Genomic DNA, 72,089 nt, shown 5'->3' with positions numbered 1-72,089 from the left:
TGCTTAGCTGTCGAATACTATAAAAAGCCGCTTTCCTTTGTCTCGTGGCGCATTCGTACGAATCGTGCCTAGGGGCTCGGACGTTGTTTATACGACGTTCGACCCAACTACCTTCACTTTGCTAATAGTCGTTGACTTGCTGCATTTTGTTATCAACTACCTACATCAATTAGGTAGCTGTGTAGAATCGCAGTACATTCTTATTACATTCAAATTAATATTTAACCCGGCCTCGCGTGTTATTCCTTAGAGTTGAATATTAAACGTAATAGTTGTTTATATAAAGATTATAGTAAACTAATCGATAGATTATTGCAGTTACTGTATTTATATCCCACGGGATCAGTTGAATATTATAAGATGCTTTTGGATGTTACTAACCCTGAGAATGAATGATTTGGGATTGTTTAATGAAGTCGTAAATGAGGATGTATATATTTATGTTTATTATAGCGATTTTATTATATACTAGCGGTCCGCCCCGGCTTCGCCCGTGGTACATGTTTACGTTTTCTCTACATAAGATCCATCCTCGTACTTCAAGAAATATAATAAAAAAAGAATTATCGAAATCGGTTCAGCCGTTCTCGAGTTATGCGCTTACCAACACATTTTGCGATTCATTTTTATATATAAGATATTACTATAACGATTTTTGTTTTTTATTTAAGATTAGTATTAATTATATGTTAAATTATATCGTTAATTTAATAACAAATATGACTTATAGAACCTATAATGTTGCGTTTTTGTTTTTGAATGTATTTATTTATTTAATGAAATATATTAATTTGATTAGATTGAAAGAATTCTCTGTTAAAAAGAATAGAGATGAATTTAGAAAATTAGGACAAGTTAAATTAGGCAACAGGTAAATAAGAAAAATCTTGAAGAACTGAGAATTGGACCACTTCAGATTCAAGAAAAAGTATCAAAATCAATATAATAAGTAATAAGTAAAAGTATAAAAAAACAGAGTCAAATCTTTTTCATGTCACAAAACTTGTTCCAATACCCATCACACAGGAAGAAAAAGCAAGAGGTGAAGAATTGGAAGAGCCGGACGTAAATTTACTCCTGTAAATTTTCTTCCCCAAGGGGGGAGATGTAAAGAATTAATTTGAATTTACCGCGCATAGCGCTTCTAGGTTGACATGCACATAGTCTGTGGATATTACTTGCTCTGTGGTCTGTGGATAGTTTGACAGTTGTTAATTAATGATGACGATGATAAAATATGTGTTTCGAGGTTAAGGAGTAAGATAGAAAAGTAGTGATAAACGTGAAAATAGATAGAAGGAACTGTGAAGGGAATTGAGATAGTGTAAACTGTAAATTTGATTTCAGTGTTTAACAATAAAATCTTTGATTTCAGAGCAACGCAAGTTTGTTTCATTTAACCTACTTCATAGTTCAGGAACACAACATTATATATGTATTATGTATGTAATGTCATGTAGCTGTGCTTGTTTAATTTTTCTGTACATTAAATCCTTCCTGAAGCTCAAACTCAAACTCAAATTAACCCCCCTAAGTCCTAATGGATGAACCCATAATAAATTTGTGTCAGAAAACCTTGTCTATGGAAATGTATTTTGTATGATTTTAGTATTTGTAACACGTGTGTTATTTTCAACAGAAACATGTACTATGAAGAATTTCTCCAGATTTTAGTAAGAAATAGATATACTATAATAGTTATTCTACCTGATAAATACATGCCGTTTGAGTTAATAATAATGTTAGTGACGATGACAGTTTAAAAATTATATTTAATTTAAGTTTATTTGGTTACTTTCAGGTGATCATTATGATCATAACTACAGTAAAAAGGAAGACATTGAGGAAATTGTGTAAAATCCAGTTGTTGTCCGAGGTTACTCATTTTTCAATCTAACTTAAGTTTTTTTAAGTGTTAAATATTTGTACACGGTACGATGGGATTGTCATCGTCCTTTAGGACAAAAATCCCTAAATAAAAAAAGATAAAAAAAAATTCTAATATTCCATTACTCATTTTAGAACATCCAGTTGAACATTTATATTCAAGACCAGCCGATATATTTTCATAATATATTCTCGAGGATGCACTGTCCGGGGAAAACTGCGTGGACCTATAAAGCCGAAAACACATCAAATTTTCAGTTTTTGGACAGAAACAAAACAAATATCGAAAAATATAAAATTTATCGATGCAAATAGCAAGAAAGCTCACAAAAATAATAAAATCTATAAGGTTCGAGTTTCTTCTCTTAATAAATGGGTAACAACTGTAGAGAGTTTTGAAAGGTTGTCTAAACTGTTGTTCGAAAAATATGAGATAGAATATTTTTATCCTAGAAGTGTAAATCCGGATCCTCTAGAGAACTTTTTTGGTAGGATCAGAGCCATCAATTATAGGAATGTCAATCCTGATGCAAATACATTTATGAATTCGTTTAAATCCTTACTGATGTCCAATGTTTTGGGTCCACATTCGATAAACGCAAACTGTGAGGATGATGTAGGAGACACAGTAGTCGATTTTTTAAAACTCATATCCTCATCCATTGTTGATGAACTCTTTCACCATTCGAAAGCTACATTATCCACGAGTAACATAGGCTAGGTTTTATCCCGGAAATCCCACGGGAAAGGGAACTATGCGGGTTTTTCTTTGAAAACGCGGGCGAAGCCGCAGGTGGAAAGCTAGTATTAAATAAAATTTTAAAAGGAGGTGTACAAGAAAAACTTGTAAAACAGATGTGTGTACCTCAACAAATTGCCTTTGAAAAATATAAAGCCCATAGGCTGAGAGGAAAACTAAAAACTAAAATCCATAAATAATAACAGATCGAATACTTGTAAAACTAGTGCACTTGTAAATTAGTGCACTAGTTGCACCAGTTCACTAGTTTTACAAGTATTCGATCTGTTATTATTTATGGACAATATGAAATCGAATCGGTTAATGGCAGCTTTAATAAAACAAACATGCGAAGCCATTATTGGGGCCAGTAACACCAAATTCAACACACCACAAAACCTGGACAGGAGCCAAAAAGAATTTTCACGTCATTGAAATTTATGAATAATAAAGGTAAAGAGGAAAAAGTTCCTATTACTGCAAACTGAGTCTGGACAATAAATAGCATAGAAATATTATAAAAAAAATATTGAAAAGTGTCATGGAATAACATCAGTTTGGATGCGGCACCTCAACCAAGATCCTTTAGAAAACTTCTTTGGGGCTATTAGAAGCCAGGGGTGCCGCCACAGTAACCCCACATGTGCATGGGCGTAGCTAGCCATGGGCTCAAGGTGGGGCAACAATAAAAAATAATATGTAACTAGCAACTTTATGTACCAAGTATGTACCCAAAGTTATATCCAGGTCTTCAAATGCCGGCGGCCGTACCGCCGGCATTTGCGAAGGCATTCACGAAGGCATTCGCGAAGGCACTCGCGAAGGCATTTGCGAAGGTATTTGTGAAGGCATTCGCGAAGGCATTTGTGAAGGCATTCGCGATGGAATTCGCGAAGGCATTCGCGAAGGCACTCGCGAAGTCATTTGCGAAGACATTTGCGAAGGCATTCGCGAAGGCATTTTTTCTAGTGTAGGCACTAGAAAAAAAAGTGTAAAGTAAAAAAGCATCAGTGAGTTGTAGAACGTGTAACACAACAAAAGTGAAATTGGATAAGTTAGTGGGGCAACTAATTGGGGTACTATACTCATTTTTTTACAGTTCATGTAACATAGAAGCCTCAGCTATTTTCTTTTTTCGTGTGTGATTCGTTATTCGAATTAGGTATTCTTATTCAAAACACCTTATTGTTCACCTACCACACCACGAAATAGATCCAAAAATCTTCAGCCGTTTGGTCGCTGGGCGTATGACACTTGATAGTGTACTTCAATTTTTAGATTTGGTTAGGTATCTACCTACCTTCCAGGTCAAAGCTAGAGTGGGGCAAGCGCCCCACCCTGCCCCACCGTGGTGTGATCCACGACCACCTGTGATCAATTTGAATCATCATTTACGATACTATTAATGAATAATGTAAATACTGTCCAGATTCGGAGCAACAACTGTGAATCTGATTACTGTGATGCCTTGCATGCTCACGTCATTGAGGATAGCTGCATTAGCAGCCAACAAGAAACGGCTACCTGGATGGACATTCAAAAATCATTTGAAATTATTTTAGTTCCAATAAGAGAAAAAGAAAATGACCCCCGTGTAATAAGCACTCTTACAATAAACTACCGTAGGTACTTTTGTTCGGCGTCGTCGTCGGCTTGATATAGAATTACATTCTTGATTTCATTGACACGCGCTATGATTTGCGCGCGGAATTTCTTGTGTTGTGAATTTGTATGTTTTCAAAAAAATTAAAAATAAATTGAAAAATTGCTCTACTTGCAAAAATTGCCTTAGCACAGATAGTGTAATTGATTATCTCAATTACAGAGTGCAGGTGGTCGCTGGCTCTGCTATCCAAGTCCACCATTAAAAGAGGCAGTTTCAAATATTTACGATATTTTAAAGGCAAAACATACAGAAAAAATGTCTTACAGATTTAATGAAAACATCTATTATGATTTTGGCTGATTTTAATTTGATGAAATGTCAAATTCACAAACAAAAAAAAATATTAATAATTTTATTAATATAATGATCATCACTACATAGTATAAAACAAAGTCGCTTTCTCTGTCCCTATATCCCTTTGTATGCTTAAATCTTTAAAACTACGCAACGGATTTTGATGCGGTTTTTTTTAATAGGTAGAGTGATTCAAGAGGAAGGTTTAAGTATATAATTTATTAGGTTTTAGACAAAGCGGGTGGTAAGCTAGTTAAATTATATACACATAATTATTGTAAAAATATAAATAAGATCTTAGCAGGCAAAAGAAAAGTAGATGACAACGAGGACATTGCTACAAATAAAGGCTAAAAAGTTTTATAGTACTTGCTTTTAAAGGAATAAATAATTATTTCTTCCATACAAGGATTTTTATTTTCCCCGCCCTGACAAGTTCTACCACCTTGTCTTGCAAGATTTACGAGCATGATTTGACTGTTATGTTGATGCCATCCTTTGCTGTTTTGATATACTTAAGTAAGAAATAACACGCGATGCCGGGTTAAATATTGTGTGGGAAATGTCTGGAAAATGCCTGGAAAATGTCCAAAAATATATACGCACCTAAGGACCATCTATATTGATGAAAGCCTTTTAGACGTCGCATCATGAACTACACGTTGGCAAAAATAATGAACCAGTGAATATACCACACCCACAAGAGTGGTAATGTCTCTTTGTGAGCTCATACTGGGCTGTGGTCACACACTTGCAACAGACAATTGGTATACAAGCTTGGAGCTGGCCAATGAACTACTTGATAAGGACACCCATTCGGTGGGTACTCTGATGCAGGAAAGGACGAGACCACAGAACCGGAAAGAATAGATAGACCAAAAAAATTGAAACATCAATTATTGAAAAAGGAGGGTAACGAAAGAAACACTAGACGATTTTGTTCACAATGTTACAAAAACTGTGTAGCAATGTACGGTTCAAAATCAGCCAAAAATAAAACAAAGAAAGTAGCAACGTTTTGTAAAGAATGTCCAAATGAACCATATGTTTCTTTAACTTGTTTCAATAAGTTCAATCGCTTCGTTTCATTTGTATTTTAGAATGCCTAGATACTTGTTTTTTACTTATATTATTTTCAAGGATAGGATTTTGTCTTCAAAATCTTCGAAAATGTTGAAAAAGCCGCTGCGATCACAAGCAACAGGTGTTTACAATATGTAAAGAAAAATATTAGATGAAGAAGGGTCAAACACATCACAATCTTCAATTTTGAAGCGCGTTGAAGATTTGACTGGTAAATTGGACTTACCCGTTATGATAGTTTAAATTAAAAAAATTTTAATTCCTTAACTACATAACTTAATCCAATAGAAATGATTTGAGAAGAATGTTAATAGACCTGCTACGGATATCAAAAAATTAGTGGAAGAAGCTTTTTATAAAATTGGGCCAGAGCAATGGCTAAAATGCTGTGAACACGTCCAAAAATCGAAAACGATTATATGACACAAGTAATGGAAATAATAGAAGAGCGTTTTATTATAAACACTTCTTTATCGTCATATTCATCCGTTAAAGATCTAGAAATGGAAGTGGAATACTTAGAATATTTTTCCAGTCCTGGATGATATGTCTATTTTATTTCTGGACGGAGTATTTGTAAGCTGCTGTGATAATTACATCCACATTTTCACATGGGATAATGATAATGATATATATACATATTATATAGTTGTGTTAATAAATAATATGTATTACCTATCTAAAAGTAATATGTATTGTTAGAAACAAATCCCCAACTGCCAACCCAAACCGTGGGGGTGGTTATAAAAATGAGTTGAACAGCGGATTTGACACACTTTCCGTTGGGCTCTCGGACGTAACGATCGTTATGGTTGTGCTTAGTTGTGTTAATAATTATTTTTTATTGTTGACAGTAGACATATAAAGTCATTTTGTAAGGAATAAAACCTTTCTAGGTTGAATTTAAAAACTTTAAGAGTATATTATATAGGCTTCGAGAAACTGGCTCCGTATCGAGGCGACGGACAGATTTAGGAAGGCCACGTATTATTGACGACTTAGGTCCGGTTGCTCGAAGCACGGTTACGTCAACTTTAGGGTTAAGTTTTGGTTAAAGTAAAATTAACCGGGAGACAAATTTAAAAAGCGTTGTTGAAGCAGCGGTTACTTTAACGAGCGGTCAAATTACCGATTTAACGGCGGTCAAAATTACCGACCGGGTGGGTGTGGTTTAAATTTTGACGTTAGTAGAATTTGAAGTTAACAGTGACAGTTTTTAGGTTATTTACAAAATATTTCTTTACGAATACCGTATAAAATGGGATCGGAGCGTTTTCTTCTGGATTTAATTAATGAAGACAGTTCTTCTGATGACGAGTTCATATTTGGACAAGTAGTCCGACAAAGACAGAGAAATTTTCGGCCACGAACTGATTTTTTTTTATGGGAGGAAACAGATATTAGAGCACGCTATAGAGTGTCGAGGAATTTGGCTAAAGTGCTTGTAAATTTATTAGATTCGCGTCTCAAACGTTTGACCAGGAGGTGAGTCAATTTTTATCCATATAAATTATCTTTTATTTTCATAGTAAAACCTCTAAAAAACCTAACAAGTAATGATGTAGGTATTGTTCATTCTCTTTTTTCAGAAACAATGCAATTACATCTGCAGATCAAGTCTTGTTAACTCTACAGTTTTACGCATCTGGATCATTTCTGAGATGCGTTGGCGATTTAGTAGTTCTAAATTTAAAACTTATATAAAAAATGTACTAGTTCAGAGAGCGTACTACAGTATTCAGGAATATATGGACGATAAAATCCCATGGAGGGTTGTCGCGTAAAAACCACAGGACAGGTCTTTGGCATATTATAATATATTATGTAGTTAGATATAAGTTTCATATATTGTAATATTGACATGATGTTAAAAGAGCAACTATGGAGTTTCTTGCCGATTTTTCTCCATAGATACTGCTTTCCGAATCGGTGGTAAATGTTAAAAATACTATGTAATGACGATTCGAAAGTGCTACTAAATAGTAGTCTAATTGAATAAATGAATGTTTGAGTTTGAGTTTGATTCAAAAGGAGTGCACAAATCAACAGTATGTAGAGCTATTCACACTGTTAGCAAGGAGTTAGCGAAACTTAGATCCCATTTTATTTATATGCCAAGAAATGAAGATGAGAGGAAAGCCACTGTAAACAACTTTTACAATATTAGCCGCTTTCCAAAAGTTACAATTGCTATAGATTGCACACATGTTTACATACAATCACCTGGTGGCAATAATGCAGACTATTACCGCAATAGAAAGGACTCATTTTCACTGAATGTTCAAGTTGTTGCTGATGCCAATTGTTACATAGAAATTTTGTAGCAAGATGGCCCGGAGGAAGTCACGATAGTCACATATTTGACTCAAGCAACATCAAAGGTAGAATGGAAGATGGTGAATTTGGTGATATGTGGCTATTAGGTGATAGAGGATATGCCTTGAGGTCATTTCTTTTAACGCCTCTAGCTAATCCTACAACAGCAGGAGAGCATCTGTATAATGAAAGCCAAATAAGGACGAGAAATGTGGTTGAGAGGACATTCGGATGTTGGAAACGAAGATTTCCTGCAATTGGATCCAAGTTGAGGGTCAATTTGAAATATATGCAAGCAATTATAGTTGCAACAGCTGTTTTACAGAACATCTGTCGTAAGATGAATGAGGAACAACCCCCAGATTTAGTAGATCTTTACGAGGAGATGGACATAGTCCATGAAACTGCTCCAAACTATCAAGATAGTACTACAGCACAATTAATTTCAACATATTTTGACAGATTAGCAGCTACTTATACATGACAAATGTTTTATTTAAGATGTAAACAAAATTATTAAAATAAAAAATATTCATTTATCAGACTCGTTTATTTTATACTACAATTATTGAGCTTGAAAAGTCCAACATTTTTTAATTACAATGTACTAAACTAAACTAAAAAATGAAAACATTACAATTATGTTAATGATTATAGTTATGATGAGAGTTTCCAAAGACTACATCTATCACCAGGAGGGTTCTGATCCGCCAATATTCCAGCCGTCCAACATACATAGGAAAATAATTGTTTTTTTGTTGCTTTCTTTTGATATTAATACAGATTGATAAGCTAAAAATAATCACACATTTAGTACAGATAGAGGTGCATACCACAGGTAGGGAGTCATCATCATATGCTGATTCCAGACCATCAGCAGATAAAACCATTAAAGATCTCATCCAGTCTTTGTCGGGGTGATCACTGTTTGATGTCCCTGGTACTTGACCTCCTCCAGTCCTTCGCCTTTCTTGACGTTCCTTACTTGCTTCCTACAAATAATGCAATATTTAATTCTTTGGCGTTCGACCTGCTTAGACGGAGGTTACTGATAAAACTCGTCTATGTAAATCAACTAGACATGTAGAACTGGTAATTTTAACAACAGCACATAAAAATACTATTTACTTACTTTCCGTGCACACCTTTTCATATTATCAAATTTATATTTTAATTGTTTTAATGTTCTGTGTCTCTAGCTACTTGCGTTAAATTCCACGTGAAGGCTAAGCCATGTTTTTTCTTTCTGAGCCTGAGAAACGGCATCTGTTTTCTTACACAGTAATATGTGTTTGTTTTGATCAATTAAACGCTTAAACAGTTCAAGTTCATTGCTTGAAAAGTTAGATCCTCTTTCCCTGGAACAAAACATGTGTTATAACATTTTAGACACCAAAAGCCATGTTATAAAATAACCACGGTTGCTTAAAAAATAACATGCACTTGCACTTACTTCGATTTAACGTCCATTCTGAATACACTTGTAGTTAGTAGGTGTAAAATGGTATTTTGCTTCCGTATTTTGGTTCCCAGAATATTGAATGAGACATTCAATTTTCATGTGGTTTTATCATTTTTTAACCGACTTCAAAAAAAAGGAGGAGGTTATCAATTCGGCCGGTATGTTTTTTTTTATGTATGTACACCGATTACTCCGAGGTTTCTGAACCGATTTACGTGATTCTTTTTTTGTTCGATGCGGGATGGTGTCGAATTGGTCCCATAAAAATTTTATTCGGATAGGCCCAGTAGTTTTTATTTTATGAGCATTTTTGTCTGTATTTGTAAAAGTTTGAAGTCGGTTGTTTTTAACGCAGTTATTGACTTGTTTTGATAGAAGCTGATTGCAATATTTTTGTTTTTGATTAGGTACAACGATTGATCTCAATTTGACCAATGTAAATTTAAGTTGTTTTGATAATAAGTGTTATTGAAGACATTGCTAATGATAATTATGTTGTTTGGTTATTAGAATTTTTGGAAAGTCATATGAACCAACATAAAAAATTGATTGTTGATTAGGTAGTCTATGATTATTTTGTTTTTATATTGATAAAAATTTATAAATATGTTTTTTTTGTTTCTTAATTTGTGTCATTTAATTAAAATTATGTGAACAAATTAATCTATTTGTTTAATTTATACAACTAACCTACTTATGTCATAACGACCGGAAGTCCTATTTATAGAACGAAAGATACCTAAACACAAATATGCTCAATATCTTTATTAAAAAATACTAAAAAACATTTGTTTTAGTGAAAACCCTGGAAACCCTTAGTTTATGTTTTATTTAACTTGAAAGGTCTCGGCCTTTGCAGCAATAATGATTTGATGCTTTATTTAGTACATTCGGCCGTAGTCGCAAGTGATTTTAAAAGTTTGACTTAGACTGTTTGGGCAGTATGGAGAATTTTGAAACGCGAAGGACTGCATCCCTATCACTTTCGTCGTGTTCAAGAAGTCACAGAACCAGACCATGCAGTGCGCGCTACATTTTGCTCGTGGATCCTTAGAAGTGTGCGACAATACCCACAATTTTTAAGAAAAATAATGTGGACTGACGAAGCAAAGTTTACAAGAGCGGGCATCGTCAACCATCGGAACGAACATTTATGGATGGAGAAAAACCCACGAGCAGTACGACCAAGCACATTTCAACATGAATTTTCGGTGAATGTTTGGGCAGGTATCATCGATGACCAACTAATTGGACCCATTGACGCAAACATTAGATGGACGGGGATTTTTAGAATTTTTAAGAAGAAATTTTTTGGATTCATTGGTCGATTTGCCGCTTAGCTACCGAAGAGGAATGTGGTTGCAGTTGGACGGTGCGCCAGCGAATTTTGCTCGTCCCGTTAGAGAGTATTTAAATGCTCACTATTCGCCATGGATAGGTCGTTGTGGAACCGTGGCTTGGCCACCGCACTCACCAGACATCACGCCGCTTGATTTTTTTTATGGGGATGGATGAAGCAACGTGTTTATTTTAATGTACCGAGCTCCAGGGACGAACTGGTCCAAAAAATAATGTCTGTGGGTGATGAAATCAGAGCTGATCAGAACATGATTCGTCGAGCTACAAGCCATGTAGCAGTGCGAGCGACGGCTTGCCTATTAAATTCAGGTGGACATTTTGAACAATTTCTGTGCTGAATGTGTCCATTTTAATAGTATTATTAAAATTTAAATTAAAGTCTTATTCCTTTTATTGGTTTGTTTTTATTTATTGTGTTACTAACACTAATCTAACGTATCGCTTACCATAGTGTCAAACTCAAACTCTAATAGCGTTTATGTTTTTAGACCTAGAGTTATGATTGTGGTACCACTTTGTAGGTAATTGAGAGGGCTTTCAAAAACACAAATAAAATTAATACGTTAAGGGGCCAGTTTTTGCAAAAAAATGAAAAATGTAAAAAAATTACGTAAATTTTTCAACAAATTTCACATTTAAGTTTCTTTTTTAATTTCCTGACTAAATTGTATGCTTTGTTTTATTATTAGAGGAAAGATAATACTATTCCCCAATGATTACAATTTTTTTTATACCTGTATGCCCTCTGAATACAAAAACACAATGTTTTCTTTCAAACATGGCATTTTTTAAAATCAAAAAACAAAAATGGCGGCCGTTCCAAGGGGGGAGGGGTAGACCCCTCTTAAGGACTTAAATCGTGGTTGAAATGGTCTATTCTAAACGTCTTTCAAATATCTCTAGTACGTAACCAAACACACTGTATAATATTAGTATGGATATACATACTATAATAAATCTGTAGAAGGGTCAATTCTGTATCTACATTGAAAATATTGACAAAATAAATAGCAGGGGGTGTTAGTCTAGACATGGGGCGGGTAGTGGTTTTGGTACCCGGCAGCGCTTATAGGTCGTTTGACGTGCGTCTCGCTTGCCCGCTCGGGCGCAACTAACTTGAACTTTGCGTAGGTGACGACGACGGACGGCTAACGGGACGGGAGCAGGGGGACTGTTTTTGTTTATTTTAGCCTTGACCGAGCGTGAAAACGTACGAAATTTGATAACTTTCTTTTGCTTTTATCAATTTATAGTAGACATAGGGGCGGGTAGTGGATTTTTTGCCGGGTACCCGGCAGCGCTTATAGGTCGTCGCAGATGACGCAGGGCCTTATTTTGGTCTTGTTTCGAAGAAGCTGCTGATAACAAAGCGGCAACTAGCAGAGCTCAACCAAAAAATTCTGCAGCTTCTGAATTGGATCATTACTTAAGCACGGCTAGGGCTGCAAAGAAATACCGATCCGTACAAATGGTGCGGATTTAACAGAGGGCATTACCCCATATTAAGTAAGGTGTCGGCAAAGTATCTCTCCACACCAGCAAGCTCCATATACAGTGAGCGGCTATTTTCAGAAGCAGGGCTAGTTTATGAAAAAAAAGAAGCCGCTTAAATGCTGCTCGCGCAGAAAAGTTAACTTTTCTGCATCATAATCTGCCAATACTAAAATATGAATATTAAAATTTGTGTCCCAATAAATGATTATAAAACTTACAATTTTTTTTCTGCTCCTGTAAAATTACCCGGCGCTGCCGGGTACCCGGCCACATTACCCGGTATCCGGCCGGATCCTCAAAAAAGTGCCGGATCCATGCCGGGTAAAGGGTAAAGTAATCCGCAAACCAAGAATGGTTTTAGCCTACAACAAAACAACGCAGTTGATATGAGCGATCAAATGGGCGCACATTCCTCGCCACTACGTAAAACGGTAGGGGAGAGTGGGGTAAACGCGAACTTATGCGATGCTGTTTAAAAAACTGCCAAAGTCTGGCCGAAAACCTATTATTTACAGACGAGCAGGAAATACAACTTGTAGATTACATCATAAAGTGTAGTAAACTCTATTATGGCTTAACCATAAAAAAAATTCGCCAAATCGCGTACCAATATGCAGAGAAAAACAAACTTCCGCACAATTTCGACCGAGTAAAACATCAAGCTGGAAAAGACAGGTATTACAGTTTTATGAAAAGACATCCCAGCGTATCCTAGTAAACTGACCGAGTTTTCGAAACAAATCTGTATACAGTTTTGACCATCAAAACCCATATAGGGTTTGTAGATTGTGGCAATAATATAAGTAGTGGTCAATTAGCTAAGGAAGTCCTTGCCTTTATGCTAACTGCTATAAATGGTAGTTGGAAAATACCTTTAGGGTACTTTTTAATAGATGGTATTTCGGCATATCAAAAAACCAATTTAGTTCAGACCTGTATCAAAACCGTTCATGTTGAATGTGGAGTAGAAATTTTACCACTTACATTCGATGGCTGTCCAACAAACTTGGCAATGGCTAAATTATTAGGGTGTTGTTTACAAGATACTCAAATAGATCCTACTTTCCAAGTAGGTGACAAAAAAATTATTATATACCCAGATCCATCACATATATTAAAATTAGTACGGAATACTTTGGCTCAGAAAGGACCCATCATTGATAGGCAGGGACGCACTATTTCCTGTGAATACATCAAACATTTAATTGACTTGCAGGAAAATGAAGGGCTTCACCTAGCTAATAAACTGAAAAGATCTCATATGAATTTTAGGCAACAGATCATGAAAGTAAAGTTGGCTGTTCAGACTTTCAGTAACTCTGTTGCTGATGCCATAGAATTTTGTAACGAAGAACTTAAAATTAGAATTTATTAAAAATATAAATGACTTATTTTACATATTAAATTTAAGAAATATGAATGCATATACAAATAAAAACCACTATTCGAGGGAAACTTTTTAAATACTAAATTGATTCTTGAACAAATATATCAATATTTAATGAAGTTATGTTTAGGTGGCATGCCCATCCTTAATACAAACCGAAAGACTGGATTTTTGGGCTTTATGATTTGTTTACGAGGGATAATTTTTCTATACGAAAATTATGCCAGAAGTGAATCCTTACAATTTCTGTTTACGTATAAGCTTAGCCAAGATCACTTGGAGTATTTCTTTAGCGCGATTAGGGCTAAAGGTGGATATAACAATAACCCTACAGCCAAACAATTTAAATCCCTTTCAAACGGATGCTAGTCCATGGTGAACTTAAACATATCACTACGGGTAATTGCATTCCTTTACAGGCAATAAATATACTAACATATACCAAACCGGAAATTGCATAATAAAACAACTGAAATAATTAAACTAATAGATGAAACTGATGATTCTGAGATACGTGATATTGATTTTATACACACTATGGATGACCACGACTATTTAAGTGATCCTAGTAAACTGACCGAGTTTTCTAAACAAATTATTATTTACATTGCAGGGTTTGTTGTAAGTCAATTGAAAAAAGAACTTAAGTGTCCTGATTGTACGTCAGTTTTGACTGCTGATAAATTTTGCATTTACTGCGCGCCAGCCCGGAGCAATTTTCTGCTCTAATAGAATTCATGGAAAGGTACTATAAAAAAAATACAGTTTTGATTCCAAACTTACTTCAATATTCCTATAAAAAACAATGAAATCATAAATACCAAGTGCTTCGTTGGTGTGTTATAGGTATGGTGACCTCTCTCGACCTCAGCGGGGACTTCAGGGTGTAGTAAAAGCCGACCAAATGTGGGAAAGGCTGACAGTCTTATTAAATTCAGTTGGTGGTGGGGTAAATAAATCACAAGATATTGTGGAAGAAAGTAAGTTTGAACTTGCACCTTGTTAACGTAGGTATTTTAATTTTTCACCCCTCATTTATTTTACTATTGCTATTTTCGTGCACTGCATTAACTCACAGCATGTAAACCTAAAGGTCTGGGCAGATTGGAAAACAAAAACTAAAAAAAAAGAAGATGATAATTTCCAACCACATAAATGGTACTGGTGGTGGCCCAAGCAGCAAGCTGTCTCTAACAGTTTTGGAAGACCGAGTCTGTTCCATACTGGTAGAGACTGCTGTTCTTGGTCAAGCTTGCATTCAAGAACATGGCTTTGATGATAGTACTATTATATAATAGCAACTTTACCTTTTACGCCTATTCCTCTGTAACTTGCATGGCCTATAATAGTATTTATATTTGTTTTGAAAGAGATTACATATGAGCCAATTTCAACTTGTGTAAAATGAATTTATTAAATAAACAAAACAAATAAACAGCTTGAAAATCTATACTAATACTAATATTATAAAGCCGAAGAGTTTGTTTGAACAAGGAATCGCAGCTTAACGCCATTTGACCGGGCAGCGACAGAATTTGTGACGGTTGAACAAAGACGCCTTGCACTGGAGGAGACGCGAGAGAAGCTCCTCCATGAGCGGGAAAGGGAACGGGAAAAACTCTTACATGAACGAGAAAGGGAGCGTGAGCAGCTCCTCCATGAAAGAGAAATGGAGCGACTGCGACTGGAGTCGCAAAAGTGTGAGGCAAATCGCGAGCAATCCCGCGTGGTGCAGCAAATAGCTGTTATCGGGCAAAGGTTGCTCGAGAGATTGCTTCAAGGGCCATTATCTTAAATGTATAATAGCGGCAGTACACATGGGGCCAAGGTGTTGGGCCAACGTATTGGGAAAAAATGAAGGATATCAAGATTCCTGTTCACACATTGGCTTACTGATTATTCTGCATTGGCGCTTCAAAGATGGACGTAGGCCGTAGAAGTTCTTGCAGCCGCGGCAATTTATTTATACAGTACGTTTAATTATTACGTCCATGTGCACCAATAACAATGAGTGTACTCAGCCGTCTGCGATGATACCATTTTCCAATCTCTATTTCTCTTTTTTTATTTCTGTATAAAACATTATTAAAATAATTTTTTGATTTTTTGAAAAGGGCAGCGGCGAGCCCGCGACCGGCGTTTCCAATATGACGGCTCTGCTGCAGGCTGCGAAGAGAGCTGTCGTAATTGTAGACGACCGTCCCGCCAAACGGCCATCCATGTCCGGAGCTGCCGACGACGACGCCCAAAGGGAAAGGAGTGGGCAAGAAGACGAAAAAATAAATGTATTATTTTAAAAAGTTTTTTTTATTGTGTTTTTGATTTGTCACAAATCAATGTCAATAATTGGCTACGTATAGCCACGACTCGGAAAGCGAGTTGTGGTGTTACGAGTAACATATTACGACTACTCGTGTAATGTAACAAACGAATATCGCTTGGTCAAAGAAAAGTCAGTGTATAGACACCCTCGACCCATATTTTAGATGCCTTCGAAACAATACGAGATGAACAATGAACGCAGAGGTGCGGCCCGCCACACTCGAAGTAAGTTTTGTAAGTTGAATGGACGCGCATACGCGCCCGCAAGCACAATATGTTAAAAGACCGAAATACGCGCATGTGCATTGGCCGCTCTAAATGGGTTAAAATGTGTGCATTTTACATTTAATTTAATTGTAACTAGGTAGGTCCCTATAAAACGAAACTTTAAAGAGTACGGACGGATGTATTGATTGGTGATATTTGATATTATTTATGTAATAAAGCACAATTTGATCAAATTGAGCATGCATTGTATATTGTTATTTAATTTTTTTAGAACAAGTAACTGTTTTATACTATTTTACTCATTTTATAAATACATATATTCATTTTTTATCGCAAATGTATGAAAGTGAGTTATGAATAACATCTAAAATAATATAATAAATAGAAAATAAAACATCTAATTTATTAAGTCATATGGTTTTTATTTTTGTGTAGTTCACGACGTGGATACTAAATTATTCCTTCATGTCGGCGCTTTTGCTTCTGATGGTGCAAATGTAATGATGGGACTCCATCATTCAGTAATGACGCTACTAAAAGCCGACGTAGAAAATTTATTTGTGATAAAATGTATATGTCACTCATACCATTTATGTGCGCCTTACGCTTGCAGCAAAATACCTCAGTTTGTTGATGAAGTTGTAAGGGAAATATACAATAATTATTTCTCTTCTAGTCCCAAAAGATCAGCTGAAGGCTTTCAGTTATTCTGCAATTTAAAAATACACAAATTATTACATCCATGTCAGACGAGGTGGCTGTCAGTGCACGCAGCTATATCTAGAATTTTGGAGCAGTATCAGGCTCTGAAATTATTTTTCATTCATGCGTCACTAAATGAACAGCAAATAGCAGAACAGCAATGAACAGCAACAAATATATTAAACAAAATAAATGACCCAACAACATTAATCTTTCTGCAGTTTCTAGATTTTGTATTACCGAAAGTCATCAAAAGGTGTATCCATAATTCTCATTTAACACAGAAAGAGTTGCCGACAATTGCTCAACTTTAAAAAAAATAAATAAAAGAAGATATAAATTTAGAAGGATCCGCAACGAGTTTAAGGAGAATTATAAATGAAATTGGGAAAAAAACTGAAGACAATCGCAAATTATTAATTGAACATACAAATATTCGCTGTTAGCGAATTGAATATTTGCGTGAAATAACGAAATATCGTGCAGAAGGAAGACCGATAGTTTACACCGACGAATCGTATGTCAATTCATCGCATACCACTTCGAAAGCATGGAGTGATGGTAGCACTGAAGGTTTAAAAAGACATAAAAAGGGTCAACCTGTCGTCATTGTACATGCTGGATCCAAATCAGGATTTGTACCCAACCGCCGGCCTTTTGATGTTTAAAGGAGGTACGAAAACCGGAGATTACCATGATAACATGAACTATAATTATTATGAAAAATGGATACGCACACAACTTTTGCCGAATCTCCCACCGAGATCGGTGATATATAATGCACCTTATCATAACAAATTAGAGGATGCAGCGCCGACGTTAAATAGCAAAAAGGCAGAATTGGTGCGACAAAAAATACCCCTTGCAGTTCTGACATGTTGAAACCAGAACTGTATAAATTAATTTCTATACATAAAGAAAATGTCAAAACAAATAATATTGATAAAATTTTAGAAGAACACAATCAAATTACGGCTTCCACCTTACCATCCCGACTTAAATCCCATAGAAATGGCTTGGGCCTCCATAAAAGGTTACGTGGCGAAAAATATCACAAATAATATAAGTAAACAATATTATGAAACTAGTGGAGGAAAAAGTAAATAGCATGAGTGAACAGGAGTGGACTGCACTATGCGACAAAGTTATTAATATTGAGGAAGAATATAAGAAAAGTGATGTCATCATAGATAAAATATGAATATCAATTGGGAAAAGATATGTACAATTTGTAGTGACGGAGCAAAAGCCATGACTGGTGCGAACAGTGGATTTATTACAAGACTGAAAGAACAGATGCCAAACGCTTAATGGACGCATTGCTTTCTTTATCGCCAAGCTCTTGCCGTCAAAACCTTGCCACAGGAATACAGTCAGGTTCTAAATATTATTTATTTATTTATGCTTTATTGCTCAAGATTAATTACAAATTGAGACTTAACCTAGGATACATTGTAACAAACGGCGGTCTTATCGCTAAAGAGAGATTTCTTCCATTATTATAAAAATTGTATATAAAAGTTGCAGACACGAACGACTGTTTCGAAAAATTTGTGAAGATATGGTAGCACTCCAACAAAATTTATTATATCATACTGAGGTTAGATGGTTGTCAAGAGGCAAAGTACTTGCCAGAGTTTTGGGACTTCGCGCTGAACTTTTAATGTATTTGCAGCAGGCCAAGTCAGAATACTCCAAATTTATTTGTGACCCGGAATTCCTTTTGAAATTGGCTTTTCTTTCTGATTTATTTGAGCATTTAAATATATTAGAGTAGAAGGGCGGCATTTGGAAAATGTAATTTTCAGGAGATAAAATCCGCTCTCGTTTTCTTTTGACTTTAATAAAAAAATTTGTTTAGAAATAATACTTCTTTTTTTTACAAGCCACCAAACATTGAAATCTGCCACTGGACACCCTGTATTACCTTTGTCTTTTCTAATCCTTTTAGTTTCAGTTCTCGGTGTTAAATTGTCAATGGAAAAGGTCGAAAATGGCTTGCAGTGTTGAATAGCTGGAAAAATCGGACTGATGAGAAAGTGGTTCATGATTTAAGTTACCAACAAAGTACGGACAAAAATCATTTATGCAATCCATATCTAAATGAACATTCAGAAGATGATGGATGAGGTGAAATAATAAATACAACGTTACAATCAAACATACCTTTTTAGAGAAAGGACACACTGAACAAGAAGGAGATAGTGTTCAGGCGTTGATTGAACGATGCTCGAATAATAAGTTCATTTATACTCCTTTTGAATGGTTTGCTTTAGTGCGTTGGGCTAAGAAAGACGGAAGACCTTATAATGTAATTAAGATGGATCATACAAATTTTTTTCGATTATAAGTCAACACTAGACAGTAGATATTGGACAAAAGATATACAAGGCGTGTGCAATGGAAAAAGATTAATGAATTAAAAGTACTTGCTGGAGAACCAAATAGACTTCTCTACAAATATATTTAAGCTGAACAGAACTACAAGACCATTGTGACTAACACAAGACGGCGTCGACAACAAAATAACTCTACTGTAGAACTGCTTTCTCATAATGCGTTGCCAATACCTCAAGCTATAAAAACGATTTATTGAAGTCTTTGTAACAGTGATGTAATTCCACCATTTTAACAAAACCTCCCCGTAGCCCTACATCTATATATCACTTTACCTGATTCTGATAGAGATTCAGAATACAATTCAAAATACATTTCAAATTTTCAACTGTCTATTTTACGATTATTTACTATGCTAGCTTTAAACTTTATTAAATTCATGAAAACTATGAGGTATGTGAGGTGTCCCGGGGCTAAAGCAACTACGGGGTTATTGTAACTAAATCACATATCTCCCTTATACGATTTTTGAATATAACGCTATCTATGAAGTACGTAATGTATCATATTGTAACATGTAAATTATAGATGGAAGCACTGCCGCTAGAAATGTCGGTAAAACAGGTAGTCTATCTGTCAAACCGTCATTTTGAAACAGATTTTTACAAACGCACGCGGAATTTACGAAAAATATGTTTCGAAATCTTTTATTGCTGGTGTAAGGCTGGCTGGAGAATTTTTAAAAAAAATTTTATGGACCGACGAATCCAAATTTGACAAGGACGGCATAGCAAATTATCACAATTTGCATTACTGGGCGTCAAGAAAAAAACCCGACAAAACTGAAAGAAACTGCATCACAACGAACATTTTCACTAAACGTGTGGATGGGCATTATTAATGATAAATTGATTGGCCCATATTTCTTGACCCAGAACTTAAATGGTCAACATTATGAAGATTTTTTGAGAAACGAGCTACCCGCACTATTGACCAGCGTACCTGAGGATATTAGAAATAATTTAATGTTTCAACATGATGGATGCCCAGCTCATTATCGCCGTTAGTAACGTTGCAGTGTTAGGCAGTGGCTAGATGCAAATTACCCTAACAGGTGGATAGGCAGAGGTGGACCAGTGCCATGGCCTGCAAGAAGTCCCGACCTAACGCCGTTAGATTTTTATGTCTGGGGTCATATGAAGGACTTGGTTTATGTGACACCAATCAGATCTGTAGAAGAATTGAGAGAGAAAATTATTCACGCAGCAGACCAAATGGGCCAATCTTTTTTTTCTAGAACAACAAAAACCGAGGTGCAAAAACGTGTCCGCACATGTATCAGGAATAGAGGGTCACACATTGAACATGATGTGTAAATAAAAAAAAATGTTCGTGAATTCATTTGTTTTATTTTTGCTTTTCAAAGTAATTCTACTCCGTTTTAAGATTCAGCTTACCTTTGTCAAATAAAAATTGTAATTTAAAATTCTTTTTAGGCACTTAAATATTGACTATTATACCTTTTTGCATAGCTTATTAGATGACGAAGTTTTATCAGTAATTTGTACGTTTAGCTTCATAGTGATTTTTTAAGCTGCACTTTAACTTGAGTGACGTTAGTTTATGCAAATAAATAAAAAATATGTTTATTTTTAACCATTAATTATTAAGCATTTATTGATATGTTTAGGGGTTATGATGTTATGTTGCTAAGTCCTCTACTAGTAAAAAATATGTTTAATAACATTTTACCACCCATTTTTTTAAATAAGTTCAAAAAGGGGTAAAAGTTGTAATTTTTTCAAAAATCACAAAGTTAAATATCAATCGAAAACCGTTAACTTTCGGATATACATATAGGGGATTAAATTTGTTGCATTTGAGTTCCCCGATCTATTCTTTACGGGAATACGTCCAGTTACAAGTAACCCTGTAGAGCTAGAGTCACGGGATCGCGAATCTAGCGCTGAACGTTCGCAGCGTCTTGCTGAAAATAGAGCTAGGGTTTCACAGTCACGGGCTCGCGAATCTAGCACTGAATGCTCACAACGGCTTATGGAACAGAGACACAGGCAACGGTCCGTAAGTACAGAGTTTTGACACACAGTAACAGATCGGCGGCATTTACTTATGATCACTAAATCGATTATGCTAACCAGAACTTTGTTCAAATAGGAGCAATGAATAAGATATGCCCTAAATGTTTTGCAAAAATGGTCTGATGAAGCAAATGGTATGTGTTGCGCGTCTGGAAAAGTTATTCTTCCTAATATTGAAGAACCACCAGAACCAATGAAAAGCCTTTTAACAAATAATCATACATTGTCGGCGCATTTTTTGAATAGCGTACGTAGGTACAATAGCCTCTTTCAAATGACTTCGTTTGGGGCAAAAGAAATTCGAGACGGTAATTTTATGCCCACCTTTAAGGTTGAAGAACAAGTTTATCATCTGATAGATAGTCCTTTTAAAAGAATACATTTTCCGGTAAAAATCTCAGGGCCAAACATTCAATTTAGTAGGGATTGACTTGCTTAAAGAATGTTTTACTCATGGACAATTGTAAATTGGCCTATCCCGAGTCGGAACTCCAGAACATCGAGTAATTTTACTGACACAAAACAAAACTACGACAAATGTCTATAGGGAAGTACTGAGACACTGAAGTTCTACAAATAAAACTTTTTCAAATGTTAGGTACAAGAATTTTTATCAAAAATATTGAATCTCTGTTTTTTTAACAATTTATACGGATCCGGTTCAACTCTTACATTTTGTTGATAACGCTGAATTTCAGCCTAATATGCAAGCTATGACAAAACGTTGTCGTTGCCGCTGCCGTATAGGATCGTAGCTTCATTGAAAAAAGAGTCAAGGAGACGAATGAATATGCTTGGCAAACCATAGTCAATATTAGTAAAGTAGATGGCTTCTGTTTACGATTGCGGCTCAATCAATGGGAAGAAATAATTTAGAATTTTACAAGTTTTTTGGTATAATACTGTACATAAATCTATATTATAAGAATCGTATAGAAGAATATTGGACAACTGGAGTTTTAGCGATGCCGGAATAAATACGAAAAATAATGGGAATAAAACGGTTTTTTTTATTATAGTAATCCGATTTTTACATTTTGTGAACAATTTTGAACTAGGCATTAAATTGTATTTTTTTTTAGCTAGCAAACGAGCAGAGTGTTGAGCGATACACGCCGCCCATAAGCATCCACTCCACTGGGAAGTGATGTGTTGCTGTCCTCAGGAAAGGAAAGAGAGGGATATATGTATCCATGGAAACGATCACAGAACAGCTAAAATAGCCCGTAAATGTCGTGCAACATTATGATGAGAAATTAAATTTAGTTTTGTTGTTATAAGATCCACTTGTAAGTAAAGTACTTATGTAAAACATTTCATAATCCTTATAAATAACTCTTATAAAAAAAATGTCTGAAATATAGTCGACAGAGACACGGTCGAGAGTGGATGTGCGTCTGCGCATATTATCATGTGTTGTCGAGCCAGTGCAGCTATAGTGATAAGTGTGATACCACATGCATTACACTAGAGAAGGCTAAATTACTTTGGAGGTAGAGATACGCTAAAATAAAGTCTGACCCAGAAAAATACACTCTAGAGTCTAGAGAAAGGACTGTTCACCGCCCGTATGGAATCGTAGCTTTAGGAAAAAGTTAATAGTCAAGGAGACGAATGACTATGCTTACCATAGGCAAACCATAGTCAATATTAGTGAAGCTGATGGCTTCTCAGGGTCGTTTTACTCAGTACATTTTAACTCCAGTACAAAATCGTGAACACGGAATAGTTCGAACATTCGCTATAAGATGGCACCTGTGTATTTTGAACAAAATGATAAATACAATGAATTTCCCTCTTGTATGATCTTTGTTTAATACTTCACTACATAGTATAAAACAAAGTCGCTTTCTCTGTCCCTATGTCCCGTTGTATGCTTAAATCTTTAAAACTACGCAACGGATTTTGATGCGGTTTTTTTTAAATAGATAGAGTGATTCAAGAGGAAGGTTATTAGGTTTTAGACAAAGCGGGCGAAGCCGCGGGCGGTAAGCTAGTAACATTATAAACGTAAAGATATAACTTATTTTATATCAATTTTAGTCTTAAAAGTCTTCGGCATGTGTAAATAATATAAAATAAATTTTGTGCATACTTGTTGGAACGGAACGTCAACATCTCTGATCAAACAAATTACGAACACACGGAAAACTTCCTCAGACCATTAAAATAATTCTACAAACTCACTCAAGACATTCATCCTATCTCATTCACTCGCAGAAATTTATTCAACTAGCATATTGTATGTATTTTCGTAGTTAAGAATTTACCTCTGTATAAACTGTGTAAATAGACGTAAGCTGGAAGAGACTGTTCTCCACAACACAGGGAATCCTAGTGTGGAGATTAATGCATTGTATTATCTACCAAATGTTTATGTAATAATAAAGATTTTTGTATTTTTGTATTTTTTTTTGTATGTGTCAATGTCATGTTCAAAAAGTTTATATTTTTCTTTTTATGGTAGTTTTCGCGTTATTTTGGATTTTCTCACGACGCTCTGTTACATTTCTTTGACCTGTGCTCTGTTTTGGACGCCGACAACTCTGTTTTTTATCCGAACCCGGCTACATTTCATGGACCCCGATTTGCTGCAATGGCGGCAGAAAAAAAGTGTTGTGTGCCAAAGTGCGTGAAGAAGTGAAAATTACGTGCAGGTTTCTTACATTCAGTTGGTGTAAGGCCACAAATAAATTATTAAGCGGTATAAATAAACACTTCGATTCTGAAGACTCCATTCAAGTAGAAGCTTTTAATTATTGCAATAAAAGAAGAGGAAATAAATGATATTTATCTCATTTGAGTGTTTTAATTTTATTAAACCCCCGAAATCGAATAAAATTATAAAACTAGAAATTGAAAAGAAAAGCCTGGGGGGAACGCTCTAGGTAATGAGTTGTAGTTCGAACATTGCGTAATAGTTGTCGCTAGTAGGAGACCCTGACTGAAGACTCTATACCCAGTCATAATAATGTACTCTGTGTGGCTTCTGTTCACGATTGCGGCTCAATGAATGGGAAAATATAACTGTCGCTGAATGTACAAGTTATTTGGCATAATACTGTACATAGTTCTAGAGGTATGTTACAAGAATCGTCTAGAAGAATATTGGACAACTAAGAGTTTTAGCGATGCCGGAATTACGAAAAATCATGGGTATAAACCGTTATTTTTTATTATAATCCGATTCTTACATTTTGTGAACAACTTTGAACAAGTCATTAAAATTGTATCCATGGAAACGATCACAGAACAGATAAAATAGCCCCTGTCGTGCAGCATTGTAATAAGAAATTTGAACAGTTTTATATTCCACGAAGACACCTCATCTTGCACGAATCTCTATTACTATGGAAAGGAAGGCTAAATTGGGTTCAATGCATAAGAACAAAAGCTGCGCGTGTATAGATAATCACAGATAATACAGGGTGTCCCACTGTTGGTATACTAAGCTCAAAGGAGGTTACAGTTTTGCATACGCTGAGTACGTAAAAAATACTTATAAAATTCCAGACGCAGTTTTTTTTTCAAATAGATGAATTCTTATAACTCTATATAAGAGAACAAGGATTTTCAGGAAACATTTAGCAAAAAATTTTTGATGTCTTTTTGTTGTTTAAGTATTATTTTCGTGATCAGTGTATGCAAAACTACATAATTAAAATTAATAAATAATAAATAAATAAATAAATATTTTATTTATTTCTCCTCACAATTCCCAGTCACAAAATTAATCTACATGCATACAAAAAATTATAAACAATAAGCTGGAGTTGGAGGAGCTGGTGTCTGAAATGGGTTTTAACCGGTATCACAGATCACCAGGTCCCTGCCCTCGGAACCAAAAAACACTTACAAAAATAAGTTTCACATACATAATTCAAGAGTTTGTGCTTAGGTAATAGAATTGTTCTTGCTGGTAGGTATAAAACAATATTTGGAAACTTTATAAAAAGTATATTCATGAAGCAGAGTTCATGAATATTGGCATACAGGCACAATAGGCATGTCGGAATTTAGAAAACTAATAAACAGGTTCCACCTACTCTTGCGACTCTTACATTTTGTTGACAACGCTGAACTTCAGCCTACTATGCAAGCTATGACAAAACGATGTAGTTGCCACTGCCGTATGGGATCGTAGCTTCATGGATAAAATAATCAAGGAGACGAATGACTGTTCACGATTGCGGCTCAATGAATGGGAAAATATAACTGTCGATGAATGTACACGTTTTTTGGCATAATACTGTACATAGGTCTATGTTACAAGAATCGTCTAGAAGAATATTGAACAACTAGAGTTCTAGGGATGCCGGAATCACGAGAAATCATGGGATTAAACCGTTTTTTATCCGATTCTTACATTATGTAAACAACTTTGAACTATATAAATTTATAAAGGATAGAAAAAATTCGATCACGAGGCGGGACTTGAACCCGCATCCTTCGCGCCATTCCGGGGCGGATGCCTAACCAACTCAGCCACTCGTGACCCGCCTGAGCAATCGAATTTATTCTATCCTTTCAGTTTTAAATGGCGCGAAGGATGCGGGTTCAAGTCCCGCCTCGTGATCGAATTTTTTCATCATCATCAGCCCGTATATGTTCCCACTGCTGGGACACGGGCCTCCTGTGAGGGTACAGGCCATAATCCACCACGCTGGCCAAGTGCGTGTTGGCGGATGACACATGTCGTCGAACTTTTTAATTCTTCGACATGTCGGTTTCCTCACGATGTTTTCCTTCACCGTTCGAGCAGTGGTGATGCGCAGATAAATTGAAAAATCAATTTATTTCCTGCGCGCTCGCCTGGTCTCGAACCACGGACTTATCGATTCGAAGTCTAAGGTCTCACCACTGAGCCACCACTGCGCTATTTTTTCTATCCTTTATGAATTTTTTCTATCCTTTATAAATTTATATTTATAAAGCATTTGAATGCCATAAAAACAAAAAAATATAAACTTTGAACTAGTCATTAAAATTGTATCCATGGAAACGATCACAGAACAGATAAAATAGCCCCTGTCGTGCAGCACTGTAATGAGAAATGTGAACAGTTTTATATTCCACGAAGGCATCTCATCTTGCACGAATCTCTATTACTATGAAAAGGAAGGCTAAATTGGGTTCAATGTATTAGAACAAAAGCTGCGCACTTTTTTAAATAAAACCATTTATGTTGGTTGGCGGAGATGGTTATATTATTGAAGCGTCAGGCCCATACGCAGCAACATCTTCAGTCGCATCAATAATGAAAAATATTCTACGCAACCACAATGGTCCGAGGAAAGAAGCTGTAATTACTGATTTAGAAATAATTTTTTTGGAAGCGCATGACGTATTTATTAACCGACTTCAAAAAAAAGGAGGAGGTTATCAATTCGGCCGGTATATATATATTTTTTTTTTTTTTTTTTTTATGTATGTACACCGATTACTCCGAGGTTTCTGAACCGATTTACGTGATTCTTTTTTTGTTCGATGCGGGATGGTGTCGAATTGGTCCCATAAAAATTTTATTCGGATAGGCCCAGTAGTTTTTATTTTATGAGCATTTTTGTCTGTAGGTATTTGTAAATTTTGCAAGTGCAAGTTTGAAGTCGGTTGTTTTTAACGCAGTTATCACTTGTTGTAGATAGAGGATTCCGTGGTGATGTTTCTATGCTTGAAAGTTGAAAGACACGGTTATGTCGTCTATATTCCACCTACTAAAAGCCGCGACAAAAACCAACTAACTTGCGAAGAGGCCAACAAATCGAGATTAATAATATGTTGTTGAAACTATAAATGGGAGGTTCAAACGTGACTTTAAAATGTTCAAATACAGTGTTCAACCGCTCGTTACATACCACCATGTCAGACTTCAGAATAGCCGCTGCACTAGTTAACTGCTTCCAGGAGCCGTACGAAGACAGTACACAGATCAATTTATTGAAGCGATAAATACAAGAATGAATCGACCGAATCCTTTGGCGGACCATTTGATTCAAAATAATCTAAACAGACAAAGGGCGAGGTTTGTGCGAATGGAAGCCAACGATCCACAAGTGGTGAACTTTCAAACATTCACACAGGAAGAGTTGATTTTGTTTGCTGTGAGCACGTACCACGTGAAAAGCAGCTTTGTACTGTAGCGAGCACATCAAGCGAAGCGGTGTGTATGAAAAAGAAGTTTTTGGAAACCCTGTGCCGTTGAATTTAAATGGAGTTCATTACTGTCAACTCATCAGATGTCGCATCAATTCCCGACATGTGAGCAATAGAACGTATTATAGTACATTTTATATAGAATTGCTTGCGGCTTAGTATTTCCCAATGTAAAGTGTGGTACGTAATGCACAGTTGTGGGCAATACCCTTATCATTACACGCCAGTTCAAGTAATTGAAGAAGGGGATCCATTGAGGCGACTAGAGTTTTGCAGATTTATGCTCATTGCCGACATTGAAGATCCAACTTTTTTTTGAAAATCTTGTGGACCGACGAGTCAAAATTTGATCAAGACGGCATTATCAATTATCACAACGCCCATTATTGGGCTTCTAAAGCGCAAGGTAACCCGAACAAAAAAAGGCCAAGAGGGTCACAAGAGGATTTAGTTTAAATGTGTGGATGGGGATCGTATCCGACAACTTAGTAGGGCCATACTTTTTGCCGGATAATTTAAATGGCGAAACATATGAAAACTTCTTGAGGGAGGAGTTACCCTTATTAATGCTAGACTTGCCACTTGCATTGAGACGAGGTATGTTCTTTCAACACGATGGTTGCCCAGCGCACTACAGAAGGAGCGTTCGAACTTGGTTGGACGAGAATTATCGAAACAAATGGATTGGAAGAGGTGGCACCATAGCATGGCCGGCGCGGATCCCCGACTTCACATGACCCCACATATGGATTTTTATGTGTGGGGTCATATGAGGTCTCTTGTTTACGACGAAATGACGCCGATCGCAAATATTGAAGTTTTAAAACAAAAAATTATGGATGCGGCTGAGGAAATGAGACGGAACCTGCGAAATTCTGTAGTAAAAAGTAATTTAAGAAAAAGATTGAAAATTTGTGTTAGAAATAATGGCGAACATGTGGAACACGAATTTTAAAATTATTACCGTATTTTTTTTGTTTTACTTTAGCAATTTTTACCTCAAACTAAAATATACCCTCTGCTAACTTAACTGTTATTTTGTCAATGTTTGGCCTATTTAATAGCAAGTGTTATACCTTTTTGAATAGCTAAAAAAACGTAGAAGTTTATAAAATTACTTGGAGGATAAGTGCCACACATTTTTTTTTTAGAAAAGGACCTCAAAGTTAGTTTAAATGTGTGTTTTAACTTTGAGTTCCTTTTCTAACAATTAGTGGAAGTCTGAATTGAAATTATATTTTCTTTTACCAAATCGAAATTCGGTAAAAGAAAATATAATTTCAGTTCTTCTATTTTACAGACGCAATCAACCACTGGCAACGTTTTTTTTATTTTTTATTTATTAAAAAGGTTCATCACCAGTTGTTACATATGTATCATTCTCGTTAAATAGTAACAATAGGATTTACACATTATTATGCACAACTATTACAGATGAACACTACATTCACAAAAATTAATAATAAATTAGGCGATATCTACATATAATACAAATTAAACAAAAATGAAATGTGTGTGCTCTTAACATTAAAGAATTCTGATTAACTACGGCAGGCAATATTAAAAAAAAGTTATTACATTTAACCTATAAATTACGGACATACTGACAATAATTATAATATGTGAATTTGAAAAAGAATTAAGTCATAATGTTAAGCATTGCTTTCCGAAACTTATAGAGGGAGTCTGAGAAAATATCCACTGAGTTGCTATATTTATTGTGTAAGGTGCATAGTCTAGGAATGGGGGAGTTGCGACCCAGAACAGTTCTGTTTTGACGTGCAAATAGCAAGTTCGTAATTTGTTTCCTTGGATAATGCTTAGGGATATTGAATTTAAATTGATTAAGTAGCTTCTCACAGTCAATAGCATTTTGAAAGACTTTGTACAGAAAAACCATATCCAACAGATCTCTGCGTTGTTCCAACGATATCATATTAAACTTTTTCAGTCGGCTTTCATACGATTTCAGCTTTTTTGATTCGCCTGCGCAGAACACTAAATGGTTTGTAAACCTGCGTTGAATACGCTCTAATCTGAGGATATGTGTTGCGTAGTGTGGGCGCCAGACAACAGAACCGTATTCTACTATACTTCTTACTATAGAGTTGTATAAGATAATTTTTGTTTGGGTATTTTTAAACATTTTTGTATTACGAGTAACAAAGCCTAAAGTTTTTGAAGCTCTTTTTACTACGTCATCTATCTGCGGTAAAAAAGTTAACTTTTTGTCCACCAATATACCCAAATCTCTAATAGTGTCGACTTCATTAATAGCGGTGTTGTTAATAACATAATCGTGCGAGATAAGACCACTGACCCTACGACAAAAATTCATATGAAAACATTTTTTAGTGTTCAGTATCATGTTGTGACTTTTGCACCAGGTCACGATTCTATCCACGTCGTTTTGTAGGGTAACACAATCTGATGGTGATTCAATGACCTTCAGTAACTTCAGATCATCTGCATACATGAAGGGGGTCGAGCTATATATGCATTGGGTAATATCGTTAACAAATATGTTAAAGAGTATAGGGCCTAAATTTGAACCTTGGGGAACTCCAGAGGTAATAGTATATTTCATTGATTCAAATCCATTAAGAACTACGTAGAATGATCTTCCCTGTATGTATGATTTGAGCCATTGCAAAAGTGAACCTGCTAAACCATATTCCTCACATTTTGAAGCAAGTACGTGATGCGGTACCTTGTCAAAGGCTTTGCTAAGGTCTGTGTAAATAACATGTACTTGTTTTCCCATATCTAATGCCTGTGCAATGCTATCAAGATAGGTGACAAGATTTGTAGTGGTTGATCTCATTTTAATGAATCCGTGCTGGTGGCTGGAGATATAGGGTTTAAAATAATCCTGTAATTTACGACTAACGAATGATTCTAGTATTTTACCAAATGCACAAAGTACCGAAATAGGCCTGTAATTTTCTATATTGGAGTTATCGTCACTTTTATAAATAGGCACAACCTTAGCCACTTTCCAAGTCGCAGGGAATGTGCCTGTGCTTAATGAACGGTTATAGATGGTAAGTAAGGGCTCAACTAATGTCTTTGCACATTTCCTGATGAAAATATTCGGTACGCCATCATAGCCAGATCCCTTGTCAATCCGTAGGTTAATTAGGTCGTGGAGTAATTCTTTCCGCGATATTTTAATACATGCAAATGAGTCAGATGTGCGAGTAAGGTTTTTGGTGGATGAGGTACTTGGGTTTGTCGTTACACTACTATGAACAGATGAGAAATATGCCCCAAACATGTTACAAATTCTTATACCGTTACTGGAACTCTCATTATTGTAGGTCATCGATGATGGAAAGTTCTGGTTATTGTTTTTGCGTGAGTGAATGTAAGCCCAAAATTGTTTGGGGTTCTGTCTCAATTGAGCCTCTGTTTTGATCATATACGCGTTATAGCATTGCATAAGTAATTTATCACAGCGTTTCTTTAGTAATTTGTATTCTAAGTTATCTAGTGGATTTTTATACTTTTTATAACGCTTTCTTAACTTCTCCTTTTCTCTCAGTCTTTTTATAAGATTATGTGAAAACCAAGGTGGATATTTTTTACTCCTAACAGGAAAGTAGGGGACGGTTATTCTAATAATATCATCAATATATGCATAAAATGCTTCGACCATCTCATTCACATCTTTACAATTATTCAAAACACTCTTCCAATCTGTATCATATAGAGTTTTATTAATTTCGACGTAATTTGCTTTAAAAAAATTATATTTCAACTTAGTGGGATTCGAGGCAAGGCAGTTTGTAATTTTGAATGACGTATCAATTTTAATCAATATTGGAGGATGTTGCAAATCTATTTTACTAAGAGCCGAGGATGTACTTTCTACCTTACAATTACCTATATCTGTAAGCACTAAATCTAAAACTTTGTTACCAATGTTTACATTAAAATTTAATTGTTTAAGATTGTTTAAGTAATGGAAATCTACTAAAGTTTGTGCTATACCTGGTAAAGTGTAGTTGGGATCGTCAACCAATTTCCAATCTATACATCCAATGTTAAAATCGCCTATTATAAGCTTCGGAAATGTGCAATGCTCAATAACTGTACTACAATTATCCAAGAAATTTTCAAGTGATACCCTGGTCACAGGAGGAGGTAGATAAACCACACATAAGGCACATTTGTAAGAACGGGTACCGCGTTTAACTTCAACTATGACCCATAAATCTTCAGTTAGAGGACTTTGCCATGTTTTTATTTGTTTAGAACTAAAACAGTTATTTACTGCTATTAGAACTCCTCCACCGTCTTTCTTTTGAGACGCTAGGCTATCATGTCTATCCCTCCTGTAAACAGAATATCTACCATCGAACAATTCCGAGTTGAATATTCCATCGTTCAACCAAGTTTCAGTCAAAATTATAATATCAAAATTGTTCTCACAAACATTTTTATAAAAATCTAATGTTTTAGTTCGAAGTCCGCGTACATTTTGATAGTACATATTTAAATAACTGAATTTTAACACGTCTATACAACATTGCATGCTCAAAGTACACAAAAAAAAAATACTGATTACTTTATTTTATCTAAAGAATTCATGTCCTTAATGTAGAGAAAGTCAGTATTTTCTGCTTTTCGAACAAAAATCTTACCGCCTCTAACCCAGACAAATTTATAATTATGCTGTTTCGCTTTTTGTCGTGCGGCTGCGTGTAAAGCTTTATTGGTGGGCGATAAATGTTCCATCACAAAAATAGGCTTTTTCTACGTTTGTCCAGATAGCGATCGAGACACACCAACACTGGCCTATTCCGACAGCGAATCAGACACACCGACCCCGGCACACCGTTCTGACAGCGAACGAGCTACATCAATCGCGGGTCATGTTCGGCCAAGACCGAAAAAAATACATTAACTGAAGATGTACTTAAGTCCGTAAATAAAAGGCCTAAACAACCCGATGATAGTTTTGAGGTTTTTGGCAAAAATGTTGGAATGAAACTACAAGAGTTACCAAAATAACAGAGAATTATAGCAGAAAAAATAATTGATGAAACTCTGTTCTTGGCTGAAATGGGTAGCTTAACTATGTCACACACTGTAGGAAAATATGATGACAATTTTTATATTTTTAAATGTATTTTATACAATAAAGCTATTGTATATTTTTATATTATTGATAATAATAGTTACTGAAGCCTAGTCCTTATACCCGGGTGTCAGTGGGGCACCCAATTTTTATATTTTAAAATGTAATTATTATTAAATTTTATATTGCTGACTTGCTGTTACTATCGCTTATTCCTGTCCATAAGGCATAGACACTTTCAGGGAAAACTAACTGGGAATGTATTAGTCAGGTGGTAGGGATTCTTTTTAAAAATGCTTATTTCGATACTATACTTATTTTTTTTCGATTTAAGGTACTCATCAAATGTATACCACAGTGATATCCTTGCAGACATGCAGCAAGGCAATGCGCTAATATATGCATTCAAGATTTGAAGCAATTCAATGAACAGTTTTATGCACAAGCTGATAAAAAATACCAAGATGACTTTATCATCAAATATTGTAACGTCTCGGAAAAGTTCACAAAATCATAGAGGAAATCCTAAAACAATGAGTATTGTTTACAAAATTAGAAAATTAAAGTTCCACCCCCACCATCAGGATGCATGGGGGTCTACCACAGTGCGCTTTTCTCGATATTTCTACTGAGAACGACAACCTTGTGGAACAATTTACCATCCTCAGTGTTCCCAAATGGATTCGACGCAGAGTCCTACAAGAAAAGGGTATATTTATACCTCAAAGGCCGGCAACACATCAGGTGGCCCTAACATCGTGGATGCTTATGGGCAGCGGGCATTACTTTCCATCAGGTGACCCACCAGCTCGTGTGCCAGCTTAAGCGATTAAAAAAAAAATGTTGTGACGATGTTATACCTGTGTGTAGAAATTTCTTTTTGAGATCTTTGTCAATCAATAAAGGGGTGTACTAATGAGGCACAAAGTAACTGGTTTCATGGCATTTGAAAGACGTGGAGCTGATAGACGTGGGAAATCCACTAAAAATGTTGGATTAAGAAATGCTAATAAAAGATTTAAATGTGTTGAATCACATTATTGTAGATCTAAGAGTCGACGCATGTATTTACCATCTGAACTATCCGTAGCGTCAATATTCAAAATGTTTCTCACTGAATATACAGAATTTTCTCATTGTAAGGAATCATACTTAAGAATAATTTTCAATACAAAATTAAAAATTAGTTTTAGTCATCCTAGGAGCGACATGTGTTCAACATGCCTTGAATTCAAAGAAAAACTGACTGACATGTTCAAATATGTGAATAATCTTCCAGAAATTAAATAGACACCTCGGTGTAATCACACCATAGGGATGCACTAACTGCATAGGAAATAAAATAAAAATTTCAAAGAACTTCACGGGCGATTCGTGTACGTAGTTACTAAAATGAGTAACTACAGTAAAAGCTTCTCGTTCGTGCTTCCTTCAACGACGCCGACGAAAAAATGCGACCTTATTCCTATATTCGCGACATAAAATTTATTATGTATTTACCAGGTAAAAGAAGAAAGATTTTTATTCAGGTAAGTTTTACCTAAATAAAAATCAGGTAGTAGGGTATGCTTAGTACCTGCCTGACCTACAATTACTACGAATTTATAATGTCGACTAAAAACTTGAAAACAAAGTAAAGAGCCAAGCCATCACCTGAACTTGAAGACAATACCTAATTAAATGTTAATTAATAAATATTTATGGTCAAAAACTTCAATTAAACTGATTTCTTGAATGCAAATACAGCCATGATCGGATAATTAGTGATGACACAAACCAACAATCACCAGGCGCTGTTACATTTTTCTATAGCATTTTGAGATGTCTCGCGAACTCTTCATTTTTAACATTGCAACTTAGAACAAGTAAAGTAAGAAATTAGAAAAATGTATCACTGTGATTTCTATTGTCACGATATGAATTTTAATTAAAATGAACGTTATAATTTCGAACAATACAAATTGCAATTTGCATTAAGTATATGTTTGACAATGACAATGACCACAAAGCGTAGAGGCTAGAGCATAACTCTTTAGAGCTCTTTTATTAACTTGTCTATGGCATAAAAATTTATCCACACCGAAAAATTTCTTTATTTCCTGAGCAAAGTTAACAGTGCGACATAAAAGAGATGAAATTAATTAATTTGGAACTAATTTTTTTTCATTATCTGGCAACCCTGAATTATCAATGCAGCTGTCAAGTTGAATAAAAATTTGTTGTTTATTTGGTGAAGTTGAGATAAAATTGTTATTTTAAACAAGAAATTTACTCAAAAAAGGAGAAATCATGAAAAAGGTTAAACGTAGCGGTGTCCGTGATGCCATATATAAAGTTTTCATTCGGTGTTTCTCATAATTTCAAGCTGAAAAACGAGAAAAATATTTGGAAAACGTTTACAGACGAACAGCAGATTATACCGGTGAGATTCTATTTATTTTTGCTTAGTACTACGTAAAATAGAATATTCCATTAGTGACGAGTGTTTAATGTACGTATCTATGGCGATTATTACGTTTTTGAAATTTAATTTGAGGTTATTTGTATGTAAACAAAAACTAGTTTTTATAGTGCGACCAGCACAATTTGAGTCAAGAAGTTATATCCAATCCAACCAGCCTTAAATAGTATAGTGATAACTATTTTCATACAGCTATCTATGAATCCTTACTTGCTACTTACTAGAGTGGACGCAGGGATCCAAAGTGAGTCTTGGCCTCCGACATAAAAAAAAATAGTTTTAAGCTACTAAATAAATATGTTAAATGTACTATTTGATTTTATTCATCTTAATTCGTTTGTTATAGGGGTTTCTGAAAGCACAGTACGCAGGATAGTGGAGCATGGGAGTAAAAATGAAGGAGAATATCTACAAAAAATAAATAAAAATATGTAGTTTTCAAATCACCTTGTTTTTTTTACCTGACGGACCCAGAAGGAGCGTAATGTGTTTGAGCCTTAGGTTTGAGCTGTATGTATGTATGTTTGTTTGTTCGTATGTTTGATTCTATGTGCGCCTCTGCAGTCTAAATGGCTTGACCGATTTCTATAAACTAATTCCAAATACATTTAAGTTAAATTTGACCTAGGTAGGTCATTTAAAATACTAATGTATTTTTGTCTTAAATTTACACGATGATGAATGAAACAACTTTAAATCGCGGTATTTATTACTTTTTATTTTTTTGATTTTTATTCTATAGTATCAAGATTGCTTGCGTCGCAGTATCAGTGTTGCTATATGAGCGACGGTGGCGCCCTCATTTTTTGTCATCTCTTTTGTGTCGCACTGTAATTGGTTTTCAGCAAGTGAAGTAAATACCGTACCTAATTAGTAATATAATTACTAATCCTTTTTCATAATTATTATTCATCGAACAAACTGTGACGGAACTTCGTTCCAAAAATAATGATTTCAATTATGTGGCATCTCATGGACGATCGGTAGTTGAAATAAAACAACAAAATTTCATTCAATATATTAATAAAAGGTTTTGTAGTGTAAAATGAAGTTTTCATTATTACGTGATTTTTACACTGGCTACATTAGGAAAACAATGGCGCCCCCTAGCCTTCAAAAACAAAAACACTCCTTTTGTCTTCTTTAATCCAATATGGCGGTAAACGATTTATGAAAGGTGCGAATTGTTTTGGTTCGAAACGAGAATCGAAAATTAGAAAAAAAACGCCGAAACGCGAGAAAACGTACGAAAAATGAATTGACGCCGCGAAAATATCCGTGCAAGGCTCCGTTTGGTTTTGTATCGAAGTGAGTTTTGTGTCAATAATAGTGTTATATTTATGTGGTATTTAATTCTAATGATTTCACAAATGATATGTGACCATATATTTAACGAGAGATATGTCTGCTAATGATAAAAATCCATGTTTGGGCGTAAGTGATAAGACTGTTGTGGAAAAGGAAGAAAAGAGTGTTGTTGTTCGGGATGAAGGCGGTGAGAAAAAAGCGGAAAAACTCAGACGAAAGGTGTCTTTCCCTCACGATGAGCAGTTAGTTACAAAATACTTCGAACCCTACAACCCTTGGCATGAAGGTAAGGCAATTTTTTTTCTCTTTGGCATAGTGTCAAAACATTAAAGGAGCTGTCTTAAAATTCAGATATATTTATAATTATTTTGTATAACAATTAACAACGTACTTATGTTAAAAAAACACGAGACTATATCATACTTAAACAGAAAATATGGTTTATAAATTTTTTGTCAGTGACAAAATAAATTTATACCCACTCAAAGGGAAGATTAATTTAAACATTTTTTTTCTTTCTCAAATATAAATGGAGATGTTTTTGTGCACTAGCAGTCCAGCCCGGCTTCGCCCGTGGTACATGTTTACGTTTTCTCTTCATAAGAACCATCCTGGTACTTCAAGGAATATTATAAAAAAAAGAAACGAAATCAGTTCAGCTGTTCTCGAGTTATGCGCTTACCAACCCATTTTGCAATACATTTTTATATTATTATAGATTATTTTTGCCACATAGTTACATGTCGATACTGCAAAATATTTTATATTGGTATTGCTTCACAAGCTTACCCATAATTTATTTATTTTAATTTACTCTAACAACTTTGGAATGGGAATGTGAACTATACGGGTTTTTCTATGAAAACGCGGGCGAAGCCGCGGGTGGAAAGCTAGTGCTTAATAAAGATTCAATATAATATTGTTTATAGATAGAGCCGCATAATAATGTATCAGTTATAATTTGTATATTTTGCACATTCTGTAACATTATAATTTAATGCTTGTCGATGTAATTTTATCTGATTGTTGTTACCATAATAGTGAGTTGGCAGGATCGGAGTTTGTCTGTCGCGGAAGAATTCTAACCAATACCCACGGCCCCATCATTAAAGCGGCTCGACGGAACACAGTGGGGTTTTAGTCGGTAAGAATCCGACATAACCCACGGCTCCTTCCCCGGGGGCTGTGGGTATCTTTGGAAGATTTCCCCACAATAAAAAAAAGGATCGGAGTTTGTCTGCATTTTCATGCGTCGATCATTGACATGATTTTGAAAGAGCAACTACCTATATGGAGTTTCTTGCCGGTTCTTCTCCGTAGATACTGCTTTCCGAATAGATGGTAAATGTTAAAAATATGTCGGTTCAAAAGTGAAAGAAGGAGTCTAATTGAATAAATAAAATATGTTTACATTTTTGAATTTGTTCAGATGTTTGTTACTCTAAAATGACGAAACCGTTGAATACATTGCGATTGAATTTGTAGCTTTGACAGATTGTAAGTTGCAAGTGCAATGCTGATTGTCCTATTGATATAATAAACTCAAAATTTTGTTAGAATGTATGGATGTATGTTTGCTTCTCTTTCACGCGGAAACTGCTGGACACATTTTGATGATACTCAGTGTGTGATACAGTAGCTTGTATCATATAAGCTATACTAATACATACCTGCTCTCATAACTAATATTATGAATGTTTGAAAATGTGTTGGTTTGTTTTTATTTCATGTTGCATCACATTAGACCCATTTTATAGCCTTCCTCGATAAATGGACTATCTAACACCGAAATTATTTTTCAATTTGGACCAGTAGTTACTGAGATTAGCGCGTTCAAACAAACAAACTCTTCAGCTTTATAATAGTAGTAGGTACCTACCTACCTATAGATTATTAATTTTTGTGTTTGAACTCATATGGAATATGATATGTATTATCTTCTTATATATATAAAATAAAAATGAATCGCAAAATGTGTTGGTAAGTGCATAACTCGAGAACGGCTGAACCGATTTCGATAATTTTTTTTTATTATATTCCTTGAAGTACGAGGATGGTTCTTATGTAGAGAAAACGTAAACATGTACAACGGGCGAAGCCGGGGCGGACCGCTAGTACTTGATAGATTTCGGTTACTGTTACTTTTTGTGGGCAATTTAGGTGCAGTTATTATAATTTATATGTATGCATTACTATTAACCTTCACGAATCCTGCTGTGAATCACCGTTCGCGGGAAATTCAGCGTGACGCAACATGTATGTTTCGCACACACTGTATTATTGTATCTTGTATTGTTTGTTTGAACGCGCTAATCTCAGGAACTACTGGTCCGATTTGAATAATTCTTTCGGTGTTAGATAGCCCATTTATCGAGGAAGGCTATTAGCCCATTTATGCGGGTGAAACCGCGGAGAACAGCTAGTAATAACTAATATAAAACTGAAAAGTCGGTCAAAATCAAGCCAAGTAATCGGTTACGTATAAAAATATTTAAAAAAATGCAGGTGTGCAAAAAGCGTGTTAACAAAAACGTGTTGTCTGTCTGTCCCTATGTATAGCATACATCTTTAAAACTACTCAACGAATTTTGATGCAGATTTTGTAAGTAGAGATGCTTCTCAAGGAATATTCAAGTATCACTAACACTACATAGTATTCTTAAATCTTTAAAACTACGCAAACTTCGCATTCTGATGCAGTCTTTAATTGATTGAGTGGTAATTGTTAAAATATGTAATGACGATTCGAAAGTGCTTCTAAAAGAAGTCTAATTGAATAAATAAATGTTTGAGTTTGAGTTTGAGAGGAAGGTTTATAATTGTACTAGCGGTCCGCCCCGGCTCTGCCCGTGGTACATATTTACGTTTTCTCTACATAAGAACCATCCACATACTTCAAGGAATATAATAAAAAAAGAATTATCGAAATCGGTTCAGCCGTTCACACCGCGGCATCGCCCGCGCAGAATAAAGAAAAACCCGCATAGTTCCTGTTCACGATAAAACCTATCCTATGTCCTTTCTCGAGTATCAAAATATCTCTATACCAAATTTCATGAAAATTGGTTTAGTAGTTTAGGCGTGATTGAGTAACAGACAGACAGACAGAGTTACTTTCGCATTTATAATATTAGTATGGATATAGATATTGTATCATTTATTATTAAGCTTCAGACAAAGCAGGCGATGCCGCGGCCGTAAAGGTAGTTTCAATATTACCACACATTCTAAACACATTTCTATATCTAACTATCTATATTGATAAGCTATAGGTGATAGTGTTTGACTATTTTTACAAATACTACTACAGCCGTTATCAATTATTATTTATTACTATTAGCAATGCGAAATTGTATACGATAGCCAAGGACGCGTGGAATCATGTAGGATTTACTTGGATATTTTGTTACGGTTATGTGTGTGTGTAAATAATAAATAATGAATAAATATTTCAGGACAATTTTCACACATGGCATGATCTGATCCCATACTAAGCTTTCGCTTGTGTTGTGGTAACCAGATGGCTGATAAATATATACATATATAATTTTAAATAAATACTTATATAGATAATTAACACCCAGACACAGAGCAAACAACTATGTTCATCACACAAATATTTGCCCCGGGTGGGAATCGAACCCACGACCTATGGCTTGGAAGGAAGGGCCACTACCAACCAAGCCAACCGGTCAGTCAACCGGTCAATAGTTAATCTATACGTACCTACTAATATTATAAGAATGGTGAGTAGCGAGGACCATCACACTTTAAATTGTTAAGTCAGGGGTTCGATACCAGGCGAGCATGCAGAAAGTATTGATTTTTCAATGTTTCCGTGCATGTTGATAACGTCACCACGGCTTGAAACGGTGAAAGAAAATATCATGTCAAAACTAGCATGTCGAAGAACCTAACTTTCGACGGTATGTGACATCTGCCAACCCGCACTTGGCTAGCGTGGTGGATTATAGCCTGAACCGGTATAGAAGGCACGTGTCCCAGCAGTGGGATCGTATATGGGCTGAAGATGGTGATGCAAATTTTGTCGGAAAGCTAGTCTATACTATAATAATATAAAGCTGAAGACTTTGTTTGTTTGTTTGAACGCGCGATTTGAAAAAATCTTTCGGTGTTAGATAACCCATTTATCGTGGAAGGTTATAGGCTATATATCATCACGCTAAGACCAACAGGAACGCAGTACTGCGGGTAAAACAGTAGCACAGCTAGTTGTATATAGACGTAAAATTATTCTGTCTCACAGGCTTACATGGGAGTTATGTAATACAAGAGGCAATCGTATAGCGGGCCTCGCTGTAATTATTGGCTTTAATGAATTCTGCCAGTGACAGCGATAGACTTAAAATTAAAGGCATATTCAGATCAGAGCGGTATCCGCTACCGAGTATACCGCTCTAGTCTGAATAGACCTTTTGGGATTTAGTAATATACTAGTTTGAATAAGCGGCACGGGCAAAAACTCTTCACCCTATATCGAAAACTAGATTTCCGCCCGCGGCTTCGCCCGCGTTTGCAAAGGATAACCCGCATAGTTCCCGTTCCCGTGGGATTTCCGGGATAAAAACTATCCTATGTGTTAATCCAAGTTACCCTCTATATGTGTGCTAAATTTCATTGTAATCGGTTCAGTAGTTTTTACGTGAAAGAGTAACAAACATCCATACATCCATACAAACTTTCGCATTTATAATATTAGTAGGATAGATTTCCGCCCGCGGTTTCGCCCGCGTTTGCAAAGGAAAACCCGCATAGTTCCCGTTCCCGTGGGATTTCCGGGATAAAAACTATCCTATGTGTTAATCCAAGTTACTCTCTATACGTGTGCTAAATTTCATTGTAATCGGTTCAGTAGAAAGAGTTCAGTTTACGTGAAAGAATAACAAACATCCATACATCCATACAAACTTTCGCATTTATAATATTAGTAGGATTTTGCTGTTGTTTTTTTTTCAATTTTTTTCTGCAGACCATCGATGCTTTTATTGAATCGACTAACACATTAGCATTTATAATATTAGTATTGACAATAAATTAGATAAACTAAAGAAACACTTTAAACATTGAATCGTCATTAAACTTTGATACATATATGTATATCGTTTGAATCAACTCTATCTATCTATTTTTTTTTTGGGTTGCCTGGTAGAGATCGCTGCCAGCGATAAGGCCGCCTACTGTACATTGGTTAATTTGTTGTTAAGTTTATAAAATGTATCATGTCTGGTGTACAATAAAGTATTTTTCATTCATTCATTCATTCTATCGAGTCTATAGTCATCGGTTACAAACAAACATACAGGTGAAGCTAATAAAAGCATTATAATTTATAGTACATAGCTACGGTATTGGATGCGATATGTCACTTGTAAGAAGGGGAGCGGGGTGGGGGAGGTAGCCGAGTGTCACATCTAGCCGGGCAGACTGCAAGGCGCTTTGGTATTATCTATACTTATATTATAAAGCTGAAGAGTTTGATCGAACGCGCTAATCTCAGGAACTAATGGTCCGATTTGAAAAATTATTTCGGTGTTAGATAGCCCATTTATCGAGTAAGGCTATCCATACTAATATTATAAATGCGAAAGTAACTCTGTCTGTCTGTCTGTTACTTAATCACGCCTAAACTACTGAACCAATTTTCATGAAATTTGGTATGGAGACATTTTGATACCCGAGAAAGGACATAGGCTACTTTTTACCCCGGGAAAATGACGCAATCCCGGAAATCCCACGGGAACGGGAACTATGCGGGTTATTCTTTGACTTCGCGGGCGAAGCCGCGGGCGGAAACCTAGTAAGCCATATATCATAACGCTAAGACCAACATGAGGGGAGCAACTAGTATATTATATTCTATAGATTATGTATCAGGCTATGTAGGTATATAAGGTTGTAAATAGGAGGTCAGTCAATTGATTGATCGTATTTTGTGCGATTTTGTCAACCAACTTCAAAAAAAAGCAGGTTCAAAATTTGACTGTATTTTTAATCTTCTTTAATATATATAAATCTCGTGTCACAATGTTTGTCCTCAATGGACTCCTAAACCACTTAACCGATTATAATAAAATTCACACACCATGTGCAGTTCGATCCAACTTGAGAGATAGAATAGGTTTTATCCCGGAAATCCCTCGAGAACGGGAACTATGCGGGTTTTTCTTCGAAAACGCGGGCGAAGCCGCGGGCGGAAAGCTAGTAATATTATAGGAACATAAGGTTAGAATGACATATTAAATTAATCTTACCATCAGAATGGCTGTAGCGATTTTGAAGCCTTTAGGTGTATTAAAGTACATATAATATTAAAAAATTGTTCCATGAAATGTCTCTAGATATAGCAAAAATATTTATTCAATTGGCAAATATTATTTCGAATAATAGCGCAAATTATTTGGCCCTAGAATGTAAAAGGCATTTTGTGTATTTATAAAAAGTGTTAGTATTCATTATTTATTAATACCATAAGCATTAAACTCTTGCATCCATACTAATTACTAATATTATAAATGCGAAAGTAACTCTGTCTGTCTGTCTGTTACTCAATCACGCCTTAACTACTGAACCAATTTGCATGAAATTTGGTATAGAGATATTTTGATACCCGAGAAAGGACATAGGATAGGTTTTATCCCGGAAATGTTACGGGAACGGGTTTTTCTTTGAAAACGCGGGCGAAGCCGCGCGCGGAAAGCTAGTAATTCTATAAAAAAAGCTATTAATCACTATAGTTTTTCAATAATCAACAATATTTTAGTATATAATCACTACATAGTATAAATAAAATAAAATAAATAAAAATAAAACCGTCCGCAGCTTCGCCCGCTTTGTCTAAAACCTAATAAATTATATACTAAAACCTTCCTCTTGAATCACTCTATCTATTTAAAAAAACCGCATCAAAATCCGTTGCGTAGTTTTAAAGATTTAAGCATACAAAGGGACATAGGGACAGAGAAAGCTACTTTGTTTTATACTATTTAGTAATTAAAAATTTATTAAAAATGGGTTGGACAGGATATTTTTAATTTATTATTAAAAAATGTTTTTTTTTTTATTAGGCTAAATTTACTATCTATATATTGGTCGATTTAGGTTCGGATCTTAGAATAGATTTTGCACTTCAAAAGATTAAAAACTCCTCGTTTATATAAATAAGAAGTGTCATTAGGCCTTATAAGTACGTCTTGTTAATGAAGAGATTAGCAAAGCCTGGCCAGCTGGTAATAATAAATTGTATGATGTCATGCCTGAATACGAGGAAATCCTAGCTAAATTGACGTAGATGTGCTGTTAACATGTGACCCTCCCTTTTTACCCGATTGCGAAAGGAGAGGTATGTTTTTCGAGTGTATGTGCTATGACCTATGCTCCTGTTGGTCTTAGCGTGATGATATAATATAATATAAACCATAGCCTTACCAGATAAATGGGCTATGTAACACCGAAAGAATTTTTCAAATCGGACCGCAGTACCTGTTTCCTGAGATTAGCGCGTTCAAACAAACAAACTGTTCAGCTTTATGATATTTAGTATAGATTAGTAATTTCTTCACAAGTCTTATTTTCAACAGTAGGTATAGGTATTGTTTGTTTTCGGACCAGATAAAGTTGCTCCAAGTATCCAGTATAGTTCAGGATACATCGCCCATTTTTGCAAGTGACTACTATCAAGCTAATTTTCCGTTTGTAGCTTTATTTTGATGAGACGCCCAATAATTTCGTGTACGAAACTCTCGATTGTGGTAGCTAACAGAGATAACAAGGATAAAAAATTTTGATTTGATGGTTGAGAACCATATTTATTACTATCTGAATTTTTTTTTTTGTTCAATCTCAAGATAATTACCTAAATTATTCGAAAAAATATTTGTCCTACAAAATCTATGGTTGGTTCAAAGAGTCCCCCTTTCCAAAGTGTATCGATAACGAGGTCATCATAAACGATTACTAACAAGCTGATTTTTTTGTTTTCACTTAGTTAATGTTTATATAATTCAACAGACATATTGTCCTACAAATTGCATAATAAATATTTGAGAACCATCAAATAAAAAAATTTTATCCTTGTTATCTCTGTTAGCTACCACAATCGAGAGTTTCGTACACGAAATTATTCGGTGTCTCATCAAAATAAAGCATATAACAAACAGAAAATCAGCTTGATAGTAGTCACTTGCAAAAATGGGCGATGTATCCTGAACTAGTAGGTAATATATTTATTATTTACTAGCGGTCCGCCCCGGCTTCGCCCGTGGTACATATTAACGTTTTCTCTACATAAGAACCATCCTCGTACTTCAAGGAATATAATAAAAAAAGAATTATCGAAATCGGTTCAGCCGTTCTCGAGTTATGGAATTACAACGAAAAGTGGCATTGATTTTTATATATTAGATTATAACAACAAGCCAAAGTGCGAGTCCGTTAAATTTAGCCAGAAATATATTTTACAGTTTTGCAGAAAATTATGTGGCAATTCTCATGTGAAATAATTACATATGAGTAATGTGAGTATGTTAGTCATTACGCCCGAAATAGATGGCCCTGTTTATTTCAAATATCACTGTCAAGGTGTGAAGTTTTCAAAGCCAATGTCGTTGTGATAGTTGTTTGTATGTCTGTTTGTATGTCTGTTTGTACGCGAATGGCTGTAGCGATTTTGAAGCGTTTCGATAGAGAGGTAGGAGGAATATTAGCGTGGGATAGGTATTTTGGAAGTATGAGAATAATATAGACTGTCGCTTTTTAGTATCTGATAGATGTACAGATATAAAAAATAAAAAATGTTGTGTGGTTTTATGAAACCACGGTAAAAGTGAAACTTTTTTTTCACACTATAGACATTTAACTAAAAATTATCGTATTTGTACGATAATTATCGTACGTATTTATCGAGGAAGGCTATAGGCTAAATATTATCACATAACGCGCTAATCTCAGGAAGTACTGGTCCGATTTGAAAATTTATTTCGGTGTTAGATAGCCCATTTATCAAGGAAGGCTATATATATCATCACACTAAGACCAACCGGAGCGGAGCAATGCGGATGAAACCGCGGAGCACAGCTAGTTGCTATATAAATTTGGTGCTTCTGATTAAAAAACCGCGAAAAGTAGTTTTGGCAGTCCTATTATTGAGCACGTTTTTTTCCCCACTTGAGCCTAATTTTGGATATTCGCCAGACATCGTGTTGAACTAGCCTAGGTACTTGTACTGTACGCCGTCCGCGGGGTCAGCGAACTTGCGGAAAAGTAAGGAGGTGTATTTTTTTTTGTTCCATCGTTTGATGCTAGTTTAAACTTATAGAAAGAAAGAAAGAAAGAAAAAACATTTATTTCAAGGACATCAATAAAGAACATCAATACAAAAAATAAATAAACAAAACTAAACTAAAAATGAAAATTACATAAAATTTACACACAAGAAAGAAAGTAAAAATGAACATGAGAAAAAAATAAAAATAAAGAAAATCAATAATTGTAAAACAGTGTCCTAGAAAAAGGGAAGCCAACTCAGCATTATCTATGCTGCAATTATGCATACACAGAGCTGGTTTTCAGTGGCCCCTAGACATTGTAACGATTAGAGAAACAATATATACTACTTACTATTACTTACTTACTAATATTAAAATGCGAAATAAAAATTGAATAAATACAGAATGTAATCACAAAAACATATAGAAGGGATGGGTAGACAAAAAATATTTTCATAAAATAATTATATTAAAAAAAATAAAATGAAATAAAACCATAAATAAATAATAATAATAAATAAAAATATTTGATATATTTACATACATACCATATTTAAGTGTAGGTACATATTGCCACTAAGGTTGGATTTGTTGCATAAGTAATACAATTTTGTATTTTTTCTTAAAATTCTCAACTGTTCAAAATCAAATTATTATATTGAAATCGAGAAGAAGGAGGAGGTTCTCAATTCGCGGGTATTTCTTCGAAAATAAGCTAACAGCTATGCATGTAATTAGAGGGTGATTTTTAGGAAAAGACCTTGTTATAGGTAATATGTATTGGTGCTGTAGCGAGCATACAAATTTTCGTATTATTATGAACTAGGATTCCACCCTTGGCTTCGCCCGGTTTGTCTTTAACATAATCACTACATAGTACAAAACAAAGTCGTTTTCTCTGTCCCTATGTCCCTTTGTATGCTTAAATCTTTAAAACTACGCAACGGATATTGTTGCGGTTTTTAATAGATACAGTGATTCAAGAGAAAGGTTTTAGTATATAATTTATTAGGTTTTAGACAAAGCGGGCGAAGCCGCGGACGGTAAGCTAGTAAATTATACAGTAAAACCACTTAATCTATTTAAAAAAACCGCATCAAGATCCCTTGTGTAATTTTAAAAATTTAAGCATAGGTACATAGCTTGCGCAAATCGAAAATATTTCCATAGCTTACTATTCTGGTACATTTACGCTACATCAGTGCGAAGTATCATCAAAACCCGTCTAGTAGTTTTTTCGTTAAAGAAGATCAAACGTAGGTACCTACATACTTTCACGATTATGATATTTGTAAGAAGTCGAATGTTGTTGTTTTATATTCAACGTGTTAAATATTGCAAGTAAACAAATATAAGGTCAAGATCCATAGATACGAAGCAGACGGTGGTGACGTCATTTTTATTTATTTATTTATCCTATTAATGTTACAAATACATACGAAAAAGTTGCTGAAATATTTACAAGGTTATTAAAAGGAGATGAAAGTTTGTACCCTGAAAACAACAAGACAACATGCACAGATAAATTGAAAAATCAATTTATTTCCTGCAGGCTCGCCTGGTCTCGAACCTCCGACTTATCGATTTGAAAGTCCGAGGCCCTCACCACATGCCATTGCTTATCCGTGAATCATCACTACATAGTATAAAACAAAGTCACTTTCTCTGTCCCTATGTCCCTTTGTATGCTTAAATCTTTCAAACTACGCAACGGATGTTGATGTGGTTTTTTTTTAATAGATAGAGTGATTCAAGAGGAAGGTTTTAGTATATAATTTATTAGGTTTTAGTAAAAGCGGGCGAAGCCGCGGGCGGTAAACTAGTTCCAATATAAAATAAACTATATCTTTACCGATCATGTCACCATCAGAAGCCCACGGTCAACTCATATTCCACATAGTGAGTCAGAGTGACTTCATACCCCGAAAATTACGTAAACATGATCTGACATCAAGGTGCATTTCATCGTGTTTTGTTTGCTCGGATTTTGTGCCTGTCCAAAACTGTTTTAGTAACGTACAGGTGACAAGGGGATACGATGTGATTGGAAGCATAATCTATATAATATAAAATATTCTATACATAATATATAAAACTCAAAGGTGACTGATATAGTGATCTATCAACGCACAGCCCAAACCACTGGACGTATCGGGCTGAAATTTGGCATGCAGGTAGATGTTAGAACGTAGGCATCCGCTAAGAAAGGATTTCCCGAAATTCTTGCGGGAACGGGAAAAAACGGGGATGCACGTACAAAGTCGTGGGCGGAAGCTAGTGTAAAATAAATATCTTTCTATTAATTGAAATACAATAAACAGCTAGACTTATAATCACGATCAAAAATTGTCCGAAAAAAAACTCTGCCTTCGCGTGTTATTAAGCAGAGTTTTTAAATAAACGTTTTTTCCGAAATTGAAGTTGTGTGGTGATATTATGTAATTCGGTCAATCATTAAGTCGCTTTTCCTTTTACATATTTTGTTTTAAGAAATGGTACTAGATAGATGTAACTAATACAATTTAGTAAATTCTTATATGAATCATGATAATATAGTTTGACCAAGAAATAAACGTAAAATTATCTTTATTTGAACAGTTTTTTAACATTATGTACATATTTATATCTTAGTCTTACCATCCTACGTCTAATGCCTTCCTTGTATTCTGAATGACAATTTTAACACACTTTTAGAGCTAGCGCGCAAGAGCAACTTTTGTCTCCGCAACTATTTTGTCTCTCCCATCAACTCTATGGGCTAGTACGAAAGTGCGTGCACGTAGTGACGTAACTCCCCATAGAGTTGATGGGAGAGACAAAATAGTTGCGGAGACAAAAGTTGCTCTTGCGCGCTAGCTCTTATGCTTAAAAAAATGTCTCAACAACTAGATTTTTTTTATCACAATTGTTATACTGTATTAATTTTTTTGATTATGATTTTGATATCTCTTGTTTCAGTGCCTACAACGACGCGGGCGCAGCTGGCCGCCGAGTACCTCGAAGCGTGCCGAGGTCACGACACGCCACCGATCGACTCTGTCTTGCAGCAGATACGGGTAAGAAATGGAATGAGAAGAGAGGAGTCGGTTTTAGTTACAGAGCATTCTAATATTTACTAGTCCTTACTTAATATGTATGCTTTCTGTCAGCGACTTCGCTCGCGTTTCCAAAGAAACCCCGCATAGTTCCCTTTCCCGTGGGATATCCGGGATAAAACCTTCCTCAGGCCTCAAGCTATCTCTGTATCAAATTTGAAGAAAATCCATACTCAGTACTTTTGAGATTAGCCCGGATATACATACAATCAAACAGACAAACAGAAAAAAAAATTTAAAAACTATATTATTTGGCTTTGATATATCGATTGTAGAACACGCCCTAATATTTTGAAAAAATATTCTATGTACAGTTTTGACTTTCCTATGATTTTATTATATTATGTATGTATGTTTATTAATAAGACACAAAAAGCTTTAGTTATCAATCAACACATCAATTAGGCAGTTGCGATCGCGTGATTGTCGTTACGACAAAACGTAAAGATATTTGGCATACGACATGTCGTTAACGACACGTGAAACCGATATTTGGCAAATATAATAATAACCATAAATAGTTCGAAAAATCGTGGGCGTTTCGGTAATGCGTATTCGTTCTAAGGATTAATTTTAAATGACTAAAATTCGCAGTTTCCTATAAAAATATCAAATACAAAACTTAAAAACATTAAATAGTCCATTGAAAAGTTACATTTGGGGTTGCGTTTTTTAGAGGACGCAATTTTATTATTTTGATGTGTAGGGGGGGTCAGTGTGAAGCTATCACCAAGTTTGTGGGGTCGCCACCCTTGTCCCACGGCCGCCATAGCTGTTGAAATGGTTTTTACGATATATCTCTTAAACTATTTATTTGATAATAAAACAATGTTATTATTATTTGATGCAAATTAAATTCTCTACAACATTGGTCCAGTAACTTTTTGTCGTAAATAGAACTATAAATAAGAAATTAGAGATGTTTATATTTTTCTATAAAACTTTTCTTTTTATAATTTTACGAAGAAATTATATCAGACCATTTTTGTAGATTGTTTTTCGAAGAACAACTTTTATTCACAACATGTAAATAGCCAAGGTTTTACAGCCCTCCGAATTGAGTACTATACATTGAGTATAGTTTTGACTTCCTTGTCTTCCTTGAGATTTTGTTATATGCAAACATTATCTGCGATATACATAGATGAATATTATAACGTTCACAGGAGTTACCAGATAACACGATAGGAGGCAGTACGCGCGCTTCCCGCCTCGCTCTCGCTTCGTGTTCGCTTCGCGGCCCCGCGCCGGTAGACGCACTAGAAGCGTTGCTCAAAAAGGTGCAGTTTAGAAGGCTCGAACTGGACCACGTGTACGTGGACGATGAAGGCGCGGTACGTATTTATTTATGACCTTGGAATAAATATAAAAAACACACACACACACACACAAGCATAATAGCGTATTCATTTATTCATGTACTCTCGGTCATGAGACAAAGCATATATTATTATTTATTATGTTAACCTGACATGTTGACTCGACAATAGACGCACTAGAAGCGTTGCTGAAGAAGGTGCAGTTTAGAAGGCTCGAACTGGACCACGTGTACGTGGACGATGAAGGCGCGGTGGGTAGATGGAAAAAGTATTTTCGTGCTAAATTAAATAAAAATTATTTATTTTTCTCCATTATAAATATGTCCAGGTTTTTCTTTTAAAAACTGTCATCATTACGATAATATTGTAAAGAGTATTTTTTATTTGTTTGTTCATCTTTCCGCCCGAAAAAATTAATAGTTACACATCTCAGAGTGATAAGAATATTTCATGGGAATGAGATCTTTCAACCGCAGTTAAAAATAGCCTATATGTTACTCTCTAGCCTCCTAACTATCTCCAGATACAAAAATCATATCATACTATTGCTCCGTTGCGACGTGAAAGAAAGACAACCAAACACACCTTTGCATTTATAAAATTAGGACTAGCTGTATCCACGACATCGGCCGCAATGAAATTGTAGTTATAAAATAATATAGTCAGCTGCCACTGAAAATCCTGTCAAAATGGGTCCAGTCATTTCAGAGATTAGCCAATACAAACAGGCAGACGGAATTAAAAAATATGCTATTTTTAACCGACTTCAAAAAAAAAGGAGGAGGTTATCAATTCGGCCGGTATATTTTTTTTTTTTTTTTATGTATGTACACCGATTACTCCGAGGTTTCTGAACCGATTTACGTGATTCATTTTTTGTTCGATGCGGGATGGTGTCGAATTGGTCCCATAAAAATTTTATTCGGATAGGCCCAGTAGTTTTTATTTTATGAGCATTTTTGTCTGTAGGTATTTGTGAATTTTGCAAGTGCAAGTTTGAAGTCGGTTGTTTTTAACGCAGTTATCACTTGTGGTATATTTACTCTGTACATATATCCTTTTGTATTTAGTAAAAACACACACACAGACACCAATTTTTATTTGTTTGTATGTTAATAAGATGAATATCTCAATTTTCAGGAAGCCATTTTTGATATGGTCGAATACTACGAGAGCGCTACGGCGGTTTGCATCAATGGGCCGAGAAATTTCGGCATCAGGGGGTGGCAGTCCGCTTCAAGGATGATAAAGAAGGTATATATTTAACTGTCTTTCCGCCCGCGGCTTCGCCCGCTTCGTCTAAAACCTAATAAATTATATACTTAAACCTTCCTCGAGAACCACTCTGTCTTTTAAAAAAAAACGCATCAAAATCCGTTGCGTAGTTTTAAATAATTAAGCATAAAAGGGACATAGGGACAGAGAAAGCAATTATATAATATATTTTTAAATTTTTTAGTTTATTCCATCATTTTAAAGCGTCTTTTTTTTTTTCAAGTTAATTGTATCATTTAAGCGTGTTTTTTTCCATATTTTTTAATTTGAATTTATTTCTAATTTCCAGAGCGCAGAACTATCAGAACTGGAGATATCTGAGAGTCCATTAGAACCAGCGCACGCGGAAGTGCTAGCTCGAGCGTTGAAACCGCTCGCCTGTAGACTTCGTTCGCTGTGTTTGCAGCAAGCAAGCTTGGCTGGCGAGCCTCTGTTGTGTTTGGGTGAGATTTAGAGCAGTGTGTAGAGTGCTAGAGCTGTGTAGAGATGTAAAAGTAGAGTGGTAGAGCCATGTAGAGTTGTAGAGCAGGATATTTAGATGGCGAAATGACACTATATTGGTCGTAGCCAATATAGTGTTACTCTTTTTAATTGTCAATTTGTGCTGTTAATGTCCCTTTTTGACCTAAAGTGATAGATGAGTGACATATAGCTAACTTCATTATACTATGTATTTTTTATATAATTGCTTAAAATTTTATTCTTTTCGCAGTGATTGCACTGAAATCGAACAATTCCCTCCGCGAACTGCGTCTCGGCGACAATCGTCTAGAACACTCGGACGCCTGCCAACTGGGCTCGCTGCTCAGATACAACACGCGGCTGCAGCTGCTGGACCTGTCCAACAACGCCATACAGGTGGGTCTGTGTGTGATAATAGACGTTTGTGTCAACATGTTTACTGTCTATATATTACTACTAGCTGCGCTCCGCTGTTATACCCGCATTGATCCGCTCCTGTTGGTCTTAGCGTGACGATATATTATAGCCTATAGCCGTCCTCGATAAATGGGCTACCTAACACCGAAAGAATTTTTCAAATCGGACCAGTAGTTCCCGAGATAAGTGTGTTCCAACAAACAAACTCTTCAACTTTATAATATTAGTATAGTTGTTTACAGTACGTCTATGTTTACACGTTTACAGTACATCTATATGTTTACATGTTTACAGTACGTCTATATTTTTACATGTTTACAGTACGTCTATATGTGTACGTATTTACAGTACGTCTATATCTTACTATTATAATTTTTCAACGAATGTTTCAAACGATTTCAGGACGCAGGAGTGGGGTTCATAGCGGAAGCATTGGTCGCACAATCTCAACACACCCCGCCCTCGGCGCCGACGTCACCGCTGTCGCCGCATCATTGCCCGTGTGAGTAGAGATAGGGGGAGATAGAGAAAAAAAGAGCATTATATTTTAAAATAAAAATAGAGATATTTGTTTTAGCTAGAAGGTTAGGGACGAGAGATATCCAAGAATTGAAAAGATGCATGTTTTTAACCGACTTCAAAAAAAGGAGGAGGTTATCAATTCGGCCGGTATGTTTTTTTTGTTACGTGATTATTTTTTGTTCGACGCGGGATGGTGTCGAATTGGTCCCATGAAAGTTTCATTCGGATAGGCCCAGTAGTTTTTATTTTATGAGCATTTTTGTTTGTATTTGTAAATGTTGCAAGTGCAAGTTTGAAGTCGGTTGTTTTTAACGCAGTTATCACTTGTTATATGATAGAATGTGGATGGTGTGGCAGAGAAAGAGAGTAAAAGAGAAGTGGACTTTAGCTTATAAATTACCTAGAATACTTTACCCATGTGTGAAAGAGAGGGAAGGAGGGAAACGAGGGAGAAAGAGAAAGAAAGAATAAACAATAATAATCAATTTACATATTTTAAATCATATTAACTGACAGACAAACTAAACTTTTCGTACATAAAGAAATAAAAAAGAGCGTGTGTGCCGAGCGCACGTGTCAGAAGTGAAACTTCGTTGGCAAAAATTCAAAGTTACCAAAATCGTCGCCTTACTCCATGTCGTGACGTTTATGCCATGACGCGACCTTGAAATTTTTATCTGCACCTAAAGAAGTTTCACTTCAACAATATACATATATACTAGCGGTCCGCCCCGGCTACGCCCGTGGTACCTACATGTTTAAACTATCCTATCTCTCAAGTTGGATCGAACTGCACATGGTGTGCGAATTTTATTATAATCGGTTAAGTGGTTTAGGAGTCCATTGAGGACAAACATTGTGACACGAGATTTATATATATTAAGATAATGCTAAATAAATATTTTATAATGTTACAGTGAGCGGATACGAGTCGCGCGGTCTGGCTTTCCTTGTGCTATGGAACAATCAACTGACTAGGAATTGTACTAACCACCTAGCCAGAGTGTTGGTAAGATTACTGTTTTTTTATCTATACTAATACTATAATATTATAAAGCTGAACAGTTTGTTTGTTTGTTTGTTTGAACGCGCTAATCTCAGAAACTACTGGTCCGATTTGAAAAATTATTTCGGTGTTAGATAGCCCATATATCGACGAAGGCTATCTATACTAATATTATAAATGCGAAAGTAACTCTGTCTGTCTGTCTGTCTGTTACTCAATCACGCCTAAACTACTGAACCAATTTGCATGAAATTTGGTATGGAGATATTTTGATACCCGAGAAAGGACATAGGCTACCTTTTATTGCGAAATAAGAACCACGGGCGAAGCCGGGGCGAACCACTAGTAGGCTTTATATCATCAAGCTAAATCCAACAGGAGCGGAGCAATGCGGGTGAAACCGCGGGGCACAGCTAGTAATATATAACCTATGAATTAATTTTAATTCTCCATTTATGATTTGTTATAAGACAGTCGGTCCCAAACTAAGTGAAGTACTTGTATCTTGAGACGGTAGGAATAATAATGTCACCTATGAATTATCTTAATATATATAAATCTCGTGTCACAATGTTTGTCCTCAATGGACTCCTAAACCACTCAACCGATTATAATAAAATTCGCACACCATGTGCAGTTCGATCCAACTTGAGAGATAGGATAGTTTAAACATGTAGGTACCACGGGCGAAGCCGGGGCAGACCACTAGTAATTTATATATTTATACAATGCAATTCAACTGAAAACCTTTTTATGCTTTAATTGTTGAAAAAAAATATGTCAAATAGTGTGTCGCTCAATGCTGTATATTTTTGTTCAACTGTGTATATTTGGGAAAAAAATTAAGATTATTTCGTGGCTAACATCTTTTGACAAAGTCTGTTAAAAATATTTCATAACGACACCTTAAAACGATTTATTTTACTTTGCCTGACTCAAAATAAATAACAAACTACTGATACGTGACTCGTGAGTGACTTTTGTAAATTTAGTGTACCATTTTTTCGTTACGGGTGACATTTTTCCGTTACGCGCCATCTTTTTCTTATCCCTACCACGCGTGTTTCGACGTATTTCTGTAAAGTTGCATATAGTAAATTATTTTTTGAAAAATGAGGTCATAAAGAAGTTTCACTTCTTACGTGTGTACACTAGTACACATTTTTGTTTGTTTTTTTTTAAATTGTATTCTCTTGTCATTGTATTGTTCACATTTCAGCGTGTATCCCAATCTCTCTGCGTACTGAACGTCGGTCGAAATTCGCTCGGTTCGGACGGCGTTAGGGCTCTAGTATCCAACGGGTCCGGAGCCCTAGTGTCGCTCGGGCTCCAGGCTGCAAGGTTGGGGGCCTCCGCTGCTAAGTGTCTAGCTGATGTCATACGGACGGATAGTAAGCTGCAGGTGAGGATATACACACATCATCTTAATATTCTTAATCCATACTAATATTATAAATTTGAATTTGAATTTGAATTTATTGCGAAATAATATGTACCACGGGCGAAGCCGGGGCGGACCGCTAGTATATATTATAAAGGCGAAAGTTTGTAAGTATGGATGTATGGATGTTTGTTTCTCTTTCACGTAAAAACTACTGAACCGATTACAATGAAATTTAGCACACATATAGAGGGTAACTTGGATTAACACATAGGATAGTTTTTATCCCGGAAATCCCACGGGAACGGGAACTATGCGGGTTTTCCTTTGTAAACGCGGGCGAAGCCGCGGGCGGAAATCTAGTCGACCATAAAAATAAAGGGCATCGTACGTCATGTCCTTTATTTTTATGGTTGCCTGGAAGAGATTGCTTTAAGCAATAAGGCCGCCTATTTTGCACTTAGTATATTCGTGTTCTCTATATTAAATTATATATGTTTTTATTACTGGTATTGTACAATAAAGTGTCATAAATAAATAAATAAATACACACACATACAAAACACACCACACACAGACAAGCAAACACATTGTATGATAACATTTACTTACACTAATACAATCTCGCTTACAGAGTATGCTCGCTCGCTTACTCTGTAAGCAAGTTTATTTATTTATTGATATGGACAACACACAGGTACAATTACAAACATAAAATATATTTTGTTTCTAAATATAAATTGCACCCTCAACGTCTCACCGTGTACATAATTCATACTAATATTATAAGTGCGAAAGTAACTCTGTCTGTCTGTCTATTACTCAATCACAAACTACTGAATCAATTTTTATGTTTGGTATAGAGATATTTTGATACCCGAGAAAGGACATAGGATAGGTTTTATCCCGGAGATCCCACGGGAACGGGAACTATGCGGGATTTTCTTTGAGTGCGCGGGCGATGCCGCGTGTGGAAAGCTAGTACTTCATATTAGTGGATATGTCGTGGCCATATCGTAGACTTGCTCATTTCATGAAATGATTGTAAATGACACCTTATTAATTACCACCGTAAATGCTAAAAATGTGACATTTCAAAAGTGCTTCTCGAATAAGTCTAATAGAATAAATAAATGTTTGAGTTTGAGTTTGATCATTTCACGAAATTGTCGCATTTCATGATTAAATATTAATAATAATTACTCAATAATGTTTTAATATATTTATATTTACAGAGGCTAGATCTACGCGACAATAGGCTGGGCGTGAGCGGTCTGCAAGCGTTGTGCAATTCGCTGAAAGAGAATAAAACGCTGTCGCAAATCGATTTGGACGATCCTGTGGTATGTTTTATTGTTTTAATCATTTATTTTTTAATGAAAATCGTTTTATAGTCGAGCCAATTTAATAGGCAACATTTGACGTCTATTAATTTTATCTTCGAAGAGAGGTAACCTGCTTAAAACATCGATTAAAGTGAATTAATCGATACGGATTTGAAACATTTGTCAATCGAATTAATTATTAATTTATGATGATTTTTATTAACAAGTAATCAATGCATTCGATTCTAGATGTCAGATTTCGATTTTTAGAGTAACATCTTTGGTATTTAAAAAGAAAAAAGGTTTATTGACACAAAATTGTAGCGACGTCAGTTCTTCAATTCAGAAATTGTTTATTATGTTTAGAATGGTTTATCAGTAAAATGAAATCTTAAAATGACTTGTATCGGTCATTATTATTATAAATATGTACAATGTACATAATCGTAATTGAAAAAAGTTAAGCAAATGTGCAGTTCTAACAAAACGAAATATCATGTTATTCTATGTCGTCGTTACTAGGTTACGTTGTTGAATTTTGTTGAACTGTCAAATGTTGCCTGTTAAAATGGCTCCACTATAGTGCTAATTTATCACCTGCTGAATGTAGTGAAACTGACATAGAACAGTTCAATTAGATTTTATAGTTGTGTTTTTTTCATAGCTTCATCTATACTAATATTATTAAGAGGAAAGGTTTGTATGTATGTATGTATGGTTTTCACTTTTCACACATAAACTACTGGACCGATTTTGATGAAGTTTGGCACAGATAATCTTTAGACCATGAGAAAGAACATAGGCTACCTTTTATTGCGAAATATGTACCACGGGCGAAGCCGCGGCGGACCACTAGTTTTCTATATATGTATTTGTTCGCAGGAAACCCCGAACCCGACGGTAACAGCTCAATCCTGTACCGAATCGGCCACAATATCGCGTCTAACGCGCGAGATCAGATCGGCGTGCGCGCGCAACGAGCCCCGCGCTCCGCCGAGACCGTTACGCCGGATCAGTTTGACTTGCCGCACTGTGCATGCGCCGGCGGCTGGCCTGCTGGCCAAGGTACGTGTCAGAAGTGGAGCTGCTTTGGTGTCAGAGGTGGAACTTTTCAGAAGTGAAACTTTTCAGAAGTGAAACTTTTCAGAAGTGAAACTTTTCAAAAGTGAAACTTTTCAAAATAGAAACTTTTCAGAAGTGGAACTTCTTTGGCAAAGGTAGGTGTCAGAAGTGAAACTTTCTGGGCCAAGGTACGTGCCAGAAGTGAAACTTCTTTAGGCGCGTGGAATTTTTTTTTCGTCAGAGCTAGTAAGAGATCAGGTGGGCTAGCGTCCATAAACACTAGTAATCTCGAGATCGCGTCATGGCAACATCGTCACGTCATGGGATGACGCGACGATCTTGCCAAAGACACCTCACGCGTGAGATCAGATCGGCGTGCGCGCGCAACGAGCCCCGCGCCCCGCCGAGACCGCTGCGCCGGATCAGTCTCACTTGCCGCACTGTGCACGCGCCGCCCGCCGGCCTGCTGGCCAAGGTGAGTGTCACAAGTGGAACTGCTTTGACAAGATTGGTGTCAGAAGCGAAACTTGCTTGGCAAGATTCAAAATCGTCGCCCTATTGCATGACGTGACGATATTTCCATGACGCGACGTTCCTATTCATATATATTCCTATTCATCTATCTATCTATTTATTGTTTAGAAATTAATATACAATAATATTTTTTTTTAAATAACACGAATTTGCTATACAATTCCAGCCAACCGAAGAGGACAAACGTGTCCGCCTGCGCTCCCCGGCCCCTTCCCCCGCGCCGTCGCCCGCGCCCTCCCCGGCGCCCTCGCCGTCCCCGTCGCCGGCGGGCAGCCCGGTGCCGAACACCAACACGCGGTTCTATGTGAGTATAAGTGTAATTATATATATGTAATTATACGCATCTTCCCTCATCCTCATCGTCCTCGAAAACCTCGCCATCCCCAAACCAGACATCCTCGGCATCTCCAACCCCGGAATCCTCTGCATCCCCAACCTCGGCATCCTCGCCATCCCTAACCCTGGCATCCTCGACATCTCCAACCCCGGAATCCTCGCCATCCTCAACCCCGGCATCCTCGACATCCCCAACCCAGCCATCCTCGTTTTCCCAACCCCAGCATCCTCACCATCCTCAACCTCGGCATCCTCGCCATCCCCATCCCAGTCATAAATATACTTGAAAAATTTTTATGTACCAGTAATACTTTAGTATTTTCCAGTGTTTGCTTTTACGCGAGTATTATACATAATTAGAAATAAAAGATTTTTAACAGATTATAAACGCGATTTATTCCTTTAATAAAGTAATATTATGTACTTTAATTTTCAGGTGACCCGCGTTACTCCGGAGAGGGACTCGTCGACGGACAGCTCGAGTCCATCGACACCGACCAGGCCGTCGTACTGTTCGACACCGTCGAGGTTTAAAGTTGTACAGGTAATGTGTGTTTGTTTGTTTGTAACATACTAATATGTTGTGTTATGTTATATATGTTAGCTATGTAATGGAGAAAGATGATGATAGTAGGAGAAAGGTTTTTTACAAGAATTTTCGTAGAAGATTTTTGTGCATTAAAAATATAATAATAGTCATTTTTATCAGGGAACTTAAAACACACAAATTTAAAGTTTTTCTTGACATATTATGACAACACAACAGATGAGATATTTGTACATTGATTTATTATAAAATTAAAATATATTTATGTATGTGACAATTGTTTCCTAAAGAATTTATAATAATATAGACTAGACTTGATAGATTGATAATGTAATGTGCAAAAAAATATATACAAATTATTACACCGTTACAAAACTTATTTATAACACTAACATTCTTTTACAGGTAGCGGAACCGCCTCAAATACAAATCCACCCGGCTCAACCAAGACGGCCGTCCTCAAGATTCTCCGTAACAAGAAACTACGATACAATATACAATCCTACACCCTCACCGACTCCCTCACCGCTCACCGTTGCTACAGAAAATGTACCTGAAATAACTAGGGATCATCCCAATGAAGAAAAATGTGCAAAAAGTGTGTCTCAAGACGATAAAAGTGTGTCTCAAGACAATGAAAGTGCTAAAAGTGTATCTGGAGACGACAAAAGTGTGTCTCTGGACGATAAATGTGCTAAAAGTGATGTAAAAGACGTCCAAAGTGATATAAGTGACACTAAACACGGGGAAAGTGTTAAAAGTGCCACTAAAGACGGGGAAAGTGTTCGAAGTGACGCTAAAAATGATGTCGTGTGTGTTAGTGTAAAGGATAGTAAGTGTGTCGAAATGCATGGGGATAGTGTGAAATGCGATGTTAAAAATGAACAGGTAGCTGCTAAAATGAAAGATAGCACTGTTGAAAATGTAAAAAGTGTGCAAAAATTTGTAAATATCCCTCAAATCGTTAAAAATGATGAAGTTATGATTGAGCAAAGTGTAAGTTATGCTGGAAAAGCTAAAATTGATGAAACAAATAGATGTGATAAACTGAAAGAGGAAATGGGTAAAGCAATTTCTGATACAGTTGTGATAAAAGATAAAGTGTCAGAAATTATTGATAGTATGAACAAATTGGAAATCGAAAAGAAGGAAAAGATAATTGATGTAATGAGTGACGTCATAGGCGTACCTGAGAGTGTTTCAAAGGATCAGAGCGCAGATTTTGGGAAGAAAATTGATGAAACAAAAACAATTTTAAATAAAGAAACTGCTATAGAACTTGCAAAACCTTCAGTTAACAATAAGGCTGAATTATCGAAAGATACGAAAAAAATCGAGAGTGTAGTCACAGAAATAGTGACAGAAATTGAGCCGCTAGAAGTTATACTAAAATCAGAATCTGTGATAGCAAATAAACACGTAGATGAAAGGACAGAACTGCCACCGATATGTTTAATAAGTTCTGCTGATAAAAATGTTTCTGCTGATAAACATGTTACTGCTGATAAAAATATTTCTGCTGATAAACATGTTACTGCTGATAAAAATATTTGTGCTGATAAAAATGTATCTGCTGATAACAATATTTCTGAGACTCAGAATGTAGAAGATAAAAATTCGAGTGTTGTCAAAGTTGCTGTAACAAATATTCTCGATAATATAGATGTATGGGATCCCTTACGAACTATGTGCAAAGATACAGAAACTAAAGAAGATAATTCAAAAATGGTTGAATGTAACGTTAAAAGTGATAAACTGATTGGAGACGCGAAAGTGAGTGATAGTGTTAAAGATGTTAAACTTAGTGATAATGTTAAATTAGGAGATATATTAAAAACGGACAGTGGCTATAACGATAAACTGGAACAAGTGTCTCACTTTGAAACAGTTAGTGATGTCGGTGATGAGAAAATCGTTAAAACCGAAACTAAATTAGTTAAAAGTAATGTAGAAGTAACCGAAACAGAAAAATTAAACGTGGAGGTTGCGGTTACGGTTAAAAGCGAAACCAATACCGTTAAAACCAAAGTACATAGTGACCAAAATGTAAATATAGCTCATAAGGAGAAGGGGGATGTAGCGATAAAGCAAATAGAAGCCATCACGGCTGATTTAGGTAATTTAATACAAGAAATGCAAGATCTATCGACGAAAACGCGGAAAAAGGACGATTTAGATTTAAATAATGTTGTACCTGCTCGAGATAATGTAGTTTTAAAGAAGAATAAGAGTGAGTCGAGTTTAGATAGTCCAGACTTGGAAGTATCAAGGCTCATGAGGAAACAGATCAGTGCCTTTTGCGATAGTAGTTCATCGCTTGAAATATCGGGCAGTTCGGTGGAGAGTCTCAACGCGGAGCACCGTTTGAACCGGCCTGTGATAGTGGAAACGGTTGAAGCGAAACGGATGCAGTTTTCAACGGAGAGTAGTATGGAGTCGACCAGTGAAGTTACACCAGTGAATTTGAATGTATCTATCAGCTCGAATGAAAGCGTGTCACCTATTATTTTTGGTGGTTCGAAGAAAATTCACGATTCGTTATCGAGTCTGGAAGCTAGTGTTAGTTCTATAGAATCGGCGAGGCATGAAAAAATGATGGTCACATCAGCCGATTCTGGTATAGAGCATTCATTGAATCCTTCAGAGATCAAAGAAGATAGTTCTTCCAATGAAGGCACGTTAACTAATAGCTCAAGTTTAAAAGACTCGGTCAAAACCTCGCAAGATACATTGACATCGCCGAAACGCACTTCGAGCCTGTTAGATGTGCCCGCTTTGAAATCTAAAGGGTTAGAGAGAATGAGGAAAATATCCTGGGTAGCTCCTTCACCGAGTTTCCATATACCAAGGCCAGATCCAGAGAAGTTGGAAAATAAATTCCCAACGAATTTGGAGAAGTTACTAAGTCTGTTCCAACATCCGAGCAGTTTGTTCTCAAGGACAACATCAGAAGAAGACAAGAAATCTACATCCAGCACTCCGCCTAGAAAGGATTCTTCTCTGACAAGTTCGTTCTGGTCCTGGGCTAGTTCGTCAGATAAATCGGACAAAGATGACAAAGATTGTGATAGCCTTTCCGAAGCTACAGACTCTACTCTATCAGAAAGAGTGCAAGTGTCTTACGTAGATGAGTCTTTTTCAAGGAAACTCGATAGTAAAACACCGTCAACAGACACTGAGAATACGCTAAGCGAATTTCAAAGCTTCCCAAACGCAGAGGACAACGTAGTTACCGCTAAAACCACCGATGAAAATTTAGTACAAACTTTAGATGTAAGCAAAACGGACGCAGGAGCGTGTGATATCAAAGATCTCAATGTGCCCAACGATTTGGAAAAATTGTGCGAGAAACAAGATACAGTTGAAAGTGACGCGAAAGAGTGTAAAGTTATTGTTAAGTTAGACGAGAAGCCAGTAGATGTAAGGCCAAGATCTTTCGCCTCAGTACTAAAATCTACGGGATCGGAAAATTCGCTAGAAAAACAGAGTCCTGAATCAGGACATCCTGTAGATAAATTCCCGAGTAAAGTGATTCGAGGTATAAAGGAAAACGTCAGCCCGGAGAATACTATAACAGCAAGTATGTCAAGTAAAGCGTTGGCATACGAATTGACGGATCGTCAGATTAAAAATCAGCCCATAGTCAGTACTATATGGGAGATCAAAACGCCTATGCTAGAGAAAAGTCAACCTAAATTAGACGAAGTTAAGGCGCAAAGTGATTTGGCACCGATCGCAAATATAGACGAAACATGCGATGTGGCAGCAGACGATTGTATACAACTTGCGTATATAGATGACGTTAAAGTCGACGATGAGAATAAATTCATCAAAGAATTGGGTTCCGTAGATGTTGCTAAAGACGCGCTTTCGTACTTGGAATATGAAAATAAAGAAAAGCCGGAAGTGAAAGCGGAATCTTCGTTAGCGCAAGAGTTGCAAGACGCGGAGAAAAAGGAACAAACAGTGGATCTATCTCCGGAATTGGTTGTTGATGATACAGTAGTGTTGCCAGAGTTGCTAACCGTCGATATTAAGGGCAAAAAGAGCTCGCCAATAATACCGGAACGGGCGAAATTAAAAAAATCGAACTCGCTAGAGGATTTGACGAAACGCTTAGAAAAAGAGAGTCCCAAAATGAAGACAATCGCCTTTAAAGTGCCGGAGAGTACTACGCCGCGTGATATACCAGAGAGACGGGGGAAATTACGATCCAGAAGCGGTTCGAGCCCGAAATCTCTACCAGAAAGCTTAAATAAACCCTGCCCACTATCGAAAATGGACTCTATATTGAGTAAAAAGAAGAAAAAGGTGACATCTCTCGGGAAAATGGCAAGAGATTCCCTTCTAGCGCTGAACATGAGCGAGGAAGAAATAGCGGAGTTTAGACGATCCTACAAACTCACCTCAGTGGAGAGTTTGAGGTCACTCGAGTCGGTTTCTGAAGACGCCAACTCACAGAGTGGGACGTCCATAGACTCCAGATGTAGAGCATGTCTACGGACGAGCCAAGAGAGCCTAATATCACTTGACTCTATAACGGAAGATTGTCGATGCTCAGAGTTTTGCGAGCGGCGAACGCATTCGAATAGATGAACTTTTTTAAACGGGTATTTCGTAATATCATAAAGATGTAAAATATATGATAGTATTATTGTAAAAATATGTATTATGTATAGTTTCAGATTTTATATGCCGCGTTTGAATTGAAGCTACGGTTGCGTTCGCTCGTTGTAACAGACGATTATTTAGACACGTACCATCTTACGAAAGTTGGTTTAAACCCAGACTAAGTCATCGAACCGTCTTATTACAAAAACTTAACCTGGTTTAAACCCAGGTTGTAGTCATGGTTTAACTTTGACAGAGGTTTAAACATCTTATCTATTGTCCTTGTCTATGATTCGCTAAAACATGTTTATATGTGAGTGTGTGTGTGTTTATATGTTTATATAAGACGTTAAGTTAGACCATGCTCTTAATCTATACTTATATTATAAAGCTGAAGAGTTTGTTTGTTTGAACGCGCTAATCTTGGGAACTAATGGTCGATTTGATTGATATTTCAGTGTTAAATAGCCCATTTATCGAGGAAGGCTATAGGCACGCTAAGACCAACAAGAGCGGAGCACTGCGGGTAAAACCGCGGGGCACAGCTAATACGTGTTTTGTAATAAGACGGGTTTAAAATATTTCTTCAATATGTCTTTAGAACAAGCGAAGTAACCTCTATATTGTCGAACGGCTTCATTTATCACGGACATAATATATGTTAATATATTTATAGATGTTTGTATATCAAATTGATATACTCTGTTTTCTCATAAAAGTATATCAAAATATTATGCAAGATCGTGTTATTTAGTTTTTTTTTTGGTCCTTCGATTCGGATCGAGGATACATTTTGGGATATTTTAGGCTAACATACTAATTCTAGGCGTTCTCTTTGCATACATGAGATATGTAACATTTCGAGTTATATTTTAATTAATATACAAAATTTATCATTTAATACAATAATATTATTAGTAAAAAGGTGTAGATAGGTTAACAAAACAACATTCGATCTTATAAATACACTAACGCACACACGATTATACGTCAAAGTGAGACGGCATGATTCAACTATCGTGAGCGAAAGAGACAAATGTAAATGTAATTAGAAGTGTTAACCAATCTACACCTTTTACTTATAATATCATCGATATTACACCTACACTCTACGTAAAAATGTAATCGAAATAGGTTCAGTGGTTTACAGTGATTGAGTTTCAAACATAGGTTACAATGGTAAAGAAATAGGAATCTTATTTGTGCAATAGGTTAAGAAGCAATGGAAAGTTAGAAATTTATGTAACTAAAATTTAAAACACATAACAATTTTAGATATAAATCACAGTATACAGATACAACCAGTAGGGAAACTTCATACAAACGTTCTAAATGGCTCACGCACACAAGCAAGCGAATTTACGAGAATCGTAAGGGTATTATGACAATACATATAAGATAATAAGAATACCCTTAGCAGCCTTTCCCAACCTTTTTCAATGGCGGACCTTATCATGATCCTTGGGCTCCTATAGGTCAATCTATATTATTTTAAAAATTGATTTGAACTCTTGCAGTGTTTTTGTATGAAATAGCTTAGCCACTCATCACTTGTCACATTATTCCATCTTAAAATTGAAAATACAAAGTCCGGCCGTCATAATAGTCTGGTCCCTAAGGCTATCGTAATTTTCTTGATTTGTCTGCAGACCCCAGGTTGGGAAAGGCTGCCCGTACGATTCTCGTAAACACGCTTGCTTGTGTGTGTGAGCTATTTCGAATGTTTGTATGAAGTTTCCCTACTGGTTGTTTCTGTATACTGCGTATATACCGTGCAATATTCCATTAGTGTTGAAAATTATTAGGCATAAGTTGAAAACCGGTTTTTTGGCGTGATTTAAAACTTATTGTTGGTTGCGAAGTTTAAAAACTTACGTATCACTTATCAATTTTATTAACAACTAGCGGTCCGCCCCGGCTTCGCCCGTGGTACATGTTTACGTTTTCTCTACAGAAGAACCATCCTCGTACTTCAAGGAATATAATAAAAAAAAAGAATTATCGAAATCGGTTCAGCCATTCTCGAGTTATGCGCTTACCAACACATTTTGCTATTCATTTTTATATATAAGAAGATAATCTAGTTTCAGTGTGACAAGGATATTTTGGCGTGTGAGAATATTTAGAAATTATTCTTTTATTTATTTTTTAATTTTATTTAAAAATATTTATTGTTCATGTTAAAATATGCTCAAATTTTCTCAATTTGAATGAAAAATTGAAAGTATCGCCTTGGCTAAAATATCTTTGTGACGCTATAAATAAATCAATTTAAAATAAACGGCATTTCAAGTGTTGATATAAAGAAAAATATTTTCTGTTTGTAATTATGATTTTTTTATTGGTTTTTAAACGTCACATTTTGTGAAGATTTCCGTGCCATTTTTATTCTGTTTTCATTTCTGTACTAGCCACACGCAAGCTCATCAGTAATATGTAATTATTTCAATGGATGTACATACCTATTAAAAATGATCTACCCTCAATAATGTATTAGGGAGCGTTCAATTATTACGTAATTTTGAAGATTTTTGACATCCCTCCCACCTTGTGACGCACTTTTCTGTACCACAGTAAAGACCGCCCCTCCCTACCCCCAAATTGCATTACGTAATACTTGAACGCCCCCTTAATTAAAAATATAATGGGAATTTATTAAGCTACTGTAAATGTACTGAATAAATCTAATTTAAGTTTTAAAAATAATGACTACCATCCTTTCTGTATGGTTCTTTAATAATTCAGTGTAAGCCAGAAAAATTATCATCTTTTTGTATTTAGGCAGCCGATTTAACAAAAATAATGTTGTTTTTTGAGAGTGTATTGTTCCATATTCTCCTTTATTATAAATAAAAAAAAAACTTCTCAAGTTTCTATATTGTTTCAATATAAAATTGGTTGTATTTTGTACTTAATTCGTATCAAAATGAAAGAGGCGGTACATAATTTTGTAGAACTGATTAATAAAAACTTAATATATTTTTTTATTGACACGATTGTAGCTCGTTAATTGATGTGTCGGAAATGGATACGATTTTTTCTTAACCGGTATGTGCTTAATTTTTATTAGCATTAAATCAATGTGGCAATATTTGTTTTTAATTGTGAAAAATGTTTATTCGCGCCATTTTAAGGGCGTGTCGAAATTGTCTATAAGCACAGATAATGTTGAATGCTGTAATTAAAATAAAAAGCAAGAAAAATATTATAATTTATTTAACAGATAAACTTTTAACGCAGCCTACTAAATGCTTTATGAGCTATGGTTGACGCCATTTTGAAAAGCAAACTTTTTGGCGGGAATTTTATATGTCAAAGTCAAGTTCCGCCATTTTTTGTATATTAACTGTAAATATCGCATAGGCTTAAGCCCGTGGGACAAGATGAATGCGTTGTTTTTTTTTTTAATAAAACGCAGGGCTTTGTTTTTGTGTGATGACGTAATATAATTTCGAATAATGTACATTAAAAATATTTGAATTTATAAACTTGTATTATTTCTTACCCTTACCTTTTATCTATACTAATATTATAAAGCTGAAGAGTTTGTTTGAACGCGCTTTTCTCAGGAACTACTGGTCGTATTTGAAAATATTCTTTCAGTGTAAGATAGCCCATTTATCGAGGCAGTCTATAGGCTTTATATCATCAAGCTAACACCAACAGGGGTGTAGCAATGCGGGTAAAACCGCGGGGCACAGCTAGTAACTATATCTATTTAGATTTAAGTGACCTATATATTTGTCAAGGCACTAATTGTGCTTGCTGAAACTACTACTATTTTAAACCGCTAAGGTTGATTAAAAAAACTATTTTCCAAAATTCATCAAAATCGATTCTAGTTTAGTCGTGAAAGTGTAACTTCATTTCACACACTCATTTCACATTCACTAGCCTAATCCATACTAATATTATAAAATATGCGAAAGTATCTAACTCTGTCTGTCTGTCTGTTACTCAATCACGCCTAAACTATTTAACTAATTACTATTAACAATATTTTGATACCCGAGAAAGGACATAGGCTACTTTTTATCCCGGGAAAATGACGCAATCCCACGAGAACGGGAACTATGTGGGTTTTTCTTTGATTGCGCGGGCGAAGCCGTGGGCGGAAATCTAGTATAAGTAATAAATAAAAGTAATTAAGTATGTATAATGCCGCGTTAAGGAAAATAATCCTCCGTTAGGTCATGGTGGGACACTCCCTTACATTAACGAACTGTTAAAAGAATTAATAGCGTGTTAAACTAACTAACAGAGCATGGTGAAACTGGGTCTAATTCGTTTTTTTTTTAACATTTACATTATGGAACAAGGAATGTTCTTATGGAGAGAAAACACGAAAAAGGGGCAATAGATTGTAGAACGGCAGCTATCCTATTTTATCCTACTAATATTATAAATGCGAAAGTTTTTGAGGATGTGTACTATGTGTGTGTTTGTTACTCTTTCACGCAAATACTACAGAACCGATTACAATGAAATTTAGCACACATGTATAGGGTACCTAACTTGGATTAACACATAGAATAGGTTTTATCCCGGAAATCTCACGGGAACGGGAACTATTTTTTCTTCGCGAAGTCCGGGGCGGAAAGCTAGTAAATCCTGAAAGAGAAAGAAAGAAAATCAATTTAATTGCAAAAACACTGAATACAAAAATTGTATTAAAATTATTTATAATTTATAAGCTGCCTCGCCTTGCTTCGATACTGCACGGTTATTTTATTCGTTTCATGAGTACAGTGTAGGTACGTTTGTAGGTGTGTAACCGACACCTTTGGACTCGATTTTGATCCACTTTAAACGGACAGATTTAATCCAAATTTCGTAACGTTATAGACTGCAGTCGTTATCCTTTTAACCTTAAGGTAGCGTTTAGCTACTATTATGTATTCTGTGCTTAAGGTACAATTCCGAGACGGGCCGCAGACCGCAAACTGCAAGCGACAACACTTGTTTCTATGAACATCTGAATCGCTGCGCGTCGCGTCTGCAGGCAGCAGTGTCCCCGCGCTTAGAATCAATTTCATAGATGTTCATAGAAACAAGTGGTGTCGCTTGCAGTTTGCGGTCTGCGGCCCGTCTCGGACTTGTACCTTTACACTACACACTCATCACTTTTGGTTTTACAATAGTTTAAGACCTATTCTCGGATCTACAAAACAAAAATATTAAAATCGGCCAAGCCGTTTCGAAGCCCGGAGGCTTGCCCGGAGGAGTTTAAACTATAAACGCTGTAAAATGAGTAGGTATCTTCAAGTTTATGGTTTCATAATTGAACACATTAAAAAGATTGATTTTTTTTACAAACGGACACCTGATATTACCTTACTGTATATATAGCTAAAATTGTATATGGTAAATTAGTAATTATTGTTTATTGGCATATTATCAAACGATAATTTTTTTATAATCACCTATTGTGCGATGCAAAATGCGTCGCGAAATTATATTTTGGAGTAAGAATATACATTTATTTATTTTTAATATTACTTGTATACTGGTATAGCAGAGTACTATAACGAACTGTTAAAATATTCCCTGTTGTATGCTTTTCTGTTTTATCGAAGTCTATGGAATTGCTGAACCGATTTAACCCTAAAAAGATATGCGCAAGAGATAATCATGCGTAAAATTGACGCACGTTTTTTTAGCTCTATGTCGGAAGTAGGTGATGAATGATGATGAGGTTTGCTTTTATTCAGGTTTGATCATCGTAACGGATCAACAGCAAATTTATGACGAATGGTGGCATTCAAACAAGGTAATGAAATCCATAATTTTTTTAATATTAAAAATGCGAAAGTAGGTAACTCTGTCTGTCTGTCTGTTACTCAATCACGCCTTAACTACTGAACCAATTTGCATGAAATTTTGTATAGAGATATTTTGATACCTGAGAAAGGACATAGGATAGGTTTTATCCCGGAAACCCCACGGGAACGGGAACTATGCGGGTTTTTCTTTGACTGCGCGGGCGAAGTGATAAATGATGAACTTTGGTCCTTGAGAGTTAGGTAAGCATACATATAAATTTTTCAATGCTTCGCAAAAAATAAAATAAAATTTACTACGTAAATAAAAACACATAAATATGACATTCAATAATATTCAATTGATTTTTTTAATCTAACAAATAGAATGTTGAATTAAATATCGTTACTTTGCACAATAAAAAGTACCTACACCGCCTTCAAAGTTCAAAATCAGTCCGAACTAGGCAAAACTTTAAAACGACCATCCGGAGACCGTCATTTTGCAAATAAAAAAGAATCATCAAAATCGGTTCACCCAGTTGAAAAAAAAATATATTTTCATTTTATTACATTAGTTACCTAATTATAGTATAATATATTATTATTATATTCATTATTTTTATTATTCATTCATTCAAGGTGTTCGACAGATTATTAATTAACATGAGAACTTACGCTGAAGAGACGAACGTAAGATACGCTAGGATGACGCCAATGCGGGCTAATTATGAAAAATCTGCACATTTCGAAATGGGGTATATAATGTCTGAGATTTTAGAACGGTAGGTGCTTGATTGCATGCTATGCTATTAATATGCTATTAATGAGAAAGTAGTCATCTCTATCATTATATATTTTACTAGCGGTTCGCCCCGCGGTTTCACTCGCATTGCTCCGCTCCTGTTGGTATTAGCGTGATGATTTATAGCATATAGCCTTCCTCAATAAATGGGCTATCTAACACCGAAATAATTTTTCAAATCGGACCAGTAGTTCCTGGGATTAGCGCGTTCAAACAAACAAACCCTTCAGCTTTTATAATATTAGTATAGATTTAGATTACCTATTTAATAATAAGTGCTAAATCGATATCTCTATTATTACTTACCATACTTACCATACTCCTCCAAAACAGCTGGACCGATCCTTCTTAAATTATGTGTGCCTATTGGATAGGTCTGAGAATAATTGTACCCCGTGATAAGAGTAGGTAAGGCTACGTTTGCCGGGACACTAATATATTTTTTTTATAAACTGCTAGAGTCGTTGATGTTGTAGTTTTTCAATTTTGATTCCGATGACCATGTGTGGTGGTACAATATGTGGTGTAACTAACATGAACTAACACGACTATCCTAATTATTATTATAATTATATTATTGCGAAGAACCAGGGTAAAAGTAACATACCTATAAATACGTATATATTATGATATTACCAATTTAGAAGGCTGTTTGGTTACTTGTTCGTAAAGTAAATTAATTTTTAAATTTACTGATCGATTACTTGCTGTGATTATTTTTTCACTTGTTGTTACGTGTTGTTATTAGCCTTTCTCCATAAATGCACTACATAAATCCTTTAACACTGAAACAATTTCCAAATTGGACCGGTTGTTCCTGAGAATAGCTCGTTCAAACATACTCTTAAGCTTTCTATTATACCCAGTTCCTATTTAAATAGTGACAGTAAATCTAATTAAATTTTTTAATCTATATTTCAGCTATCGAAAAATGGTACACAGTCTCAAAGGACCAGCTGATCCCAAAGCCCGCCACAACTCGCTTTTCATAACAATAAAAAGGCTCGAATTCGTTCAGAAACTGTTCCTAGAATTGTACCATTTAGTGAATATGATGCATGAAATAAATAGGAAATATAAGAATTTATTACTTCAGGAATCTGCTATATTGGGTGGAGAGACAGACTTGACTGAAGTTAACAGGGCTTTGGAGCAAATTGAGTATAATAGGAAGATACAGGTAATATTTTACACTAGCTGTGGTGTGCGGTTTTACCCGCAGTGCTCCACTCCTGTTGGTCTTATCTTGATGATAACCTGCCTTCCTCGATAAACGGGCTATCGCCTATCTAACACCGAAAGAATTTTTCAAATCCGACCAGTAGCTCCTGAGATTAGCGCGTTCAAACAAACTCTTCAGCTTTATAATATTAGGTATAGATGTAAAATAAGAAGTACCTAGTATCGTAGTTTGAAGTTTTTTGCTAGTTCTTTGCAGCCTTTACCGGTGTTTTTTAATATTATAATTGAATTCAATATGCTTGTGTTTTGGAATTTAGCTGTTAACTATCTTTAAAATAATTAAACATTAAGACGTATAATATAATTAAATTAATACACTAATATTAGCTACACAAGTATATTTGTATGTAACCGATTCCTACTTCCGACTTGATTGTGACCCACTTTAAACGGAGAGATTTAATTCAAACTTTGTACACTTATCAAGGATCGGTGACAATACAATATTTTCATGTTTATTTTATTAAAGCGTGTTTATTATTAACTAGCTTAAGCTATTGCATAGCTTCTATAGCGGGCCTTGAGCGCGGGGACCGAATCCAGAAATTCCGTAACGAGAAAAAACCTCACGCTCCATACAACGGGCACGGAGGTGTGGCTTGAAGGCATAGCATGCAATAGCTTTACCGCGGCAGTCCCCGAGTGACACACGTCGTTTTTAATTATATTTATTATTTTAGGCAAAGAAAAGAAAGAAACAAATGCAGAAAATGCAGCGGCAAAAAAA

At 35.7% G+C, this 72,089-nt stretch overlaps 2 protein-coding genes and 1 long non-coding RNA gene across 4 annotated transcripts; all 3 read left to right on the top strand.

The window, feature by feature from the left end:
• Window positions 1–8,055: 8,055 nt before the first annotated feature.
• On the top strand, window positions 8,056–8,469 carry LOC123704556 (putative nuclease HARBI1). The gene has a single exon (XM_045652935.1). The coding sequence runs from the start codon at window positions 8,056–8,058 to the stop codon at window positions 8,467–8,469; it is 414 nt and encodes a 137-aa protein (XP_045508891.1).
• A 5,772-nt stretch (window positions 8,470–14,241) lies between these two features.
• Window positions 14,242–15,717, top strand: LOC123704599. The gene is made up of 3 exons (XR_006753146.1): window positions 14,242–14,432; window positions 14,534–14,667; window positions 15,182–15,717. It is a non-coding gene; the product is annotated as an uncharacterized LOC123704599 (long non-coding RNA).
• A 20,502-nt stretch (window positions 15,718–36,219) lies between these two features.
• Window positions 36,220–63,862, top strand: LOC123704633. 2 transcript variants are annotated; one of them, XM_045653031.1, is made up of 15 exons: window positions 36,220–36,666; window positions 48,623–48,720; window positions 49,926–50,039; window positions 50,276–50,329; window positions 51,219–51,332; window positions 51,643–51,796; window positions 52,066–52,211; window positions 52,635–52,734; window positions 53,672–53,763; window positions 54,980–55,162; window positions 56,377–56,484; window positions 57,349–57,531; window positions 58,229–58,366; window positions 58,835–58,942; window positions 59,351–63,862. In XM_045653031.1, exons 1-15 carry the CDS (start codon window positions 36,474–36,476, stop codon window positions 63,539–63,541), a joined length of 5,976 nt encoding a protein of 1,991 aa, XP_045508987.1. In that variant the 5' UTR covers window positions 36,220–36,473; the 3' UTR covers window positions 63,542–63,862. The 2 variants fall into 2 exon arrangements, with proteins under 2 accessions (XP_045508987.1, XP_045508986.1); XM_045653030.1 differs by lacking the exon at window positions 50,276–50,329 and having other exon boundaries at window positions 49,926–50,093.
• The last annotated feature ends 8,227 nt before the right edge of the window (window positions 63,863–72,089 follow it).

This window comes from Colias croceus, chromosome 30 (genome assembly GCF_905220415.1).
Source record: "Colias croceus chromosome 30, ilColCroc2.1".
In the NCBI taxonomy this organism is placed as follows: Eukaryota; Metazoa; Arthropoda; class Insecta; order Lepidoptera; family Pieridae; genus Colias; species Colias croceus.
The sequence above is the reverse complement of the archived record's forward strand: the minus strand, read 5'-3'. Positions and strand labels throughout refer to the sequence as shown.

Coding starts and splice junctions, on each gene's coding strand:
- LOC123704556 (XM_045652935.1), top strand. CDS start 8,056: ATGGAAGATGGTGAATTTGGTGATATGTGGCTATTAGGTGATAGAGGA.
- LOC123704633 (XM_045653031.1), top strand. CDS start 36,474: ATGTCTGCTAATGATAAAAATCCATGTTTGGGCGTAAGTGATAAGACT. Junction 36,667..48,622: donor CTACAACCCTTGGCATGAAG/GTAAGGCAATTT, acceptor CTCTTGTTTCAG/TGCCTACAACGACGCGGGCG. Junction 56,485..57,348: donor TCGATTTGGACGATCCTGTG/GTATGTTTTATT, acceptor ATTTGTTCGCAG/GAAACCCCGAACCCGACGGT.